The sequence below is a fragment of the Miscanthus floridulus genome, chromosome 9, assembly GCF_019320115.1.
Source record: "Miscanthus floridulus cultivar M001 chromosome 9, ASM1932011v1, whole genome shotgun sequence".
Lineage (NCBI taxonomy): Eukaryota > Viridiplantae > Streptophyta > Magnoliopsida > Poales > Poaceae > Miscanthus > Miscanthus floridulus.
The window spans coordinates 50,708,365-50,765,813 of NC_089588.1; the positions used below are offsets into that span (position 1 = coordinate 50,708,365).

General features: G+C 43.3%; 2 protein-coding genes, 1 long non-coding RNA gene and 2 pseudogenes across 4 annotated transcripts; 2 read left to right on the forward strand and 3 right to left on the reverse strand.

Annotated features, from left to right (window-relative positions):
* Positions 1 to 13,261: 13,261 nt before the first annotated feature.
* Positions 13,262 to 15,131, forward strand: LOC136481903 (uncharacterized). 2 transcript variants are annotated; one of them, XR_010764903.1, is made up of 4 exons: positions 13,262 to 13,661; positions 13,738 to 14,019; positions 14,216 to 14,311; positions 14,829 to 15,131. It is a non-coding gene; the product is annotated as an uncharacterized lncRNA (long non-coding RNA). The 2 variants fall into 2 exon arrangements; XR_010764902.1 differs by lacking the exon at positions 14,216 to 14,311 and having other exon boundaries at positions 13,289 to 13,661.
* A 681-nt stretch (positions 15,132 to 15,812) lies between these two features.
* Positions 15,813 to 16,343, reverse strand: LOC136479860 (putative cyclin-dependent kinase F-2). The gene has a single exon (XM_066477590.1). It carries the CDS (start codon positions 16,341 to 16,343, stop codon positions 15,813 to 15,815), a length of 531 nt encoding a protein of 176 aa, XP_066333687.1.
* Positions 16,344 to 20,537: 4,194 nt separating this feature from the next.
* On the forward strand, positions 20,538 to 26,905 carry LOC136483709 (DNA replication licensing factor MCM2-like; annotated as a pseudogene).
* A 7,448-nt stretch (positions 26,906 to 34,353) lies between these two features.
* Positions 34,354 to 35,493, reverse strand: LOC136479861 (uncharacterized). The gene is made up of 3 exons (XM_066477591.1): positions 35,106 to 35,493; positions 34,909 to 35,027; positions 34,354 to 34,791 (listed from the first exon to the last, which is right to left on the reverse strand). The coding sequence occupies exons 1-3, from the start codon at positions 35,491 to 35,493 to the stop codon at positions 34,354 to 34,356; spliced, it is 945 nt and encodes a 314-aa protein (XP_066333688.1).
* Positions 35,494 to 35,598: 105 nt separating this feature from the next.
* LOC136479862 (uncharacterized) lies at positions 35,599 to 36,288 on the reverse strand (annotated as a pseudogene).
* Between the last annotated feature and the right edge of the window lie 21,161 nt (positions 36,289 to 57,449).

The following is a 57,449-nucleotide window of genomic DNA, read 5'->3' on the forward strand; positions in this document are numbered from 1 at the left end:
GAAACACCTTTAAGAGTGCAAGAAGAGCAAGGTTCTAGTGAGGTGATTGAGATTTGAGAATCCCAAAGAGAGCCCTCATTAGTGAGATCAAGAGTAGCAAAGTGTGCATCCACCCTTCTCATTAGGCTTGTCGTGGTCAAGTGAGAGTTCGTGCTTGTTACTCTTGGTGATCACCATCACCTAGATGGCTTGGTGGTGATTAGGAGCTTGGTGATCATCCGACGGAGCTTGTGGATGACCTAACTCAAGTTGTGAGCGGTTGTGGGTGATTTACCATGATGTAGTGTCAAAGAATCAACCCATAGAGAGCACTTGATCCTTGCGCAGATCAAGGGGGAGCTACACCCTTACGTGGGTGCTCCAATGAGGACTAGTGGGGAGTGGTGACTCTCTGATACCTCGACAAAACATCGCCGTGTTCCTCCTTCTCTCTTTACTTTGAGCAATTCAATTCTTGTCATTTACATTCATAGAGTTGCCATGCTAGAGTATGATTGGAACTTAGGTTGCTAAACTTTTGTGCGTTAGATCAATAGAAACACTTTCTAGGTATAAGGGGTTAATTGAGCTAACCGTAGGGTTTAATTATTGCAAAAAAATTTAGAATTAGCCCAATTCACCTCCCCCCTCTTGGGCATCTTGATCCTTTCAAGAGGTTCTAAAGAGGAAACAAATGAGTAATATTGGTAAAAGTTTGCTAAATGTGAATGAGTTGTTACCCCCTTTTGAAGACTCCCAAGGATGTTGTCAACAGGAGATCTTGTTGTATTATTTACCTTAGCCTTGGATAATCAATGGCCGCTTGTCCATCTTCTAGATTTTCATTATCTTCTTGCTTGAATATAGGTTGTAGGTTCTATCCTTGAATCAGAGTTGGACTTGCTGCTGCTGTCAGAGGGAGTGTGGCACTGCCGCTCTGCTAATTTGTAGCAGGGGTCGGCTCCCCCTTAGCAGTAGGTACGTCAGTGGAACTTTGTTCATCAGCATCTTGAGGAACCTCCACTTCAGTGACTTCGTCTTCTTATGGTCTTATATCACCAATAGCCAATTGCTTAATTGCTTCACATGGTGGATCCTCCTTTCCTACAACACTTGAATCAACTTGCTCCACTTGAGAGCCATTAGATTCATCAAATGTCACGTCTACTGCTATTTCAACTCTCCCAAAGGTTTTGTTGAAAACACGATAGGCATGCTCATTTGATCCATAACCAAGAAGAAAACATTCATCAACTTTAGGTGCAAACTTAGAGGTTTTGGGTTTCTTATTAAGTATGAAACACATGCACCCAAACACTCTAAAGTATTACACCTTTGGTTTGTTACCGGTTAGAAGCTCATATGAAGTTTTCTTCAACTTCTTGTGTAGGTAGAGGCGGTTGATGGCATGGCAAGCGGTGTTGATGGCTTTGCCCCAAAATAGGTCTGGCATCTTGTACTTATCTAGCATTGTCCTTGCCATGTCAATTAGTGTATGATTCTTTCTCTCTACCACACCATTTTGTTGAGGGGTGTATGGAGTTGAAAACTCATGCTTGATGCCCTCTTTATCAAGAAACTCCTCAACTTGGGTGTTCTTAAATTCGGTCCCATTGTCGCTTCTCATTTTCTTGATGGGGAGACCGAACTCCTTTTGAGCTCTTCTAACAAAAGTCTTCACTTTGTCTCTAACTTGATACTTATCAAACAAGAAAAATATTCAAGTGAAATGAGAATAATCATCAACAATAACAAGACCATATTTGTTACCCCCGATACTTAGGTAGGCGACCGGTCCAAAGAGATCCATATGTATGAGCTCTAATGGTTGTGTCATGGTCATGATGCTCTTTGGTGGGTAAGGTACGCCAACTTGCTTTCTGGCTTGACAAACGCTACATATCCTTTCTTTCTCAAAGTAAATATTTGTTAGCCCAAAGATGTGTTTGTCCTTTTGAAGTTTGGCCAAGTTCCTCATCCCAACATGGGCTAGTCGGCGATGCCAAAGCCACCACATGCTAGATTTTGCCACTAAACAAGTCTCAAGATTAGCTTTACTTTTATTGAAATCAACTAGGTAAAGCTTGTTCTTTAAATGACCCATAAAGACAATAGAGGAATCCTCCCTTCTAAGGACTTTCACACCCCTATTCGTAAAGAGACAATTGAAGCCCATCTCACACAATTGAGAAACGAACAACAAATTGTAACCTAACGAATCAACATGTAAAACATTTGTAATTGAATGCTTAAGGGTTATAGCAACTTTATCGAGACCAATCACATCCCCTTTAGAGTTGTCTCCAAAGAGAATATTTTCATTTGAGTCCATCTTCATCGTATATGATGAGAACATACTCCTTTCTCCAGTCATGTGATTTGTACATCCACTATCAAGCACCCAACTTGACCCACCGAAGGAGTATGCCTGCAAAATAGATTTAGTTGCTTGATTTAGGTCCCCAATTTGACTTGGGGCCTTGCATGTTAGTCACAAGAAATTTAGGAACCCAAATAGAAGTATTTCTATGTGTTGGCTTCCTTTCCAACATATTTGGCAACCACTTTTCCACTACTGTTGTTCCTTAAAATAAAACACGAAGTCAAGCTTTGTTGAGGTGGTTGAAACTTTGGTTGATAGGCATACTTGTTCATAGTGCCCCATACTGATTCCTTTGGCTTTTGCTGACCCTATTTCTGCTAGAACACCTTCTTCTTGGGCTTAGTTTGATCAGGGGCAGAAATGGTGGCCTTCCCATTTTTGCAGGGAGCGGCACAACTCGCCTTCACTACGGCATTGCCGCTCTGGACTGCGGCACTACTGCCATCTATGTAGGCTAATCTATACTAACTATTTCCTTCCTCTCAAACTTAACACACTCATAGCTATTTATGATCTTTCTTCCAATTGTCTTGGCTCCTGTAGTGTGCCTAAGCCCATGCTTGATTGAGGGGTGTCTCCCTTGCTTGAATTGAGGCACTTTTGGATTATTTGCCTTCTTGTCACTTACTTGAGCCTTACCACTCAAGCAGCCCTTGCCAATGATCTCATTGAGTTTAGTAATTTCTTTTCTCATTGCCTCTATGTTTGCAAGGTTAGTGGAATAAGCATTCAAATCAATATTGTAACATTTTCCATAATCTTGACTAGTGGAGGTAGTAGAGGCATCATTTGCCTTAAAGGGATGTGAGTTGTTGTCCCAAAGAATGTTATATTGCAGCTCAAGTTCTTTGTGCTTTTCATCTAAGTCACAATACCTCTTCTTGAGAGCAATATTTTCTTTCTTTGTGATAGCATGGTCCCCTTGTTCTTTGGCTAAGGCCTTGCACAAGGATTCCACCTCACTTCTCTCTAATGCAAGAGCTTCTTTTCTAGCAATGTAGAGATCCTCTTGTTGGATAAGAGTCTCTTCTCTAGATTCTAGCTCGGCTTGGACACTCTCTAAATCCTCCATTAGCTTAATGATGAATAATTTGGTCTTTCCATCCGAATTTTTAGTTATCATGTTTATTTCTTCATCATTAGATTCATCATCACTATAGCTATCACTAATATCACTACTAGAGATATCACTAGGAGGTGGAGGTGGAGGAGTTTTGGCCTTGGATTTAGATTTTACCTTCTCACCTTTTACCATAAGACAAATGTGAGGAGAGTAGTAGTCATCATCGAACATGTTGGTGAAGAGCATTGGTGAAGAAGATGGCTCATGGATAGCAATGGTTGCAACTTTCTCATCTTCTTCACTTGAGCTTTCTTTAGTTGAGTCCCATTCATGCCCAATGTGAGCCTCTCCCATGTACTTCTTGCTCTTTCTATGGTTGGCCTTCTCTTCTTTCTAGTCCTTCTTGTATTTGTTGTCCTTGATCTCATATGGACATTTGGCAATGAAGTGATTGGTGCTTCTACAATTGTAGCATGTTCTCTTTTTCTTGTTTGGGAAGCTTCTCTTCACTACCTTGTAGCCTTACTTCTTTAGCCCCTTGTGATACCTCCTCATAAAGAGAGCAACATCATCCACTTTCTTGTATTGGTCATCATCATGTTCACTCTCACTAGAGGATGAGGTGGTCTCTACTCTTTCTTGAACTTGCTTGCCTACTTTGGGTTTGCTAGTTGAAGCTTGCTTGTTGGTCTTGGACTTGCTATTAGAGCCTTGCTTGCTTGATTTGTTGGACTTGAGAGCTACATCCTTGTTGATCTTGATGCCTTCTAGCTTTGCTTGCAATTCTCCAAGCTTCTTTCTCTTATTTGCTTCTTCTCTTTGCATATCAAAGGTCAAGATCCTCCCAAGTACATCATTTGGTGTGAAGTACTCAAACTTTTTCTTGTCTCTAATTAAAGTGACAACTTTATGATCACAACCATAATTTTGACAACTTTATGATCATCTAGCTCATCACAACCATAGCCTCTAATCTTGCCCGCCATTGTTATCAACCTATTAAACATCTCTTATGGCCCTTCTCCATCCAAGATAACAAATCGGTTGAGCTTGGACATCAACAAATCAAATTTTGTCTTTCTCACTTTGTCAACTCGATATGCAAGATACAAAGTATCCCAAATTTGCTTGGCAACATCCACACCAATCACTCTATTGTACTCATCACCATCCAAGGCACTAAGTTGCACACTAGTAGCTTGACCGTTGAGGTGGATGATTCTCATTTATTCCATGGTTGGATTCTTGGGATCAACAGGTGGCTCAAATCCATTGCAAATAACCTCCCAATTCTAGGATGAAGACCTATAAGATAGGCTCTCATCAAGTGCTTCCACCTGGCAAAGTTAGTCCCATCGAAATGAGGTAACTTGCCTGTGGGCACATTGATGAAAGACTTGCGATCATGGTTAGTTATAGACATAGAAGAATAGTTAAAGGATACGGTGGCATATTTATTGTTGTCATTCTTCTTGCCCTTTCCTTTCTTATCCTTCTTGCTATGTACTTGGTAGGACTCATCATCATCACCATCTTCGAAGCTGCTATATAGCTCACTTGAAGATGCATTGAAGGCTTTTGCTTCTTGTTCCTTCTTCTTTCTTGCTTCTCTTCTTTTTCTTCTAGCTTCTCTCTTGAGTCTTCTTTCTTCTTTTCTTGCTTTCTTCTCTTCTAACCGTTGCTGCTCCTTCTTCTTCTTCTTCTCTGTTGCTTCTATTTTCTCTTTTCTAGTTGCCCTTCTTCTTCTTCTTCTTCTTCTTTCTTCTTTCTTCTTTATTTTGAGCTTTTTCAGCATCGGTTGCCTCTAACTGCGGAAGCATGGAGTTGCTCACTGTAGAGGCGCTAAGCTCACTGCTGTCGGTGTCATGTAGCCCAACGTCCTCTAGATCGACATTGATGGGCTTCACAACATCGGATCCTCCCTCGGGCTTCATACCGCATGCGGTGAAGCGCACATGAGGCAACCTTGCTCCGATACCACTTGTAGGATCTTTGGTATGCCTAGAGGGGGGTGAATAGACCTGTAACAATTCAACTCAAATCGAAGTCAAATTCACAAGCGGCACTGCCCTACCTACAGGAGAGATTAGGTTCATAGTTCAAAATCTACCCAACAAATTTTAGATAAATTTCTTAGCTTCCTGCAAGGTGGTCGATTATAGATCGACAGCTGAAAGTGGTGGGAACACCACACACAAGTAGATCGGCCTCAATCCTAGAAATCACCTTAACAACAACAAGAACACAAGTGTAGCAACACAAGCACAGGATGACACAAGGATTTCTCCCGTGGTTCAGATCGCCACCAAGGCTTGCTTAAGTCCACGTTGTTGAGGTATACCACTAAGGCTTAGGGATTTGCAGCCCTACCTCGTTCTCAAGTTAAGAGAGTGAACTCTTGAGATGAGAGGTGATTTTACTTGCTGCAAGAGGTGGTTACAAACCTCCTAGGGCTACCACACAAGTTGGCAAGCTCATCGGGCAATGCTCTAGCTGGCTAGGTGTCAAACTCCAAGAGTAACAAACACAACCGCTGGCCAAAATGTGAACCACGTGCTCTTTAGAGTTTGGAATCAATGGAGATGCTCTCTTATCGAGTTTTGGACCTTTATCCCTCAAGGATTGATGGGGAAAGCAATGGATTTGCTTGGGGGCTAGAGGTCAACAATGGAGTGAGAGAGAGAGCTCCTACTCTATTTTGAGTGTGCTGAAGTGAGGAAGAAGGGAGCAGGTTGGTTCATTTCGCTTGGGAAAGAAAGGGAAAGGTATATATATACCCCTAGGCCACAATGGTCACTTAAATCGATGATAGACGTTGGGGAGAAAAAGAAAAGGTATATATGCCCCTAGCCACCAATAGACATTGCACCCAAGAGGTCGACCGAGATGAGGTCCGCAGCCTTGAGGTCGGGCGAGACGAGGCCACCACCAAAGGGTCGGGTGAGCCAGAGCCCATGACCAAAGGGTCGGGCGAGATGGAGCCCATGACCAAAGGGGCGGGTGAGCTAGAGCCTACGACCTTAGGGTCAGGTGAGCCAGAGCCCACGACCTTGGGGTCGAGTGAGATGAAGCCTACGACCAAAGGGTCGGGCGAGATGAAGCCTGCGACCAAGGGGTCGAGCGAACCGGAGCCCGCACCCAAGGGGTCGAGCGAACCAGAGCTCGCACCCCGCAAGACAGTAAGGATAAAAGTGAAGTGTAGACTGTCTTAGCTATGAATATGAGGATGCATGTGGTTGTTTGAGTACTTAGTAGCACAGATTAGCTTAAGCATTGTGACCCCTTTATAGTATGACTTTTCCTATACTCAAATTCAATATATAAAAGAGTTTAAACCTCCTTTGAGTTTGAAGCCATCTATATTTGTAGTTGGGGGCTCCTCCATTTCATGTAGCATCCTCAAATATAAATTCCCTACTTGTCATCTTAATAAATCTCATTAGTTCTCTAATTGCGAGGTCATTATCACCAAAACCCACAATTAAGGCTTGATTGCACTTTCAGTCTCCAATCAAAGGACTCCGTTAATGGAGTCCTACAGAGGTGTTTGTCGTTAGGCAACCCTCTCGATTAATTGTGGGTTAACCGAGGTGGTCGTTTGGCCGGCGGCCCAACCACCGATCGATTAACGGCAGCAGCCCCCCAGCATGTCCTCATCCGTTAATAAAATCCTACCATCTTGCAAAATCCTTTGTGTAGTAGTGCTAAGTGCTCCAACAGTGATGGACGCGGGTGATCACTTGTTTTTTAACGAAGTAGCACCATGTAGCTCTTGGCCATCTAGCTATAAGTGTTGGTGTTTGTTATAGGTAGTTGCCACCGATTGTGTAGTTTTGGAGTGCATGTCGCAGCAACGATGAATTGAACCTAAAGGCACATAAGTTTGAACATTTGAGACTGAAGTGGGTCATCATGTATTGTTCATTGCCTCATTGGTCGTCTATATATTTTATAGTTTTTACAGTAATTCTAGATGCATTGATAGGATCAATCTTGACATAATCACATACAATGTGGCTGTCCAAAACGCCCACGGTGACCAAAAGGATTTTCATTATCATCAAATCCGGCCTCATACTCATCATGAACCTCATCTTCATCTTCAAATCGTACACAACGCCCATGTGCACAATGGCCTCCACGCTGATTATCAAAACCAGCACGGCGACCACCACCATGTCCTCCATGGCCATCGCCGAAGCGATCAAATACATGGCCAAAACCAGAATTCTCATCACCAGACTCCTCCCGGTGGTTTTCTTCATGACAACGATGTGGTCCTCAGCCTCCCTCCACGGGAAGACGAGCGTCAAGCATCCTCTCCATCGCCTCCACCAGCGAGTTTGCCATGTGGCGCACCTCAGCCCGTGTGACAGGGGGCTCCCCATCTCCATGGTTTCCACCATGAATACTCGAATTGGATCCTGCCATGTTAGACTAGTTGCAAGAAAAAGTGGAATAGGTAAATTTGTGAAAACACTCGATCTCACCTTTTACTTACCCAAGTTCTTTCCTGATCTCAAGGACCGTGACAGTGCTAGTGTGACAGCTTCAACGGAGGTGGTAGAGAGGTCGTAAGGATTACGAATCGAACGTCCCGGTTTAGGTTTTTGGTGGAGCTATAGGTGGCTAACAAGGAGGGCTACGGTACTACCAACCGAGTGGTTTGATGTGCTCAAAGATACGACGTTGCTGCTAACAAGATCACCACCAACTCAAATATGTAAACTAAAATTTTCAACAATACACCGCAACACAGATCCTTCAAATTCTTTTCACTTCTCTCCTTTTTTATCTATTTTTTATATAACACCGACAGCGGTAACGAACGACACAACTCAATTTTTTTATAAACGGTGGTGTCTAGCAACTTGATGAACACAAAACACAACATACCAGTACCGCGAAAAGGTTATAGGTATTTTTGTGTGGCTTTGGACTATAGGATATGAACAAACACAAATATATGAAGTAGATTAAACAAAGATAATGATGTGGATGATGGCAAGACCTACCGTGTCAATCCGAAGCTCTGATACTAGATGATAGGTATTGAACTATTACAGTATGGGAGTTGGCCCGATCTTCACGACAGTAGGTCACGATCAAGATAACTTGCAATAAGGCAGCGGGGATAAAAGGATAACTTGCTGAAGAACAGCAGAGTAACTAGCTTTATACCTGACCAAGGTTGGATGTGACCAAGCGACGGGGAGAGAGACACCGAAACCATGAAGACTTCGACTCGATCTCCGAACGACCGCAGAACCACAATCGGAGTTAATCCACACAAGGCGGGGCAGCCGTACTGGTACCTGCAGAGCACGAACTAGTGGATTCCAGAGGAATCTCTTCACAAGTCCAGGAAGAACAAGGAAGAACAAGGGTTTGAGTAAACACTCGGCAGCTCAGCTGCAATATCACTGGGATTATCAAATCATCCAAAAGGTCCTTTTCTAGTAGCCTCGAGGTGGTATTTATACTATGAGAAGTCTCTTAAGAAAGATGTGAACTAAAGCAACCACGTTGGGGAAGTGGAAGGTCAACTAGTTTAGAGCTTTTATGAAGTGGCCTTCAGTTTCCGCGCATCTTCTGGGCTTCTGTGCAGTCTTCATTATTTTAGTCATAACTCCTTCAGTTTTGCACGGGATCTTTAGCTTCATGCAGACTGTTGAGCTTCGAAGCAGTCTACACTAAAACTGGTCGGATGCCACGCTGGATTGACTCAAACGTAGCTCTTCTCTCTGATCCATCCTTGATGTATCCTTGTCTTCCTTCTCGGAGAACCTGAGTAATAACAACATGCACGACTTAGGTAGTTCGAAATTACCATCAATGTTTAATTGAAATTCACAAAGTAGCGCGTGCACCTCTTGTTGTATCTTTTTGGCGCGGCTACGAGTGATTGGTCCAATAGGGACTTGGAGTGGTGTATCAGCCGGTGAGGTGGTCGGAGAGGTCACCGAGGTTGGTGAAGTGGTCGGAGAGGTCACCGAGGTGGTCGGAGAGCTTGCCGAGGTGGTCGGAGAGGTTAGTGAAGTGGTCGGAGAGGTCGCCGAGGTGGTCGGAGAGGTCGCCGAAGTGGTCGGTGAGCTCGCTGAGGTGGTCGGAGAAATCGCCGAGGTGGTCGGAGTGACCACCGAGGTCCCCGACGTTGGCGTGGTCACATCATAGCGTGAGCGGCCAGCGCCCGGTCGGGCACGATGGCCAGGCCGAGATGGCCATCAGGCTCGTCAGCAGTCGCCTGATAGTGTGTTTTCTCTCCCTCCAATCTCCTAAACCGCGATGCTTAGTGATCAACCAATTGCATTACTTGATAGAGCTAAGTTAGTACTCCAACATTGTCAATACCGACTTAGTCTAGATCTCCATGGTTTTCAAACTATAAAGCACCAAAGTATCCTACACGAAAACTGAAACTCAATGCAAGACTTAGAATAATTTCCAAGTTTTCAAACAGCACTACATTGACTTTTGTGAGCCCATTTCAAGCATGTTAGGAGCTGAATTAGCCTATGACCCAAAAATAAAAGTTGTTACACTACTTAAGTACTACAACTTTGTTAAGGGTGCACTGCCATGCAAATACTCTATGCTATAGTTCAACTTGGTCAAACATACATCATGAAAATGGTAATTTACACTATAACTATGACTTAGAGACCAAACTAGCCTTAGTCATGAATATCAAAGTTGTCCCATATGACATTCTAAATATGTTTAGGGTACCCCTAAGGTCCCACAAGCATTTCATACATTGGTCACATGTAAACCCTGGGTCAAACTAAGCATGTCATCACTTAGGAGCTTAATTAGGTAAAGTGATCTACATGAACATTGTTCCATTAAGCATCATAAGTGTAGCTAAGGTGTTTTAGTGACCAACATCAACCACTTGCATTAGCCACACATGATTATAAAGCATACCCATAAGGAAAACATAGAATAACAAGGCATGTTTCACATGTTTCAATTGTACGTTTCACATGTAAATACTCATATATGAATGCATGATGCTTATGCTCATGCAAATGCAAGTGCAATTATGCAAACCTAACACCTAGGGTGTTACAACAATATCCCTAAATATAGTTCATCACTAGCCTAAAGTTTCAAAAATAAAAGGAGCCAAATGAAAAACTGAGTTTATCTCATGCTTACTCCATCTAAATCCTAGTTCATCTCATCGGCCCTGATTCCAAACCTTGGGAGAAGATTGGGGAAACATTATTGGGTCCTTGTGCTTACCTTAGCTCTGTCATCTCAAATCCAACCTCTATTTTCATTGCCCAAATTAAGGCACGTTTGGTAGAGAGCTCCACTCCCTGATTCTTAGCTCTAACTTCTTGATTCTTTGATGAAGTGATTCTAGTTGATTCTAGCGGGGGAGCAAGTGAGAATTGATTATGGAGTGATTTTTTCGGGACCATGCTATAGCACATTTTTCATTAAGTAGGAGTAGACAAGCCAAACATTACAACACTCCCCACAATGGTAATCGCGTAATTACCGAACCGGGAGTGTACACTAGACATCACATAAGAGATATTACATAGGAAGAAAGCGTGACACGGCACAAGCTAAAGGAGTTAACCATAGGAGCACAAAGTAATGACCGTATGTGCATGTACCCTGCCAAAGGCCACTCGCTCGCCTCGTCCACAATTTGGCGCAGAAGGGCCGAGGGCGTAGATATTAGCCCTCCGAAGGTGTGTTTCACTCCTTCCATATCTCCAGCCAACAAGGAAAATCAGGGAATCAAAACCTGCCCTCGCAACTTTTGGGATCCTCTTCCTCACCCGTGGCCACCAGCAAAACACATTCTCCTCGTGCACAGATATTACCCCATCGAAGTGCAGCCTTCTTATTAGGAGATTAAATAGGGAGCTGTGAGGAGTAGGTTTTTTAGCTCCCAGTATAGATAGAGAAGTGATTTTCTGTCTGCTTTGCACTAAAATCTGTGCGTTGTTCTTTTGCTATTTGGCTGAGGAGGAGTGATTCTTACCAAGAATCCACTCTGGAAAGCTCTGCCGAATGGTCTCATATTGCTCCAATGTTGTTATCATGGGAGGTGAGCCCCCCACCAAAGCGGCCCAAATTTGTTTGGAACCCCCTCAACCGTCTAGCCCAGCAGGGAGCAGAAACGTCGCAGAAATCATCGTAGACTCACCGCCGCCGCCTCCGTGACTAGCGTGATTGCATCGCTTCCAGACTTTCAGTTCTCCGCGCGGTTTGCAGACTGCGGCGGAGAGCAGAGTTATCGAGTCGTCGGGCCGCCGAACGGCCAAAGGCCAAACGCCATCCCGTCAGCCGTCACGGCCTCTCTGTTCGCGGCCAAGGCACGCGCCCACGCGTCGGCGTCACCGGTGCGAAACTGTCGAACTGGGCCAACTCGAGCAGCCGAGGATCAGGATTCAGTACTTGCAGGTGCAACTGTCCAAGAGACCCGCGCGCTACACGCACAAGCAAGGTATATGCTAATTCATCTGTGCAATGATCATCCGTGCAGCTTTTTATTTGTGTGTATTCCCAAATTAAATACTTGTGTTTCATTGATAAGATTACTAAAAGATTGGATCCTAAAGATTCATTTAGTTCATTCAAGATTGACGATGTGTTTTCTTTAGGTTCAAAGTTTTATCCTAAAGGCTTGGATTTTGTAAAAGAGTCACTTTTGTGTGTTGTCACATCAAAAAATTATATATCAATATTTATATTATATGTACGTATATTTGTATATATACATTCAACTATGGCCATGTGATCCGTATATGTCTGACCGGCCGGCCCCCCTTTATCAATTTGCTGGTTCCGCCACCGGAGGTGAGGTGGTTGAGTCACACTAGCTCGCACGAGATTATATGGTACGGATACAATGTTTTTCATCCTCTCTAAAATAGCAAAAAGAGGGTGGCCAATTCTGTGGGGATCGATTTCCATTTTGGGTAGCCAAATCGTCCATGTCTCGGCTATCAAAGCAACAATATTTCTCATGTGCATGACGTGGTAGCACCACGTTGGATAATCTTGCACGCATTAATCATTGGTTTCCAGCCTTCAAATGACCATTCTTATTAAACAGCGTGTAGAGGCGTTGCGACTGCGAGCGGGGTTGATGGTCCGCTCCTGTTTTTTTTTTTTTGAGCTCCACTCTAGCCCTGCGTTGTTAAACACCATTTAGCTCCAAAAACTCTGCTCTACAAAAAAAATGTGGAGTTGGAGGCTAACTCCACGTTTTTCATGGAGCACCTCAAGAGGTAATCCAGTTTTTGGAGTTTTGTTCTCCTACATGGAATTATGGGATAATTACCCCAATTGCCCCATTAATCAACCCATCCACTAGACCATTTTATTTTTCTCTGCCTTCCGTGAGGAGTTGTGCTGCTACTCTGTTCGCTTGTTTTGGTTCCGGTTTTTTTTTAGAATACAACTGCAGTTTTTCCTCAACAACAAGCAACAGTAGGCCGACAATTGCAGCTTGATCAAGTGCTCGTTGTTGTTTTGATTAGTACTCATGTTGTTCATCTTTGTTGCAGAGCAGTCACTGTGGCTAGATCATTTTATTTTTCTCTGTTAATGTTCTATCATTTGTTTTCTATTCTTGTCGGAAAATATCAAGTGCAATTTGAATCAGGGGCATAATAGACTATTAGCATAGAAACAACATATTTCTAGAGTTGGAGCAGAACTGTGTGCTAAACAGTATCACCTGCTTCACAAAATGCACGGTAGAGCTGCTCCATGATAAAATCGGTGGAGCAAACTAAGAAAAACTGAGAGCGGAACACCCTCTAAAACCCACTCGACTCCGCTTCATCCACAGCATTCGGAGCCTTGGTGGCTCATACTTATGTCGACACCTGTTTTCTGTACATTTTGCGAAAAAGGCCCTCAAACTTTCTAGGAACTAACCCACAGTCCAAAGTCGACCCAACAGCCTCGCTCCTGCACGCGCACGGGCGATTTGGGTGGCACCGAAAACCCTAGCCACCGCCATCTCCCCTCTCCGTCTCGCCGCCGGCATCGCTTCACTCCTCTCCTCTCCGCCTTACCGTGTCGGAGGAGCGCACCCAGATCTATGGGGAGGTGGCTTCGGCCATGGCGACATCGCGGCGGGTCGCGACCGTGGTGGAGTGGCAGTGCTCGCATGCTCAGAGCCCGGAGGCAGGATGGGGCGGGGCGCCGTGGTTCTCGGCTTCTCGCATGCTCAGAGAAGGCGGCGATGCAAGCACGAGGGTACGGCTCAGCAACATCTCCACATCCTCTCCGAGATCTGTTCACCGAAGTTGAGCTTTCTCTTTCTCTCTCTCAGATCTGACCATGAGCTACTCAAAGGCACGGGCTTGCGCTCGGATGAGGCTTCTGATGGCCTCACGGGGCCTCGGCGGTGGCGAGCAGCGGCAGCCAGGAAGGCCAGTTTCTTTGAGCATTTGGTATCTGGTCGGGTCTCCTGATTACACGGTTCTTTCTTGTTCAAAGAGCTTTCTGTTCATGGCTGCAACCAGATTATTTAGACTACCATGGCAACCACGCTTCTTCAGCGTTTAGGAATTGCATGTGCCTCAGATGCTTTGCCCAGCGGCTGATAAACGTAGTATGTTCCTCTTTCATATTCCTTATGCATGTTGATTTTTTTTCTATGATATGATATGACTTCACTGAAAATTACAATGTTTGACAAACAAAAGATACAATCCTATATTCAAGTGTTTTTTTGCGTTCAAAACGTGCAGGCTGCTAAGTGCTAACACGTGTTCCTTTATGTATTGTTGTAATCCATAATGTTCCAGAGCTGAAATTGGTTCCAGCCATGGATATTAGAACCGAAACCAGCATTGTGCAGCAATAGGATTGGTTGCGCAATTAACCATGAAAATATTGATAAGGTATAAATATTGCAAAAAACATTGCCTTTTATTTCGGAATTTCTTCCGATACATTACACGACTGGCATATTTTGGAAATTACATTTGTGCTCTACTTATTATTTGATGAATCAATTGCTGCCTCTTCCTGTTTTTAATTTTCAGAATGGTAGAGAAAAACATTTAGTACATTTGTACTCGAGTTTCACCATAGTAACATGATTAGAAGAGTTTCTATAGTCATGCAAGTTAGTTTTTTCAGAGTTAATGCTTACCCCATTAATGTTGTTTTCGCATGTTCTAATGTATTCTTGAGGAATGTCATACCTAATTAGTTCAAAATAAATTAATTGCAGTCTATCCTTATATGTCTTGATTACTCTTTTCTTTGATTCTGTGCACTCCATGTTACAATCTATAAACATCATACCTGAAGGCTTACACAAACTGGTTTAAGTAAATGTATCTCTGATTGTGTACTTTGCTCTCTGTCATGTTCAACAAATGCTTGTCTCTGATGACCTTTTTCTATTTACAGGGTAGTTCGACTGCTAAAAAAATTCAGCATCATGGGACGTTGTCATTTTAATGACCAGCTCTGTGTTTTTCTGAAACCTCATGGCTCTAGATTGCAGATGTGTAGCTTATCATTCTATTGTCTCCGACGTTTTCTATCCTATTCTAATGACCTTGTGCACATCTGGACTAGCATTCTAGCTATTTTCACTAAGATGTTCTGTAGCCATATTATAATGAATGACTATCTAACGTGTGGCTCAATTAGAACTAAAAGGGCTAGCTGCAGAGTGCAGTGAAATGGGAGAAGTGATTGGTTTCGTAATTTCTGCTACGTATTTGTTAGTGTGATATGCCTAATTTTATGTGCTCAACATGGTTATGATGACAATGACTATAAAAACCCAATGTTTGTGGTTAGATCTTAGTGTTACTATTTAAAGTTATAAAACCATGTCTATCTAGCGAGGACAAAAGCTTTTATTTTCAAATCATTATGCGCCTGATATTCTAGTAGGCTGCAAGAAGAGGCTATTTTGTTGAAGCTGTGAAAATCTACCTATACGTCAGATTTTGGAGGTTTAGGCTTGGTATATTGTTCTCTATTCTCTAGCACCAAAGGTTCCGAGCCTCCAACCAAACAGCCCTGAAATTTGATGTGAGCGGCTGCAAACAGACTGCACGTAGTGCCATGGTGGGGGAATTCTGATGATACACGGCCGAGGTTTGACGGAAAACTAGTGGCAGTTTTGCAAAACAGGCAGGATCTTTGAACTCCACACCCTAAGATTTTGTAACCAAAAATGAAAATAAATCTATTGAGGGTATTCCATCAGTACAACGATTCAGAATTGAACATCAATATACTAAAAACACACACACTATAATCTAAAACTACAGATTAAGGATATATTTGCGTTGCAACGACTGAAAAAGAAAGAAATAGCAGAACGAAGAACTATAATAAGAACAAACGGATGTTGACTCTAGTTATCACTAGCGTCGGCTAAGGTCCACCTTGAGGCATGAAGCAGCAGGCACCGAAGAAACTACGGCGCCTGAACCAGCATGGCTTGCTAAGTGCGGCCGCTGCTGAAAGCCTACGGTCCGGGTTGCTGTCCAGCAGCCCTTTCAAAACCTTGAAGCCAGCCGCAGACAGCACCTTCGGCTTGAACATCGTTTGGAGGTTGCCTCTCTCCTGACGACCCGTCTTTCGAAGGCTGGCCACCTTTTCGCACGGCGCCACGCGCTCGAACCCCTGCCACTCGACGATGCCCTTGGCGCCGACCACTTGCAGCATGTTTTTGAAGACCTCGCCGTCCAGCGCGCTGAAGAAAGGCACGCCTTTGCCGGCGACGAGCTCGGCCATGATGCAGCCGAGCGACCACGTGTCGACCCGGCTGTCGTAGTCCTTGGACCCCAGGAAGAGCTCTGGCGCACGGTACGGGCCGGAGGACGCCAGCAGCCCGGAGTCGCCGACGTACATGTCGACGATCACATTCTCGGGGACGATGTCCCTGTGCAGTACGCCCGCCATGTGCACGTAGCCAGTGTTGGAACCGGTTGGAACCGGTGGTGACCACCGGGTTTACGAACTTGGAACTGGCTTACAGCCGGTCCGGCTCGTTACCACGAGCCTGCGCTCCCACAGGTCCCAGGTCCACCGGAGCTGACAACATATAAGACATTTGGACCTAATTCAACCCAAAAGACTAGCCTTATAGGTGGGGGGCTTCTTCCGCCTTATATTTTGTGCTCCCCCACCATCGCTACACGATGTGGGACTAAACCCCAACAATCTTCCCCTTGGTCACACATCGGGGTGCCCCCGCCATATGTGACGCTCGAGATTTTTTATCGGGTTTAGCTTTTCTGACTATGGGCTCATGATACCAGCCCATGGTCAGAAAAGCTAAACCTGATAAAAAATCTCGAGCGTCACATATGGCGGGGGCACCCCGATGTGTGACTAAGGGGGAGATTGTTGGGGTTTAGTCCCACATCGTGTAGCGATGGTGGGGGAGCACAACATATAAGTCGAAAGAAGCCCCCACCTAAAAGGCTAGTCTTTTGGGTTGAGTAAGTCTCAAAGGTCTTATATGTTGTCAGCTCCGGTGGACCTGTGAGAACACAGGCTCGTGGTAACGAGCCGGGCCGGCTGTAAGCTAGCTTCAAGATCGTGAACTCGGTGGTCACCACCGGTTCCAACAACTGGTATCAGAGCCCATGGTCAAAAAAAGCTAAACCCGATAAAAAATCCCCACATCGTGTAGCGATGGTGGAGGAGCACAACATATAAGGCAGGAGAAGCCCCCACCTATTAAACTATTCTTTTGGGTTGGGAAGGCCTAAGGCCTTATATGTTGTAGCTCCGATGGACCTGGGACCTGTGGGAGCAAAGGCTCATGGTAACAAGCCGAGCCGGTTGTAAGTCAGCTCCAAGATCGTGAACTCGGTGGTCACCACCGGTTCTAACATTTGGTATCAGAGACGTCCATGATCAAAAAAGTTAAACCCAATAAAAAATCTCGAGCGTCACACATATGGCGGGGGCACCCCGATATGTGAGTAAGGGGGAGATTGTCGTGTAGCGATGGTGGGGGGGGGGGGGCAACATATAAGGTGGGAGAACCCTCACCTATCAGGCTAAGCCCATGGTCAAAAAAGCTAAACCCGATAAAAAATCTCGAGCGTCACATATGGCGGGGGCACCCCGATGTGTGACTAAGGGGGAAATTGTTGGGGTTTAGTCCCACATCGTGTAGCTATGGTGGAGGAGCACAACACATAAGGTGGAAGAAGCCCCCACCTATAAGGCTAGTCTTTTGGGTTGGGAAGGCCTAAGGCCTTATATGTTGTAGCTCCGGTGGACCTAGGACCTGTGGGAGCGCAGACTCGTGGTAACGAGTGGGGCCGGCTGTAAGCCAGCTCCAAGATCGTGAACTCGGTGGTCACCATCGGTTCCAACAGCCAGGAGCTAGATGACGGAAGGGTGGCCACGGCACGCCGCGAGGGACATGACCTCCTGCGCGAAGTAGCGGAGCGAGGTCTTCACGAAGCAGTCGTTGGTCCTCCCCGAGAGCTGCTTCACGGCGACAAGCGCTCGAGCACGCGGTCCCAGGCCTTGTACACGTCGCCGAACATGCCTTCGATCGTGTATACGTGTTCGGAACCTCCGGCCGACTCCGATCATGTCTGTAAACGAAAAGAATCCTCTGCATATATGTTTCCCAGTTTCCGTCGTCACCCCTGCCTCGTGTTCGTCAAGGAGATCTGGAACGAGTGCAATGCAGAGCCGCCCCCCTCTGTTCCAACGAACCGGTGACAATTATCGTAATACAAGGCGTATTTCATAGAAAAAGGTTGCCTATTGCTTATTCAACATTTGCAAAGACCACAAAATACTCCTTTGCACTCGACTAGCAAAGCACCGTTGAAGCAGCCGAAAAAAAGGAAATATAAGAGATTTAATGATTTGGAGGATTCTACTGCATTTCATTCAATCGTAATAAGGAAATATGAGAGATTTAATGATTTTGAGGATTCTACTACCTTTCGTTCAATCGTAATAACTTCAACGTAGACATCCACAGCACATATACTCATCCCTATTAATACACGTATGCAAACTCTACCCCTATGAGTACATTCGAAGGATAAGCCGACAAATCTTGAAATTTACGAAGTCACCATAGGCGTCTCGCTGTCGTCGTCTACCACAGAAAAGCATAGCGTTGTTAAATCATAGAATAAATCCAGTAAAATACGAGCACTAGTGCCAAGTCGAGGATTTGAACCCAGGTGACAAGTTTCACCACAAGGAAACCCAACCAACTGATCTATGATCACTTTGCATCTCGTAATAACTAATGTGTTTATACGATGAGAACAAAAAACGACACATTTTGTTTCTCATTACATTGTAGTAAATTTTATGAAGCTCATGAAAAAGAGCATATACTCTAGAATACAAACTTGTTAGAATTTTTTTTGGTTAGTATTTGGATGTCTAAGTGAAGGTATGTAACAATTTCCAAATTTTTGAAAATTCACATAATAAAAAAGGCGATTTTTTCAATGGTCTACTCATGTGCAAAATACAAAAAAGTCTAATTTTCTATCATGAACACATAGAAATCATTTGCAAACGCTTGACTTATTTTGGCAAATGTTGGCTTATTGAGCTACTGAATAGGACTGAAGTCCGGAGGAACTTTATGAGGGCAAACTGGGACCATGCACAAAAACATATTTTGGTCCCTTCAACTTTTAAATCTATTTGTTTTTGCACTGTGGACATTTTAGATAATGGTTTTGGTCTTATGTAGCGCCACTCGCCACGTCTATTGTTCTACGTGGCGTCATGTTACCTATGAGGTGATATTTTAGGCATAATTTAGACTACAAATATTTTTTTTGAGAAAGTTATCCAAGTATGTCTTTGGAAAATTAGACAAATAAAAAAAGTCATAAAATCTGGTTTAATATTACAAAACTCATAAAAATAGTTTTAGCTCGGGAAAAATATGAAACCAGTTTTAGTTTTTCCCTAAATTACGCTCTTATATATTATTATTATATATATAGTTAGCTACAACATCATTAATACCTGGCGCAGAATATTATCTCATAAAGTTTTTGAAACGGCTGCTTTAGCTGACCGTAAGTTTGCATCTATTTTTCTTCTCTCTTCTCTGACTCACCATATATAAATCTAATGTGGCAGCCTTTTGTAACCTACTTACATTACCTTATAATACTTGCACGGGACTAAAAACTAATTTTATAGATTAAGGGGAAAAAACTAGAGAGTTAGTTCCTCTGCAATGACTGTACGGTGTATTTGTCACTAGCAAATGGGCCTGATGAGTATTAGGTCCAGCTGTAGATGACGAAGGTACAGGTGAATCGAGGATCTGTTGCTAAAAAAAAAGGTGAATGGAGGTTCTCATTTTAAAAATCAGGTGTCTGCTAAACTTTTTTTTATTACATAGTATAACACAGACATCCACGATGCATGCACACTAACTCTTACGCAAATCCATCTATGAGCATTTTCGAAGACTGGGCCAACAAATCATCGATATTGACGAAGTCACTATGTACGTCTAACCGTTATGAAAGTACGCACGCAAATCCTCCTATGAGCATCTTCGAAGACTGGCCCGGTAAATACTCGATATTGACGAAGTCATCACTGTCGACAGGAACATCGTCCACCGCTGAAAGCACAACAACGTTAAAACCTTAAATACTCGCAAATCCTCGTGATTGACGAAGTCACCACAAGCGCCTCGCTGTCGACGGGAATGTCGCCTACCACTTAAAAACACAACGACGTAAAATCTTGGAATATTCTCTCCAACGGAGGGGCGGATCTAGGACCTTACGTGCTACTGAGGTTCTTGTAACCACTGGGCTACACGCCTTTCGCGACGTCTACCAAGTTGAGAGTTGGTAAAAAAAAGTCTTTTACGATTCTTTTTCTCCCCTCTTTCCTTTTCCTTTTTTTTTTTTTTTTTTTTTTTTTTTTTTTTTTTTTGCAGATGCAAATGCCCTATTGAATGTGGTCCGTCCTTAAGCTAAGCCCAAACCACGAATCCCGAATACCATCTCAGCCCAATTTCGCCCATGGTACCACACTTGCCTCCTGCGCGGGAAGCCGTTACCTGTTGGCGCCAAAGTTTCCCGCCACTCCCGCCTGCCCGCGCCGCCGCCTCCCTCTCATAATACCACCACGCCACTCCGTAGTCCATTCCCCTCACCTTCCCGCCGCTCCCTAAACCCTAACCGCGGCCATTGCCGCCGCTCGCCTCAGCCTCCACTGCCCAGTGCCTTCTTGTTCGCCGGCGGAATGGTAAGCGCACGACCCCTCCGCCTCGTCCTCCTCCCGCGCTCGCGGCGCCGCAAGATCTGATCTCTTCTTGCTGCGGTCGCGTGGCGCTCTCGTCGTGCAGGATGACTCGGAGAACAACGCGCCCTCGACGCCGGGGTCCCCCGGTTTCAGCACCGATCGGTTGCCGCCCAACACCACCAGCCGCGGCGCCACCGACCCGTCCTCCTACTCCGACGACGATGGCGAGGCGGAGGTCGACCCTCACGTACTCCCCGATGACGACGACCCCGCCGCCTGCAGTGGCCCCCGACGAGGACGAGGAGGGGGAGGACCTCTTCAACGACAACTACCTCGAGTAAGCCAACTCGAATCTGACCCAGGGCTGGAGATTTCCGGGATCTGCTGTGGGTTTTCGGGCGGCTGGGTAATTGGGACCAAGGGATCTGGTAGATGCCGTGGTTTGATTGGCAGATGCGATGGTTTTTTGGCCTGTGGTTTGGTCAGATATCTGCGGTTCTAGGATTTGTTGTCGTTATTTACCTCATAATGTAGGCAAATTGTGGCATTTAGAGAAGAAGAAATGGTCAATTTATTGACAAAATTTTCTAAATTGTGTTGAAAAGTTAACTAATTATATTGTCCTAGACGTCGTATGTGTTTAAAGGAGGGAGTACATAAATTGGGGAAAAAATGTAGTTAGAGTAGGTATTTGTAGTACTAGAGTAACTAACTGATAGGCTTAACTAATATTTATCGGATTGATGGAAATGAACTTAAATCTTCTAAATTTTATTGAAAACAACCAACTTTAGTTCTTGGCCATGCATCTAAGTTCGCTAATTTTATTGGTCTGACGGAAATACACTTAATCCATCTCGAAATTTGCTAAATTGAAGTGCATTGCGTGACTCTCTGTGCCCATAGGGGCAGATGCCCAGGCTCACCAGCTTTGATGAGAGATTTGTTAAGTGGCTCTGCTGCCTTGATGCGAATTTGTGTTAAGTTACACATTGTTATCAAACTAAAGTTACTGTATGTTTCCTAAGTTTGGAATTTGGACTTGCACAGTTTGCTGCGAGGATCACTTTTGTTTTTTTAAATGGCTTGTAACGAAGGCATGCATTTTTTTACATGATCGCAATGAATAATCCAATCTATCTAGCCAACACAAACCATTCTATATATCTGCTGACTGTCAGTTTTGAAATTTTTTGTTTCCATAGTCAGTCTTTTTCCTTTTACCTGATTGCAGTGATTACCGAAGGATGGATGAGCATGATCAGTATGAGTCAGTTGGTTTAGATGATTCACTCGAGGATGAGAGGAATCTTGATGAAATCATGGCTGATCGAAGGGCCGCGGAAGCGGAGCTTGATGCAAGGGATGTGAGGACTGGTGCAGCAGCTGACAGGAAGTTGCCACGGATGCTCCACGATCAGGGTAATGGCTTCAAGACGAATTTTGGTTTCTGTAGGATATTAGAGCAAATATGGTATTTATATTTTAAATATATGCTCTTGATTAAATCACCAAATGAGTACTTGGTATATGAACTTATGTTGCATCTTTGGGCTCTCGTTCATTTGCATCTGCTTCTTTTGTGATTGGTTTGAAGTTTGACTGGCCACATCCTCATTTGGTGATTTCAATGTGGTTAATGCTTTCTGTAAAAAAAAAACTCATTTTGGAAGATTTGCATATTATACTGAATATTGAGTTGGACTATCTCCATTTCTCCATTTATCAACTGTCGTAACAGAAAATGTATTTTAATTTTTCTTCCACATGTAGGAAGGAGAGCTGTGTCATTTATATCTGAACTGCAAATGAATTTGTTGCTTAGGAAGTTATTAGTGTTTGTTTGAGTTCATATCCATATAGTAAGCATACAATAGATATTAGCAATCAATCTTCGCTTCGCAGCAGTACTGATTATGCCTGGATTTTTTTTTTTAGAACTGACAGTTATAGATTCTTGTAAAAAAGGGTAACATGATTGCCTTAGGTGTAAACAATTGTAACATATATTAGAAGTCCAATATTTAGGTGTTAGTGACTGTGAATTCAAAGCTCTTTTCTTCCATGGTGCAGATACAGATGAGGATATGAATTTCAGGCGTCCTAAAAGGCACAGGGCTAGTTTTAGACCACCAAGTGGACCAAGAACACCAAGAAGTGATGATGATGGTGATGGTGCCACTCCTAGTTCACCTGGAAGATCTCAGCGTGGAATGTACTCCGGTGGTGATGTGCCTATGACTGATCAGACTGATGATGACCCATATGAGGTATTGTCATAACGATTTAAACTAGGTTATGCTTTTATTTCAGAACTTGATTTGGTTCTGTAACTACCAATTATATAGTAAGCCTCATTTTCTGCAGCTCTAAATGACTGTCTATCCTTGAATTGACAATATTATTTTCAGCAGGATGAATTTGATGAAGAAGATGAGATGAACATGTACCGTGTCCAAGGTACATTGAGAGAGTGGGTCACAAGAGATGAAGTCCGTCGCTTTATTGCAAAGAAATTCAAAGAGTTCCTTCTTACATATGTTAACCCAAAGAACGATCAAGGAGAGATTGAGTATGTTCGGCTTATTAACGAGATGGTTTTAGGTATCATCTGCTTCACATTCTCTGGTTGACATGAAAAAAATGCAACAAGTTTTAGCTGCTACTACAAAGTCCTTGCTTCTCTGACCCTTATCTATTTCTTCTGCAGCTAACAAGTGTAGCTTGGAAATAGACTACAAACAGTTTATTTATATACATCCAAACATTGCCATCTGGTTGGCCGATGCACCTCAATCAGTGCTTGAAGTTATGGAGGAAGTTGCCAAAAATGTTGTTTTTGATCTCCACAAGAATTATAGGAACATCCACCAAAAGATCTATGTCCGAATAACGAACCTTCCTGTCTATGATCAAATACGCAATATCAGGTAAATAACACAGTTTCCTTTGTATCTTTTAGCTTCATGATCAATTTGATTTGGTCTAATGTCCTACATGCCTTTGTTCAGGCAAGTCCATCTGAACACAATGATTCGAATTGGTGGTGTTGTTACCCGACGATCTGGTGTATTCCCTCAGTTGCAGCAGGTGAAGTATGACTGTAGCAAATGTGGAACTATCCTGGGCCCTTTCTTCCAGAACTCCTACACTGAGGTGAAAGTCGGATCATGCCCTGAATGCCAATCCAAAGGGCCATTCACAGTCAATGTTGAGCAGGCATGTTACCTTAAACATGTTTTCACAGTTCTGTCTTATTGCTTATGTGATATTGATATAGTTTTTCTATGTGGACTATATTGTTAATCCTAGTAAAGCTATTTTTTTCAGTCTTAATACTTGCTTATTCTCCATGCAGACTATATATAGGAACTACCAGAAACTCACTCTTCAGGAAAGCCCAGGAATTGTTCCTGCTGGGCGGCTTCCCAGATACAAGGAAGTAATACTTCTGAATGATCTGATTGACTGTGCTCGTCCAGGAGAGGAGATTGTAATTTTCTCACCTACCATTTGTTTTTCAATTCATATCCATTCATATTACTTTTGAAATCAGACTGACATTCCGTGCTTGCTTTCTCCAGGAGGTCACTGGGATATACACAAATAATTTTGACCTGTCTTTGAATACAAAGAATGGTTTCCCTGTTTTCGCCACAGTGGTTGAGGCAAACTATGTGGCAAAAAAGCAGGATCTGTTTTCTGCATACAAATTAACTGACGAGGATAAGGCAGAGATTGAGAAGCTGTCAAAGGATCCAAGGATTGCAGAAAGGGTTTGTTGCTCAACTCTTTAATCTCTTGATGAAAATGTGTTATGTTAATATACATTAGCTCACTTATGCACCTAACTCAACAGATTGTCAAGTCAATTGCACCATCCATTTACGGCCATGAAGATATCAAGACTGCCATTGCACTCGCAATGTTTGGTGGACAAGAGAAGAATGTGAAGGGAAAACATCGCCTAAGAGGTGATATCAATGTCCTCCTCCTGGGTGATCCAGGCACTGCAAAATCACAGTTTCTCAAGTAAGGACAGAGTCAATCATTTTTCAGCAGTTCCTTGAGGATGTGCCCTTAACTTGCCATCTTGCAGGTATGTGGAGAAAACAGGACACAGAGCAGTATATACAACTGGAAAAGGCTGCCTCTGCTGTTGGTCTTACTGCTGCGGTTCACAAGGATCCAGTAACACGAGAATGGACACTTGAGGGAGGTGCACTAGTTCTTGCTGATAGGGGCATTTGCCTCATTGACGAGTTTGACAAGATGAATGATCAAGATAGGTATGATATAACATTTGCATTTGGGTGCCCTGTACTATTTAAATTTCTGTATTACTAAAAATGTAATTCTCTTCTGATTGTTTCAGGGTAAGTATTCATGAAGCTATGGAGCAACAAAGTATCAGTATATCAAAAGCAGGGAATCGTCACATCTCTTCAAGCTAGATGCAGTGTTATTGCTGCAGCAAACCCAATAGGTGGAAGGTAACTTCAGTTCCATGCATGCCATATAATACTAGTGATAGTATTAAGAAAGATACTGAATGCAATCATCGTTTATTTCACAGGTATGATTCATCAAAGACATTCACTCAGAATGTTGAATTGACGGATCCCATTATTTCACGTTTTGACATCCTCTGCGTGGTTAAGGTTTGGAGCTGTTATTCATGTCTGATGTATTTGTTCCATGATCAGTTGTCCATCACTACTGATATTTAATTTTTAAAATGCAGGATATTGTTGATCCATTTACAGATGAAATGCTTGCAAGGTTTGTTGTAGACAGTCACGCCAGATCCCAACCCAAGGGGGCTAACCTTGAAGACAGGGTTTCAACCGATGTGGATGATGATCCACTGGCCTCTGCAAGACAAGCTGACCCAGATGTATGTATCCTATAGCTATTTCAACTGAAAGAACCTCTGACTCTGTTTTGTGGTTCTAACTGAATGTTATATTGCCAGGTCCTTTCCCAAGACATGCTGAAGAAATACATAACTTATGCTAAGCTGAATGTATTTCCCAAAATACATGATGCCGATCTAGATAAGATTAGCCATGTTTATGCTGAACTCCGTCGTGAATCATCTGTATGATATCCTTCCTTCTTAGCCTTGTCTAGGGTTTGTGTGAACTAAATTTCTGAAGTGGCACCTTCGAAAACAATGAAGTACTAAGTAGTTTCCAACTAACTTTGCAGTATGGCCAAGGGGTTCCTATTGCAGTAAGGCATATAGAATCAATCATCCGAATGTCGGAGGCACATGCAAGGATGCATCTGAGGAGCTATGTGTCTCAGGAAGATGTTGACATGGCCATCCGTGTCTTGCTTGACTCTTTTATTTCAACTCAGAAATTCGGTGTGCAGAAAGCACTTCATAAGGTAAATTTTGTTGGTATTGAACTGTTATATGGCCATTACATCATCCGATGCTACACACGTACATGCATTTGATAATCAATTATATGTTAAAGTGCTCATCTATTTAACAGGAATGATTTACCAAACGGTCAGTTTTGTCAGTAAATTTATAAGTCTTGTTGCAGATTAAGCTAATAGCATGAGTTGAATCTTGTTGCCCTTTTGTACTAATCAGTCTGGGTCTGGGTAGTCCTTGAACTACTGAATGTCTTGCAAGCATCAACTAAATTTCTGCTGTCCACAGAATTTCCGGAAATACATGACGTTCAAGAAGGATTACAATGAGCTGCTTCTGCTCCTTCTGCGGACACTGGTCAAGGATGCCCTGCACTTTGAAGAAATCATGGCAGGATCAACCTCGCGCCTTACTCACGTCGAGGTCAAAGTGGAGGACCTGAGGAACAAGGTAAGCTTTCATGAGTGCTTCCACACAAAACCGAGCTGAGTGACCTCTTTAACATCTGTTTCTGACTTGCTACACCTGTTGACCCAGGCCCAAGAGTATGAGATCTACGATCTGAAGCCGTTCTTCTCCAGCGCCCACTTCAGGGACAACAGCTTCGTTCTGGATGAAGGGCGTGGGATCATCAGGCATCCACTGGCGGAATAACAACTGACTTTCCTCCTGTCTAGAACGGTAGAACCGGCCTTTGTCGTTACGGCCCTGGTATGAAGTGAACAGCCATAGGTGGCCTCCTGGATAAAGAGCGATGATGAGATCTGACCTCATTTCTTTTAAGCATACAAATGACACTGGGACAATCGCCTTTTCAGGATTGATTTAGTATCTGTTGTGTAATTGTGTTATTAAACGTCTATGCACTTTGCTGCCATTTAGGCGTAACTGTACGGTGAGTCAAATCATTTGTTAGATAAATGATGGGTGTGACTGCAGGCAATAAAAAACTAGGAAAAGAAACAAAAACATGTTACAGCCAAATAACTATATACACCAACAGACATTTAATTTCTTGACTGGTGGCAGTTTCATATATTTTGATTTAAAATGGGTCAAGTATGATCTTTTAGAAATTAAACAAGATCTTTATTATTTCCAAAAAATAGATAGTCTCCTTTACCCTGACTCTGGCAGATACCAACTTTAGTGCGCATACCAACTCTAGACAACCTACTGATGTTCCAGCTAACCTACTAGGCTTTATAACCTATGCAAGATATCTAGGGTGCGAGATTTCTGTAGAAACGTTTCGGATCCAAATTCTCTGTAGAAACGTTTCTGGTGATGAATCAAAATAATTTTATGAAACCGTTTGGCTAATAGGTTAGATTCTGATTCAAAAGAATATATTTCTTCATAAAAAATCATATAAATAAAAATATTATTCAAAAAAATTTAGAACTTTTTGCGGACGAAGAATAACTTAAATACAATCTATTTTAAGTTATTTCGCTTAATAACGCGTATATGCAAGTTCTCCCTCCGTATCCTTATGTGACCACCCAGGTCTAGTCAAGACTACCCCCCACCACCTTGCACTCGCATGGGCCTCCGTGTGGCATACTCGGTGGCGATGTAAACGATGCAAGGGAGGAGCGGCGCCGCCGGTGTTGTGGCCTCCAAACCCGTCAATTGTTATTTGTGGACTTTTGTTCGTGGAACGGATACAGGTCTCAATTAAATACATATTCAAAATTTTGATTATTAGATTTTAATCTTATAGGAAAAAAGTCTACTTAACCCCCGCAACTATTGGTCGTTGTCTACTTCACCCCCTCATCTATAAAACCAGTTAACCCTTTAAACTGTTGAAAAACGTTTAAATAACCCCCTGAGACTGTTTTAAAGGTGGTTTCACTGACGTGACATATTAAAAAGTCTATGTATCCCCATAACATATCAAGATTTGACTATATACCCCCTCAACTATAAAACATGATACCATAGCCCTTAAAATATCTAATAATATTCAAATGACCCTTCATAATCTTGTAGGGCCGTTTAGACACCATATCATGCCATACTAGCCTAAGTACACATCTTTCACATAGGACCATTTGTTGCCTCCACGTCTTAACTCTTTCTAGGCTGATCTACCGTCCAAGGAGCAGCTTGCGACATCTTGTATCCTGCTCCACCTCCCGCTACTCGTCAATGACATTTAGCTCAAGCACCATGTCTGCATTCTCACCATCCGCCCCCTCCCACATCCGGTTGTCCTTTAATTTTTATGTAGCCATAGCCCGTAGGAGGAGAAAACAAGAGGGAGCAAGGATGTGGGAGGGGCGGGATGACAAGGGTGTTGGGTAGTGCAAGAGCTCAATGCCCTCGAGGAGTGCCATGAGATGGAACAGGAGACAATATGGTGCTCATTGGGCAGTGGTGCAAACCTAGAAAGAGTAGTAGGGAGAGGGAGGAAGTTGATGGGCTTGCGTGCAAGCATGGGTGCTTAGGCCACTACGGTGGGATACAGTGTCCAAACGGTCCTACAAGACCATCCGGGTGTGTCGGATACCATAAAAAGGGGTACCCTAAGCAAGAACCGAAAAAATTGCTTAGACCTTGTAAATAACGAAACCAAAAAACAACCGCAGGCGAACCCGCCACATCCGAGGCCTGGCTGGACCGCTCGACCCACCTCGAACAAATATCCAGGCTCATCCGAAGCAGGCTCGGCCCAAAATGAAACCATGAGGCCTCGGACGAGGTACCGATTCTCCGACTCGCCCAAGGCCCCGCCCGTAAGGCCTCGGACGAGGTATCGATTCTCCGCCTCGCCCGAGGCCCCGCGCCACGAGGCCTCGGACGAGGTACCGATTCTCCGACTCGCTCGAGGCTGGCTCGACATCAACCCCGTCACCTCCGCCTTGACCGACTTATCTGACAGGACATCACATCCAACCAACACGTCCAACCACTCCCACGACGTCAGCCGAACGACGGCTCGATACAGCGGAGTGGCCGATGAGATGGGAGTCACATCGACGCCATGCCGCCCGGGACAGGACGGGGCAGGGGTTACCAGCCGTTGTGCTTAGCATTGTGCCCACGACTGACACTCGTGCTGCACTGTGCTGCCTAACCCCTGCTCCAAGGACAGCACGGCGTGGAGAGTCAAGTTCGGGTCCCTGTAGCCTCGGAATCGACGTACAAGACCAACTGCTCCCTCCGAGCCTCGGCTATCCACTTCCGGGCTCCTATAGCCTGAGACTCGCACCCGCGCGAGCCCCCCACAAATGGTTCAGCCTCTGCACCAACTGGGGCTCGGCTCTACGTTGTCAGCACTCTGGGACTGGCACGTTGTCCGCAGTATGCGCCATACCCTGCGTCAAGCCACAGGAGCTCCCACGTCGTGCATAGGGCCAAGCCCTGTATCCTCGGAGTCAGCACACCCGCGTCGTCGCCTCTACCCAGCCTCAGCTCCCCGCACCGGACAAACATGCAGCAACCAGCACGCCTCCAACAGAAGAAGGCACACATGCCATCACAGGAGCTCCCACGTCGCACAGGATCAGGCGTGACCGGCGCGTCGCTCCAGTGCACTGAGGACAAGGCCGCTCCACCGACCATGCCGCCACAGTGACGAGCTACAGGGCTCAGACATGCTGCCTCTGCTCACAAAACGCCACATAACAAATCTATGTACTGCCCTCGTGCCTCCCTTTGACTATAAAAGGGAGTGACCGGGGCCGCTTCTAGGTAGCGAGACACCCTTGCAAGCGACGCACAACACTCTGTAACACACACACACTCCTTCACTGCAGGAGATCAACATCTCAAGCAACCCACGCCACTCTACGCAGAGACCTGGGACTAGCTCTCTCTCTCGCCCAGCTTGTAAGCCCCTACTACAAGCACCTCGGTGCAAGGAATACAAGATCGCTCTCTCAGACTGGACGTAGGGCACCTATTGCCTGAACCAGTATAAACCTTATGTCTCTTTGCATCACCATCCGGGATTAGGGGCACGCAGTACACTTTCACTAGTCGGTTGAGGACCCGCTGGACCAAAACACCGACAGGGTGTGATTAGAACATTATTAAATGCTTTAAGGATTATTACAATGTTAGGTTTTATAATTGAGGGAGTTATATAATCAACCCTTGATACGTTAAGGAGTTATATGTAAACTTTTAATATGTCATATCAGCAAAACAACTTCCAAAACCGTCTTAGACGGTTATTTAAACGTTTTTCAATAGTTTAAAGGGTAGACTATATTGTTTTATATAGGTGAGTGACTGAAGTAGACAACTACTAATAGGTTGGAGTGTTAAGTAGACTTTTTTCTAATCTTATTCATTGCTATAGATTTTTTGTCCTCAGGTGATGCTAAAACTCTTGTGCTTGTTGTATCTTTTATTAAGTCTCCTTTTAAATTTATTAAAAATATGGATTTTAGGTCATAGACTGCATTTTTAATTAATGTAATGGCATAACCTTTATATAACTTGTACCATGTCGCTTAAGATTAGTGGTAGAACTTGATGTAAGATCTAAGATAGAGTAGAGGTGCTAGCCTCAATCAAGAGGATATTAATATTTAAGACTCAGTATGTGTTTACTCAAAAGGAATCTCAAAGACCTTATATCCACCTTTGGTTTGTACAGAACTCCCCTGCTTATTAAGACGTTTCAAATTTCTTATCAAGGATTATTTGTGTAATAACATTTCTTTATAGAAAACAGAGATATATAGATATGTTAAATGTTTTAGTTCAAATGTATAAATTTATCTAAAAAAAACTTTTATAAGTTAGATATCAGGTTATTAATATTTTTTAATTATTTTTCATGATTGCTAAAACATTATACATATACGGCATAACAAGTATGTTTACTTGTTCATTTTCATTAGTTTTTTAATATATCAATATTAATAGAAGTGTGTAATGTACAAACATATGCGCCTGTAATATATGGTTATTTAAAATTTTTAATAGAAAATGTTGGTATATGAGATTTGAGAGGATATTTCAGGTTTTTCAATGATTGTTGACGTGGTAATTCAGATGCTTATTTAAGAGGTTAAGTAGATTATCTATTAGGATGGCAAGTGGGAATTTATATGCAAATTTAAGGTAACTTCAGATTATGTTTAATAATGACATGTAGGGAATTTAAATACAAATTCATAGTTTACTTTAAGCTATTTTCCACGGTTATAGATAGAGGTGGATAATTATTTAAAAATAGATAGATTCAATGGTTATTAGAATCTATCGAATTGATGTCTAGATTATTTTGATTATTTGAGAATTTCTAGGATTAATTGGGACTTGCTAGCGCCGGACGTCTGATCCGAGAGCAAGCGTCCAGACGCTGCCCGCACAGGGAGAGAGTGAGCTCCTAGCGCGCTGGGCTCGCTCGCGAGCGCACCAGCAGTGGGCCCGCGCTGCCCCAAATGTTGTCCGCGCCGCCGGCCGCTTCCCACGCGCATCCCATGTGCAACAGCTTGATCTGCTTTTGAAACATACAGATACAATAGTTGCAACATACAAAACAAGATAGATGAAACATTTAAAACAAGCGTATGAAACACTTACAAAAACGCCTGAAGAACATTTGAAACCATTGCAAACATATGCAATATCTAGATGAAACACTTGTAAACATACATATGAAACTCCGGAAAAATACATGGAACATATGCTTGCAACATGCATGTATATGCAACATACATATCTACTTTTGTAACATCTAGATAAAAAACTTGTAACATTCATCTCGAATAGATGAAACATTTGGAACATATACTTGAAACATACGTGTATAGCCATTACAACATGTGTAGCATCCCGATGTACTTTTACAACATCCGTATGAAACACCTGAAACATACATTTGAAACAACTCAAACACTTGAAACATAGGCTTGCAACATGACTGAAACGGCAGAAAACACTTAAAAAACATGTGCAAGCTACCATCCAAACTCTTAGCACATATGTCGGGGGAGCAATTGCTACCATTTGGGGTTCATGAAACTTGTCCATATCCTTTTACACATGGTAAATATGCTTGGGCAAGCAACATAGATTCAATTAAATTTCAATTCATATCTTAGTGAAAGGGTTGTCATCAATTATCAAAAGGGGGGAGATTGAAAGCTCTAGTTTGGTTTTGATGAATTGATGAAACCCTAAGTGCTAACCTAGTTTATCAAGTGATCATGAGAAAGGTAGCACATTCTAAGTGGTGAAGCAAATGAAGATCATGACATGATGATGGTGATTCCATGGTGATGATCAAGTGCTTGGACTTGAAAAGAAGAAAGAGAAAAACAAAAGGCTCAAGGCAAAGGTATAAATTGTAGGAGCTATTTTGTTTTAGTGATCGAGACACTTAGTGAGTGTGATCATATTTAGGATCGATAGCCATACTATTAAGAGGGGTGGAACTCGTATCGAAATACGATTATCAAAGTGCCACTAGATGCACTAACTCATTGCATATGCATTTAGGATCTAGTGGAGTGCTAACACCCTTGAAAATGTTTGTGAAAATATGCTAACACATGTGCACAAGGCAATACACTTGGTGGTTGGCATATTTGAGCAAGGGTTAGAAACTTCACCGTCGCACTGTACAGAAAAGATAGGGTTTCACAGAGCGTAACGGACATGTCCGGTGGCTAAACCTAGGTGAACGGAGGTCACTGTAAGTGACCGGACACTGGTCTCGGTAGGATCGGCGCGTCCGGTCAGTGGCAGCAGTGAGCGCGCTATTTCGGTCTCACGACCGGACGCTGGCGGGAGAAATGACCGGACGCTCAGGGGCTGAGTCCGGTTAGTATGACGTATGATGACATATGCGGCGCACAGAGGAGACGTTGAGTGACCGGACGCTGGGTGAGTCCGGTCGTGATTTTTCGCTTCTGGATGCTTACTGGAAACGACCGGACGCTGAGGTCCAGCGTCCGGTAACTTCAAAGCAGCACGTCCGATCACAACTTAAATGTACTGATGACTATTGAGATCGAGCAATCTGCGTTTGAAGTAGGGGACACGTGGCACACATCGCGCGACCGGACGCTGGGGTCCAGCGTCCGGTCGATCTGACCTGCGCGTCCGGTCATCCCGTTTTTTATGGACTGAGGAGCTAATGGCTCTATTTCGTGGGGGCTTGTATTTAAGCCCCATGGCCGACTCAAGCTCACTCTTTTGGCCATTTGCATTGACATAACAACCTTGTGAGCTTAGCCAAAGCCCTTCCACTCATCTCCATCATTGATTCATCATCTTTGTGAGATTGGGAGAGAATCTAAGTGCATTGCTTGAGTGATTGCATCTAGAGGCACTTGGTATTCGTGTTTCGCTGTGGGATTCACTTGTTACTCTTGGTGGTTGCCGCCACCTAGATGGCTTGGAGCAGCGAGGATCACTGAGCGGTGGTTGGTGATTATCTCTGGCTCTGATCGTGGTGATTGTGAGGGGTCTTGTGCCTTCCCCGGTGGAGCGCCGAAAGGTAACTCTAGTGGATTGCTCATGTCATTGAGTTACCTCACTTGTGGGTAGGTTCTTGCAGTGTCCAATTGTGTGGATGAGGTTCATGCAACACCTCTTAGCCGCCGAACCACCAAGTGTTGATCGACACAACGGGGACTAGCGTGCCGGCAGGCACGTGAACCTCGATAGAAAAATGGGTTGTCTCTTGCCCTTTGGTATTCTCCCGATGATTGATTTAGTATTCATCTTATGATTGGTTCACTCCTCTACACGGTGGTATAATCACCCTACTCACTTATTTATATTCTTATAAACTAGTTATAGCAAGCTCTTTAGTATAATTAGAATTGAGAGCTTGCTTTGTTGTTTTAAGTTCATCTAGTGGAGCTCTTTAGTGTAGTAAGTGTGAGAGCTCTTAGTGACAAAGTTTTAAATAGCCGGCTAAGCCTCTCAGCCACTGACCTTCTCAGTAGCTAAGCACAGCTATAGCGGGAGATAGCTGCAGCTATGCCATTTAGCTATTTTTGCCAAAAAAAATGAAAAAAGACATGACCTTGGCATAACTTCATAACCATTACCGATTGATACATAACCAGTTGAAAGGAATACATTATAGGTTATAGGAGTACATTACAACAGGCTGCACTGGGCCATTTAAAACTAACAGATAAGGCAATAACCAGTTGATAGTTGATAGTTACATAACCAGTTGAATAAAGCTAACAGTACAACACAAAAGGTCATGAAGAGTTCTAGTCTCACTAATCAGACAAGGCAAATATTGCAATCAGACAGTGGATACTAAATTACTAATACGAGGCAATATTGCAATCTTCATTTCTTCTAGTCTCACTAATCAGACTCAGAGACATAGGGAGAGAGAGACTTATCAGAGTCAGTAGTCTGCATTAGAGTACCATCAGCACAATCTTCTGAATCGGATGATGGAGCTTCAGGCTCCACTAGGCCATTTCTCATCAAAGACTGCAGGCTCCTGACTTTCCTCTTCTTAGGGTGCACAGACCTTTTCCTTTTAGCTTGTGGTTGTGCTTGTTGTGGTGTGTGCTTCTGTGATTCTTGTGCACATTGTTGTTGTTCCATTTCACTTGGCAAAGGCGTAATACCAGTAATGAATTCATTATCATCATCTGCCACAACATCATCTACTTCTTTCTCCAAAGGATCTCTATGCTTCTTCTCTCTCTTATTCCTTAACTTAGAATTAAATTTAACAAACACAAGATCTCTCATCCTTTCATGAAGTAGCCTATTGCGCTTCTTTGTATGAACCTACGAGTCAAGTAGTGAAGACAAGGCTGCAGGTCATATTTAAATTCCATGAACAAACATTAAAATTCAAAAAAGATAGCATGCACACAAAGATGCATGTCATAGTTTTCTTTTTACCTGTTCAAATACTGACCAGTTCCTCTCACAAGCTGAGGAGCTGCAGGTCAGACTCAAAATCCTTGCTGCCAATTTCCTAAGATTTGGTGTGCTTGTGCCATGGTGCAACCACCATTTTGCTGCATAAACATTAAACAAGTTAGAATAAAAATATGATATTCAACAATCAAATTAAGTTCACATATTCAGTTGTTCACCTGGATTGAAATTCTTGTTCTTTCGCTGCCTTGTGGCAATTTCACTTCCAAAACTCCCTTGCTGATTTTGATACATGTCGAGTTCTTCAATTATCTTGTCTTGGGTTTCTTCATCACCAGCCACCATCTTTGTAATACAGGAAATCACACCTGCTGCAAATGATCCATCTTTCACAATCTTTGACTTATTTGGGTAATAGTAGTAGGGGTTCAAATAGTACCCAGCCAGGTGTAGTGGAGTCTTGAGCTTGTTGTCCCATCTTGTATCAATGATATCCCAGACTTCTTTGAAGCAGCTCTCATCATTATCAAACCTCTGAGAAATTTCTTTCTTCGCCTCCAACATTAATCCATGGAAGAATCCCATTGATGGTACATCGCTGTCCATTCTTCTCAACACATTAGCCAATGGTTCAAAGTAATTAACTACAATGTCAACATTTTTCCAGAAGGTTTTGGATCTGATCACTTTGTTGGCTTTCTTCCCCTTGGCCTACTTCAAGTAACCCAATTCCTCCATCTCATCTGATTTAAATAGTCTTGTCAACTCTTTTTTGTTATCCAGCAAGCTTTTTAGATTCAAGTAAGCAGTGGCAAATCGTGTAACCCCAGAGCGAACCAAGTATTTCTTAAGAAACTTCCTCATCAAATCCAACACCCTAGTATGAGCATACAAGAAAACAGTCACTTGCCTTGAATTAGCAATGGTCTCCTCAACTGGTCCAAGCTTACCAATATCCTCTAGCATGAGATCCAAGCAATGAGCAGCACATCCATTCCAAAATATTGAAGGTCTTTTTGCTGTCAATAGAGTTGCTGCACTTGTATTGACGCTAGCATTATCAGTCACCACTTGGACAACATGTTCTTCCCCTATCTCTTCTATGTACCTATCCACAAGTTCAAAGATATATTTGCCATCTTTCCTGTCACCCGAGCAATCCACTGAATCTAAGAAGAGTACCCCATGAGCACTATGCACAACTAAATTCATCACTCCCCTACCCTTCCTATCTGTCTATGCATCTATCATGATAGAACAACTTGTGAGCTCCCATGATTCCTTATGCTCCTTGAATCCATCCATCACCTTTTCCTTCCTTTTTTGCAAGAACGGTCCACTCATCTCATAGGGACTAGGCCCTTTCAGATTTCTACCAAATTGTCCAATGGCCTCTAACATATGATCAAAGCTCAGAAGGGTGACTGTGTTGTGTGGAATGCTAGCTTCATAGAACCACTGACATATGTACTCACAAGTTCTATCCCTCCTCTCTTCTCTTTTCTGAGTTGTCAATGATGTTTGAACCTTTTTGCTTAGATTAATTCCTCTCTGTGTCATACTAGCAGATTCTTCTATAGAAGGATGCTTGTAGTACTTGTCAATAGTTTGACCACCTGCTACAGATCTAGAGCTACTAGATCCTCTTGTCGCCTTTGGCTTCACCACAAGAGCATTATTGCCATGATCTAAACCTTCACTGCCCCTTTCACAATTTGAGTTTTCTATGTTAACTTCAGCTCTGTCCATTTCCTTTTCTTTGTTTTTCTATTCTTTTTCACTAGTCTTCTTCATAAGCAAATCAAATATCTCTTGCTGCACTGGAGCTGAAACTTTTCCACACTTAGTAGTATTGAAACCTTTAATTCCTGCAAGATGGTACTTAATTCTTGTAATTCCACCACTACAGAGCTTGTCGCAATACTTGCACCATAGGTGATGTTTCTTGGTTATGTCTGGGCAGAAACAGTGAGCCCATGCAGGGTCATTTGAGTTGATACCAGGTTGTTTTGGTCCAGCTTCTACTAAGATAGAGGCAGCACTGGACGGGTTACCTATACAAAGAGCAAACTAAGCCACATTAAAACCTAAATAAGACAAGGTCCTATTGCAAAGGCAAAGTAAGCCACTGTTTAGAACTGGTTCAACAAGCACTGATCTTTCAATAAGCAAAAATATGAACAAAGAATTTATCTGCATATGCCCCAATCAAAATAGTGCAAACTGATATAGCGGTTATTATCAATTACCACCTAGGCCAAACAAGCATGGGAGGCAAGTATATGAAATATTGAAATTAGAGGTAACAAATATTGATAGCTTGTTTACATATAGTGAGATCTGTGGCATACAAGCAAAAAAAAGAGAGGAGGTTGTGAGCACTGACCAGATTGTTGTGCCATGTCATCGCCGTTGGTGCTCTACTGCTACTTCAGTGCTTCGGAGATGAGGAGCACCTAGCCCTGACGGACCTCCTTGTTAGACTCGCACCGCTGCTAAGCTGCCTCTGTTGATCTGCTTGATGCTGATGCCAGGATGGGGAAGATGAAGAACCAAGTTGGGGAAGACAAAGAACGGGAGTGTGCTGCTCATGCTGCCTACACCGATGCTCACGCTGCACACCATGGCCGCTGCTCGTGCTGGAGCCACCGCCGCAGCCGTTCCTATTGGTCGCCGCCGTCGCCGCTTATCTAGGGACCGCACTGCCACCGCATCTTATGAAGGAGGAGAAGCGAGGCAGAAGCCGTTGCTTGGGAGAGCGGCCAGGCTACACGGCCGTCTCCGGCCCACCGCCGCTGGAAGAGAAGCTGCCGCCGCCGCGTGCTCTTTTTTTCTGAGACCGAGACAGACCGACGCAGCGACGCTCGTGGGTGGAAGTGGAATGAGTGAGTGACCGAGTGTTAGGGTTACGGGATGGGGGTGGGCTGTGCTATGTCAGTTTCATGGGCGGCCAAAATTTTAGCTGCCTCTAAGATGTGGCCCATTTAGCTATCTCTGGATTTAGCCAGCTATTAGCTGCTATCATTTCTTAGCGCAAAAAACTGCATAGCTTAGCTGCTTCCATCCCCAGCGGCTATCTCTGGCTATAGCTGCAGCTATAGCCGGAGATTTAAAACTTTGCTTAGTGAGTAGTGACATAGCAAATTATGTGTCTAGAGATTATAGCAACTAGAATTGTTGGATAGGTGGCTTGCAACCCTTGTAGAGCTAGAGCAAGTTTGTATTTCGCTATTTGTTATATTAATCAAATTGTTCTAGTTGATTTGTAGATTTTTAAATATGCTATTCACTGCCCTGTAGCCATATTAGGACCTTTCAAGTGGTATCAGAACCGTGGTCACTGTTTGATTAAAGGCTTAACAACCTCGGTGTCAAATTATGGCTCAAGTTGTGTTCAACCATGTGGGGGGCAAACCACCATTCTTTGATGGCACTTGCTATGATTATTAGAAGAGAAAGATGAGGATGTATCTTGGTTCAATCAATGATCAAGTATGGGAGGTGACCGAGAATGACTATGCTATCATTGATCCCGACAATCCCACCAACCAAGACAAGACCAACAAGCAATGCAATACAATGGCTCTCAACACCATATACAATGCCATTGATTCCAAGGTGTTTGAGCAAACCAAGGATTGTGAAAGAGCTAATGAGGTGTGGAGGAGATTGGAGGAAACATATGAGGGCACACCGATGGTGAAGAGTGCTAAGTTGTACATCCTCAAGGATAAGTTGACAAGCTTCAAGATGAAGGATGATGAGAGCATGCATTCCGGAGATGTTCCATTGGTTGCAAGTAATTGTCAATGACTTGAAGGCTTTGGGAGAGAAGATCAAGGATGATGATGTCTCTCATTGGTTCTTAATGTGCCTACCTCCAAGATTTGAGATGTTGAGATTGCTTATCATAAGAGGAGGATTGAAGGAGATTACCCCTAACCAAGTACTAGGTGATGTCATGACACAAGAGACATAACATGTGGAAAGGGAGGGGGATGACAAGGATGACAAGAAGGAAGAAGAAGAAGAGTATAGCATTCAAGGCTTGCTCGTCATCATCCAAGAACAAGGGAAAGTCCAAGATAGAATCAAGTGATGATGATCCTAGTGATATTGATGATGAAGCTATGGCCCTCTTTGTACGTAAGATGGGAAAATTCATGAAGAAGGGCTATGGTGCAAGAAAGAGAAGAGATCACACCAAAAGCAAAGAATATGTGAGAAGATGCTACAATTGCAAGAGCCCCAATCATGTTGTAGCGAATTGTCCCTACAATAGTGACAATGATGAGGATGAAAAGAAGAAGCACAAGAAGGACAAGAAAGAAAAGAAGGAGAAGAAGGAGAAGAGAATGACCTTCTAAAAGAAGAAGAAAGGTGGAGGCTATGTGGTCACATGGGATAGTGATGGCTCTTCGGATAGTGATAGCTCTAGTGATGATGACAAGAAATCTATCAAGAAAGCACTAACAAGCATCGCCATCAACAACAAGCCCTCCATCTTCGACACTCCATCGACATGCCTCATGGCAAAGCCTACCAAGGTAAAATATGATGTGAGTGATGATGATGAATGTGAAAGTGATGCTTGTAGGAGTGATGATGATGATGAGGAGGAGGCGGAGTACACCAAGGAGGAGCTCTTGGACATGTGTGAGCAAGTGCACACTTGCGTTGAAATGAAGAGAAAGGAGTGCAAAGAATTGCACAAGAAATTCAAATTTCTTGTGCAATCCTTTGATGAGCTCAATGTCACTCATGAGAGGCTAATGGAAGCCCATGAGAAGCTTGGCAAAGCTCACTCTAAGCTTAAAAAGGCTCACTCCTCACTCATCGAGCAAGTCAAAATAGAGGAAGCCAAGAAGGAGCAAGTGATTATGTCTTATGATGTGGGACTAACATGTGATATTATTGATGAATCTTTTTATAAACCCGGTGTAGTTGCTCCCACTAACACTTCTTGTAGCACTACTACTTCTACTTCACCTTTGTGTGATGGTCTCACTTGTGATGCCTCGCTAATGGTGGAAAATGAGACCCTCAAGAAGGAGGTGAATGAGCTCACTCGTGCCTTAGGCAATGCCTATGGTGGAGATGCCCGCTTGCTAAAGTACTTGGGTAGCCAAAGGTTTTCTCTCAACAAAGAGGGATTAGGCTATACCACCAAGAAAGGCAAGGCGACCTTTGTCACTCCCAAAGCTAGCTTTGTGAAGGGCAATGGTCGGTTTTGCAATAGATGCAAGCAAGTTGGGCGTATAGAGCAAAATTGCAAGATTAACAAGAACAAGCTATCTAATGTATCCTCAATTAAATTAGATTCTTATTACATGCTTGTTAAGGGTGCCAATGGTGTGAAGGCTAAGTTCATTGGTACACCAATTGTGGGCCCAAAGAAGAAGGCTATTTGGGTACCAAAGACCTTGGTAACTAACCTTCAAGGACCCAAGCAAGTTTGGGTACCTAAAAAGAATTGATCTTCTTTTGTAGGTCAATTATAAAGCCAGAGGAAGGCATTGGGTGCTTGATAGTGGGTGCACACAACACATGACCGGTGATCCAAGGATGTTCAATTCAATCAATGAAAATAAGAGCAATGGGATTGATAGAATCACATTTGGTGACAATGGCAAAGGCAAGGTCAAAGGGCTTGATAAGATTGAAATATCCAATGATTTGAGCATTTCCAATGTGCTACTAGTAGAGAGCCTGAACTTCAACCTATTGTCAGCTGCTCAATTGTGTGATCTTGGTTTCAAGTGCATATTTGGTGTGGATGATGTAGAGATCATAAGTGTAGATGGCTCTAACTTGATATTCAAAGGATTTAGATATGAAAATCTATACTTAGTTGATTTCAATGCTAGAGAAGCTCAATTGTCAACATGTTTGATCACTAAGTCTGGCATAGGTTGGTTATGGCATAGAAGGCTTGGTCATGTTGGAATGAAACAATTGAACAAGTTGATCAAACATGACTTAGTTAGAGGCTTGAAAGATGTCACATTTGAAAATGATAAGCTATGTAGTGCATGTCAAGCCAGAAAGCAAGTTGGTAACACACATCTTAAGAAGAGCATGATGAGCACATCTAAGGCATTTGAGTTGATGCACATAGACTTGTTTGGACCAACCACATACACTAGCATTGGTGGAAACAAATACAGATTTGTGATTGTGGATGATTTCACTAGATACATATGGGTGTTCTTTCTTGTTGATAAGAGTGATGTGTTTGCAACATTCAAATCATTTGTCAAAAGCATTCACAACAAATTTGAAACAACCATCAAGAAAGTGAGAAGTGACAATAGAAGTGAGTTCAAGAACACAAGAATTGATGAGTTGTGTGATGAATTTGGAATTAGACATCAATTCTTGGCCAAGTACACTCCACAATCAAATGGCCTTGTAGAGAGGAAGAATAGAACTTTGATTGACATGGCAAGATCAATGTTGAGTGAGTACAATGTGAGTCATTCATTTTGGGCTGAAGCAATCAACATGGCTTGCTATTATAGCAACCGACTCTATTGTCACCCCATGATGGAGAAGACACCTTATGAGCTATTAAATGGAAGAAAGCCCAACATAGCATACTTTTGGGTTTTTACTTGTAAATGCTACATATTGAAGAAAGGCACTAGATTGAGCAAGTTTGAAAAGAAATGTGATGAAGATTTCTTGCTTGGTTACTCCACCACTAGCAAGGCATATAGAGTTTGGAATTTGGCTAGTGGTACTCTTGAGGAGGTTCATGATGTGGATTTAATGAAACAAATGGTTCCCAAGAGGAAGATGAGAATCTAGATGATGTAAGAGGCACTCAATTGGTCAATGCAATGAAGAACATGGACATTGGTGATATAAGGCCTAGAGAGGTGATTGATGTTGAAGATGACAAGAATCAAGTGCTCTCTAACTCAAATGTGCAAGCTAGTGGTTCTCATGATCAAGTTCAAGCAAGTACTAGTGATGACAAAGTGCAAGATCAACAACAAGTGGCTAGTTCATCATCTCAACCAAGTGATCAATCAAATGCAAGCAATCAAGTGCAAGTGCGTCAACCAACCAATGTTGCAAGAGATCATCCATTGGACACTATAATTGGTGATATCTCAAGAGGTGTGCATACTAGATCAAGATTGGCTTCATTTTGTGAGCATTTCTCATTTGTGTCATCCATTGAACCTAAGAAGATAGATGAAGCTTTGAAGGATGTTGATTGGGTCAATGCTATGCATGAAGAGCTAAACAACTTCACAAGAAACCAAGTATGGGAGTTAGTTGAGAGGCCTAAGGATCATAATATGATTGGAACCAAGTGGATCTTTTGGAACAAGCAAGATCAAGATAGGATAGTAATACGGAACAAAGCAAGATTAGTGGCTCAAGGTTACACTCAAGTTGAAGGTCTTGACTTTGGAGAAACATATGCCCCGGTTACAAAATTGGAAGCAATTAGGATCTTGTTAGCCTATACTTGTGCCCACAACATCAAGTTGTACCAAATGGATGTGAAGAGTGCATTTCTCAATGGGTACATCAATGAGCTTGTGTATGTTGAGCAACCTCCTGGTTTTAAAGATGAAAAGAAACCTAACCATGTTTACAAGTTGAGAAAGGCTTTGTATGGATTAAAACAAGCACCTAGAGCATGGTATGAGAGATTGAAGGATTTCCTACTCTCTAAGGGATTCAAGATGGGAAAGGTTGACACCACTCTCTTCACCAAGAAGCTTGGAAATGACTTGTTTGTATTGCAAATCTATGTTGATGATATCATATTTGGATCAACAAATCAAGATTTTTGTGAAGAGTTTGGCAAGATGATGGCAAGTGAGTTTGAGATGTCCATGATTGGAGAGTTTAGTTACTTCCTTGGTCATCAAATCAAGCAAATGAAGAATAGCACATTTGTGAGTCAAGGCAAGTATATTGAAAGGATCAAGATGCCCAAGAGGGGGAGTAAATTGGGCTAATTCTAAATTTCTTTGTAATAATTAAACCCTACGGTTAGCCCAATTAACCCCTTGTGCCTAGAAAGTGTTTCTATTGAACTAACGCACAAAAGTTTAGCACCATAAGTTCCAATTCTACTCTAGCATGGTAATTCTAGGAATGTAAATGACAAGAATTGAATTGCTCAAAGTAAAGAGAGAAGGAGGAACATGACGATGTTTTGCCGAGGTATCGGAGAGTCGCCACTCCCCACTAGTCCTCGTTGGAGCACCCACGTAAGGGTGTAGCTCCCCCTTGATCCGCACAAGGATCAAGTGCTCTCTACCGGTTGATTCTTTGACTCTCCGTCGTGGTGAATCACCCACAACCGCTCATAACTTGAGTTGGGTCATCTATAAGCTCTTCAGATGATCACCAAGCTCCCAATCACCACCAAGCCGTCTAGGTGATGGCGATCACCAAGAGTAACAAGCACAAACTCTCACTTGACCACGACAAGCCTAATGAGAAGGGTGGATGCACACTTTGCTACTCTTGATCTCACTAATGAGGGCTCTCTTTGGGATTTTCAAATCTCAATCACCTCACTAGGACCTTGCTCTTTTTGGCACTCTCTAAGGTGTCTCTCAGCTGTTGGAATGAGCAAAAGTACCCCCACACACGAGTGGAGGTTGTATTTATAACATCGGCTGAAAAATGAACCGTTATGTGCCTCTGCGGGGTGACCGGACGCTCCGATCATGTTGACCGGATGCACCGGTCAGTTCTCCCCGAACTCCAGTGTTTAAAGTGTCCGGTCAGCACTGACTAGACGCGTCCGGTCGTGATTTTCCCTCTCTAAAACCTTACTAGAAATGACCAGACGCTGGCACTTAGCGTCCGGTCACTTGACCTCTCAACGTCCGGTCGCACCAGATGATTTCACCTTGATCAAATGAACTGATCGGACTCTGAGCCAGCGTCCAGTCAAACTAGAGCCAGCGTCCAGTCAGTATTTGACCCTCCATTCACTTTCAACTCTCGATTATACGTGAATAAAGTTTGCTCCATTGGATCTAAGGGCTATGTAGGAGCTACCTAGCACTAGTTTTAGCAAGTGTGCACCACACCTAACCCACTAGACTCACCTAGGTCAAGCTATCCGTCCGTACCCCTCTTAATAGTATGGCCAAAAGAAAAACAAAGTCCTTAACTACTCTAAGTGTCACTCCAACTCCAATCGACACTTAGAACTAGTCCATCCTTAGCCTTGTCATCCATCCTTTAAAAACCAATACGATTTCCATCGTAGGGGCATGACCATCATGATAGCCCAATCGATCTCCATTATCGTGACCTAACTTAATTGCCTCTGCAAAACACATGTTAGTCACAGTAATCATATATTGTCATTAATCACCGAAACCCAACTAGGGGCCTAGATGCTTTCAATCTCCCCCTTTTTGGTGATCGATGACAATACTACCTCGAGTATGTGAAAGAGATGAGGTTTTTAACATGCTTGTTTCATATAAGCTTTTAGCAATAAGAACAAAAGAGTTAGTCAAGCTTATATGACCCAAGCCAACATAATGTACTCCAAAGATATGAAATAAGCATGAGTACAAGAAATAAAGCTCATTTGCATCGGAGTAAAATGCGGAAGCAAATCAAATGAGCATAGCACACGTGATATGACATATAAATAATCCAAAGTAGAGAGCACACATGTCATATATCATGATCACATAGATATCACTATCACATATATATAGTTCAATGCATGAAAGTAAACACACGATGAATGCATAATAGTGTATCACACATAAAACTCCAAATGTAATAGATAAGCTAATATAATAACTAAGCTCCCCCTAGATATGTTGCTCCCCTAAGGCTAACATACTCGATCCCTCTCCCCCTTTGGTGTCAAACACCAAAACCTAAGGGTCGGTCGGTGGGGCTGCAGCGGACAAGTCGGGCGCTGAGGTGCGAGGAGCGAGCTAGAACTGTGTGCCATCATCAACTGATCCTGAGCTCTGAGCTATATGACCCTCTGTAGCTGGAAGTGATGCTGAAGTGGTCTGGGTCAGATCTATAACTAGCGCGGCCTGCTCTGATGATGCCACTGATGAAGGGGGCGTCTCTGTAGTCTTGGTAATAGGTGTAACCGTGGAAGGACCTAAGACATGTAGCTCTAGCAGTGTCGGCTGCCCTGTCAACTCACTAAATGAAGCACCAAGGCTCCTATAAACTAGAGTGGGTACTGACGAACTCTCAGGTGGAGTAAAGCCTATATGGAGAGGAGTGAACTGCAGGGCTGGTACTGGTGAAGCAAACCACTGGGCTACCTGCTCTGTAGGTGATGGAAACTGTGGCACTGGTAGTCCCTAACTCTGAAGCCCACTAGGCTGTATAGATGGAGTCATAGAAGTGGTGGCAGGCTGACTAAGCTGGGGCGAAGACTGTGGCGGTGGAGCCCTAATAGCTATCACAACATGCTACATAAACCCAAGTAGCTGCTGCTACATGAGAAGCTGCTACTAGTGCATGGCCTGCTGCTGCTGCTGTATAGCCTGCTGCTGCTGCTGCATAGCCAGCTATTGTCGCTGGAACTCATCCTGCTGAGTCTAAAACTGTGCAAATGTGGTAGCTATCTCCTGAGCCTAGCGAACCTGATCCTGCCTCATCCGCTCAAGTATAGCAAGTAGAGCGGGGTCTATCTGCGGTGCAGGTGGAGCCGAACTAGAGCTACCGGCCTCATGGTCATGTCGCTAAGGAGGCATCCAAGGGATAGCCTGGTAGTCATCATCTGAGCTATCACTATGGTCGCTCTTGACCATCCCCTCCTGCTGAGCATCTAGCCGCTCCTCCTCAGTAGCTGCTATGCCCCTGATAATATCATCCTGCTGGGCTACAGTCTCTGACACCTCTAGACGACAGCGAGGTAGGCTGGGTGCAGTCGATGTACTATGATGGATCATCTGACTCAGGTTGTATGTAGGAAACTCGGTAGTAGCACCACTGTACTCTGCTAGCATCTCAGGCGGCCTCACTATAACTACCCTGTGAATGAGAAATGTGATCTAGTGAGCATAGGGCAACTGACGATGACCTTTGAAAGGCAATAGTATCCTCCATCTCTGATAGGAGATCCCAAATGTCAAACACAGTCTGTAGCATGAGTGAGTTCAGTAGCCATAACTATAAGCGAGTCAAGCCCTCGTGATACCCCATCCCCAGAATCAGGGTCCTCCTCATAATAGTATCCAGCACTCTGGCTGTAGGAGTGAGATCACTGGGAGTCCTGCTCAACCCCTCGCCAAAAGGCTCCTTGAAACAGTGGTGGACTAGATCTGTAGGGGGTACCAAACCGCCATGAGGACGTCTGGGTGGCGCTGTCTATCCATAGCACACCTCATGTAGCCGGATGGGCTGCTCCTAAAGCCTGAGTATCTCCCTGACCTTGGAACTCATCAGCCTATAATCTCTGTCTCTGAATGCAAAGTGAATATATCTGTGCTGTGGGTCAATCCAGAGAGTAGCATAGAACTAACGGACCCAAGATGGAACATATAAGTCTATCCGTCCGAGAAGATCTGTCAGCCCTGGCAAGTAAGATAGATACTGGCGAATGTGCTCTCCAACTACTACTACAATAGACTCAATATTGCACACCCTCTAAGATCTAAATACAGCCCCACTGTTAAGATATGCATTATAAAAATCCTCCTGGAGTGGTGTGTAGAAGCCCTCTGATGCACACTCATCCCTCCTCGGTGGGAACCACTGCTCAAAGTCCACAAATCTGAGCCGCTGCACCTACTTGGCCGTGGCGGCCCTCAGATCTAGATGTGTCACTGGAGGTGGACCCTATGGTCTGGGCGGTGGACGAGAACTCCTCTGCTGTGTCTCTACCCTCGGCGTGACTAGAGCACGGGTATGACCAGAGCAGCGAAGCTATGGCTGAGGTGCCTACACTGTCTCCTCTGCTTGCTCTCCCTCCTGAGCCTTCTCTGTCTACTCTGTTGGGTGTGGCTCCTGCTGTGACTCCCCCTAAGGCTGAGTCTCCTCTAAAACAAGTTGCCGTCCTCCAACCATGGATGTCCCAGCTGGATTGCCATAGCGACGCTCAACCTGCTCGACGGCTATCCTCTGTGCTGGTGTAAGCTGATCTGCGATAACAACACCACTGCGAGCACCTCCTCTCTTGGCATGCTCTACAACCTCTGCAACTATGGCTGCTCTAGCTATATCTGCATCTAGATACTTGCGCTTCTTTATCGCTATCTTCTTTGTCGCCTTGCCTTTTGGATCTGTAGGCAGGCGAGGCGGACGCCTCGGATCCTCATCACCTAGACTACCTCTGGCGTTCTTCACATGAGCCATCTGACAAGAACTACTGCCTTTGACACAAATCAACTGCCGACTGTCACTTCTGAGGCTTGGCCTCGATCCATACTCGCAAGCTTGGCCCTGAGTTGACTGACAACTGCAAATAGGACCTCAACGGTACTGACTCGCTGCACAATAGAATAGATAGGATATACAAATAATTTTAATTATTCATCTAGAGATATGAAACCCTAAGAAAGCAAGCAATTGGGTATGAAATTGAAATGGGGGCTTGCTACCTGATGAACCCGTGATCCAAAAAGAAGAGGAACGTCATGTGGGGAACCACCGAATCAGCTAGGGTTAGGGTTTCAGCTCAATGAAATCGGTGACCGAGCAATGCGATGAGGGCACTAGATGTGGCGCTGAAGCAGGGTAGGGCCAAGGCAGAGCTAGGGCTTGAGCACAGTGATGCTGCAGCACTGGAGCTTGGTTGCGGTGAGGGTGGAGCAGAGGGCACGGACTGGCGCGGCGCTGGTGGTCACGGCGGTGCGGGAGAGCTGGAGCACGGCGCGGCGGTGCGCAAAACGGAGGCACAGGGAGGCTAGCACGGCAGCTTGGGTAGTAGAGGCATGGTGTGGCCGTCCAGGCACGGAGAGCAGCCCTGCAGTGGTGTGAAGTCACTAGCACGAAGCACGGTGGCTAGGGCGTAGGCACGGCAAAGTCGGCGCGGTGGGATGCGAGATAGGTTACGGCAGCGCTACGATTATAAAGGGGTCCCCCATGAGACAGAAAAGGAAATGAAGAAAGAAACTGAGCCCCACACGTTTCCTATTGACCAGACGCTCTGGTGGCAGCGACCGGACGCTGCCACCCAGCGTCCGGTCGATTTCAGTAAGGTCCAAAACCCCTGGAATCGTGTCCAGTCGAGCCAGAGTCTGGTGCAAGCTGTCTCCTTCGTCTTCGATCGACCGGACGTAGAGCCACCATCTGACCGGACGCTGGGGGAACACTATTTCAGCGTCCGGTCACTCCTTCTCGACAGTAGTTCACCTCCTGTGAACTGACCGGACGATGGACTTCAGAGTCCGGTGCAGGGTCCGGTCACTCTTTCTTCAGCGAATCTCCAAAGTTCTTCGTGCTGCCTGTTCCCCATCAAGTCCCAACTCTAATAAGATCCAAATAAACACCAATTGGGACTTATGTGAGTGACCTCTCTCAAACCCTCATGTTTTTCAAAAATATTTTGCCTTAGGCTATAATTCTTTTTAAGAAAATAGGCAATAAGAGGGCAATTGAAGATAAACGACAAAGCAACATTCATGCATATGCAATGCAATACTTGAAAGTAAATCTAGTTGCTTGTCAAGTTTGATCCAAGGTTAAGCTTCTTCACACGCATTACGGTGGTTATCTTAACCATGTTAGACAAGCCCTATATGCATTACCAAACATTAAAAATGTTGTATATTACAATGCAATGCAAGGGACAACACAAACTTATCTTTTAGTAAAGTTGCTAAAATCAAGAACATTGAGCTCATTCCGCAATCTACAAAATATTGCCTCATCTAGCGGTTTAGTGAAGATATCCGCCAATTGATCCTCAGTCCTTACACCTTCTAATGATATATAATTTTTAGCAACATGATCTCTAAGAAAGTGATGGCGGATATCTATGTGCTTGGTGCGAGAGTATTGAACCAGATTATTTGCAAGTTTTACCGCACTTTCATTGGCGCACAAAAGAGGTACTTTTTTTAGAACTACACCATAGTCTAGCAAAGTTTGTTTCATATAAAGTATTTGTGCACAACAAGCACCCACGGCAATGTATTCCACTTTGGTGGTGGACAAAGCCACACTATTTTGTTTCTTGGAGGACCAAGACACAAGTGATCTACCAAGCAAATGGCACCCTCTGGATGTGCTTTTTCTATCAACTTTGCACCCGGCATAATCTGAATCAGAATAGCCAATTAATTCAAATCTAGCTCCTTTGGGATACCAAAGGCCAATGCTTGGTGTGTGCTTAATATACCTAAGGATTCTTTTTACGGCAATTAAATGAGTTTCCTTAGGATTAGCTTGAAATCTAGCACACATACACACACTAAACATGATGTCGGGCCTAGATGCGGTTAAATATAACAAGCTACCAATCATAGAGCGGTAGAGAGTTTGATCAACCTTGTTACCTCTCTCATCTAGGTTGAGATGTCCATTAGTTGGCATTGGTGTCTTGATTGGCTTACATTCATCCATCTTGAATCTCTTGAGAAGATCATTTGTATATTTCTCTTGAGAGATAAAAATCCCTTCTCTCATTTGCTTGACTTGAAAACCAAGAAAGAATGTAAGCTCTCCAATCATTGACATCTCGAACTCCTTCGACATCAATTCACCAAACTCTTTGCAAGAATTTTTATTTGATGATCCAAAGATGATATCATCAACATACACTTGACAAATGAAGATATGCCCATCAAGCTTCTTGGTGAATAGTGTGGTGTCAACCTTCCCAATTGTGAAGCCCTTCTCAATGAGAAAGTCTCGAAGGCGCTCATACCAAGCTCTTGGGGCTTGCTTAAGCCCATATAATGCCTTGGACAACCTATAAACATGATTAGGATATCTAGGGTCTTCAAACCCGAGAGGTTGATCAACATAGACTAGTTCATTAATAAAGCCATTTAAAAATGCACTTTTCACATCCATTTGATATCATTTCATTTCATGATGTGATGCATATGCAAGGAGGATACGAATGGCTTCTAGTCTTGCAATCGGTGCAAAGGTCTCTCCAAAATCCAAACCTTCAACTTGAGAGAACCCGTTTGTAACAAGTCTTGCCTTGTTCCTCACAACAACACCTTGATCATCTTGCTTGTTTCAGAACACCCATTTTGTTATAATGACTCTTGCATCTTTTAGTCGCTCTTCAAGAGTCCAAACTTCATTGCGGGTGAAATTGTTCAACTCTTCATGCATAGCATTTATCCAATCCAGATCTTGAAGAGCTTCTTCTACCTTAGTAGGCTCAAAATAAGAGACAAAAGAGTGATGAGCAATAAATGAAGCAAGTTTTTATGAGCGAGTCATTACACCCTTTGATGGACTCCCTATCATGAGATCTTGTGGATGATCTTGTAGTAGTGGTGTATTTCTTCTATTGACCACTTGAGGAGAAGGTTGTGGAGCATCAACATCTTGTGCTTGTACCACCATTTGCTCATGGGAGACATGAGTGTCTTCATTTTCTACTCTCCCATCTTTTTCACCATCTTGTGGCACACTTGATGAAGAAGGTGGATCAATTACTTGTACATCATCTTCATTATCTTTAGGCTTGATGTCTCCAACTGGAATGTTCTTCATAGCCTCCCTCAATGGTTCATCACCTACATCATCAAGATTCTCATGTGCTCCTTGGGAGCCGTTAGATTCATCAAATTCCACATCATATATTTCTTCAACTAAGCCGGTGGCATGATTAAATACTCTATATGCTTTGGACTTTGATGAGTAACCAACAAGAAAACCAATATCACAACATCTTTGAAACTTCCCTAGGTGTTGTCGCTTCTTATAGATGTAGCATTTACTACCAAACACCCTAAAGAAGGAGACATCCGGCTTCTTCCCATTGAGCAACTCATAAGGTGTCTTGCCATGGAACTTTTGAAGGAATAGGCGGTTGGATGCATAGCATGTGGTGTTGATAGCCTCCACCCATAGAGCTTCGAGGGTGTTGTACTCATCAAGCATTGTTCTTGCAAGAGTGATCAATGTCCGGTTCTTCCTCTCAACTACACCATTTTGTTGAGGAGTATATGTTGCGGAGACCTCATGTTTGATTCCAACTTGATCACAATAGGCTTCTATGTTTATGTTGTCAAATTCCTTCCCATTATCACTTCTTATCTTCTTGAGCTTCACTTCAAATTCATTTTGTGCTCTCTTGGCAAACTTCTTGAAGCAAGATGCAACTTTGGATTTGTCATGAAGGAAGAGTACCCATGTATACCTTGAATAGTCATCAACAATCACAAGACAATAAAGATTTCCTTCCAAACTCTTGTATGTGGTTGGTCCAAATAAATTCATGTGAAGGAGTTCTAGCACTCGTGTGGTTGACACAAAAGCTTTGGTTGGATGAGTATTTGCAACTTGCTTGCCAGCTTGACATGCATTACAAAGCTTGTCCTTTTCAAACTTCACATCCTTCAACCCTCTCACCAAATCATTCTTCATTAGCTTCTTGAGTGAGCTCATCCCAACATGAGCAAGTCTTCTATGCCATAGCCACCCAAGTGTTGTTTTGGTGAATAGGCAAGTCTTCAAGTTAGCATCTTCGGAGGTGAAGTCCACTAGATATAGATTGTTGTATCTAAATCCTTTGAATATCACTTGATCATCATCCTTCTTAGATACAACAACTTCCTTCTCGGTAAACAAGCATTGGAAGCCAAGATCACACAATTGTCCAACGGATAGCAAGTTGAAGCTTAATGAAGCAACATATAACACATTTGAGATAGAATGATCATTTGATATTGCCACTTTGCCTAATCCTTTAACCTTGCCCTTTGAGTTATCTCCAAATGTGATTCTTTCTTGTCCATCTACTTCTTCATCTAGTGAGGTGAACATACGAGGATCACCGGTCATATGTTGTGTGCACCCACTATCAATAACTCAATGACTTCCACCGGTCTTGTAGTTCACCTACACACAAGAGATCAAGCTTTAGGAACCCAAACTTGTTGAGGGCCCTTCACCTTCTCAACAAGTGACATAGCAACCCAAATTTTCTTAGGCCTATTCTTGTTTGGTGGTCCTAAGAACATGACTTTCATCTTTCCACTAGAATCCTTTCTAAGCATGTAGTGAGCATTAAAGGCAAAAGGTCTAGCATGCTTGGGCAAGGGTTGTGGTGGTGGAGTTTGGCACTCATGAGCAAAGTGGCCTTCTTGTCCACACTCAAAACAATTCTTTAGCTTTGGCTTTTGTTGTTGTTGAGCTTAAGCCTTCTTCTCTTTGTTTGCCATGTACCCAATGCCACTTCTATCCATCTTCATGATGGTGTTCATTAGTAGCTCACTTTGAAGATACTTGCCTCTAGTGAACTTGCTCAATCCAATCTTGAGATGCTCTTTCTCCAACTTGAGCTTCTTGTTCTCTTCCTTAAGAGCATCATTGTTTTTCTCTTCCCTGAGCTTCTTGTTTTCTTCTTTGAGCTTCTCATTCTCAAGCATCAACTCACCATCATGATCAAGAGTTTCTAGCACAATAGTGTTGTGGCTTTTGATCTCCTCAAGATCTTTCTTGAGCTTTTCATTGTCATTCTTGAGCTTAACAAACTCATCATAATCATCGGCCTCAACCACTTGCTTGCCCTTGCTACTAGAACTTTGCTCAATACTCTCAATAATCAAATCATCACATGATGTAGCTATATCAATCTTAACAACATTGTTAGTAGCATCATGTGGCTCATTGGATAAATATTCTTGAGCGATAACAAGATTATCATGATTAATCTTAAGAGTAGTATATTCATCTTTTAGCATATTATGGCTAGTGATGAGCTCTTTATGCATCCTCTCAAGTTTATCATGTTTATCTTTAAGCTCTTTCTTAGAAGATTTAAGCTCCTTGAGTTTGGATGATATAGCTTCATTTGCTTCTCTACGCTCAACACTAGCCTTTTCGACTATATCACATTTAGCTAAAAGAGAATCATTTTTAGCTTCTAGCTTGTCATTCTTAGCTCTAGTCTTTATAATGATCTTGGAGTATTTATTTAGCAATTTAACAATATTATCATAAGAAGGTGATTCATATTCATCATCATCACTATCGCTATCATCATTACTAGCATGTTCATCACCACTACTTTCATCATCATTTGATACCTTGCGTTCACCCTTGGCCATAAGGCATAGGTGTGTAGAGGATGATGGCGATGGTGGCGGTGAAGATGATGAAGAGTTAATAACAATGGCGGCCACCTTCTCATTGTCACTATCATCATCAGATGAGCCACTAGATGAATCAATGTCCGTGAGCCAATCACCGACGATGTATGCCTTTCCACTCTTCTTCTTATGGAAGTCTCTCTTCTTGCCATCTCTCTTCTTGTATGGCTTGTCTTTCTTCTTTTCATCTTCATCACTTGAGTCATCTTTCTTGCCCTTGTTCTTATTCTTGAACTTGTCTTTCTTGGGCTTTGTGCATTGATGAGCTAGATGACCAAGTTCTCTACAATTATAGCAATCCATCTCGGAGATTGGCTTCCTTCTAGAGCTAGTGAAGAACTTCTTCTTCTTGCCATCGAACTTGATGCCACTCTTGTTTAGCTTCTTTAGCATCTTGGCAGTTTTTCTCACCATGAGAGCAAGGCTTGCATCATCAACTTCATCATCACTTGAGCTTTCATACTCAAGTCTTGCTTTGCCCTTCTCTTGACTAGCTTTGAATGCTAAGTCCTTGTCTTTCTTCTTGGTAGAGGATGAGCCATCTTGTGGTGTGATGTGTATGTACATCTCATGAGCATTGATCTTTCCCAAGATTTGTGTCGGTGTAGCGGTGGAAAGATCACCTTGATGAAGCATGGTCACAATATGCCCATATTTGTCAATGGGGAGGACACTCAAGATCTTTCTTACAACATCGGATGGTTGCATTTGAGTGAGTCTAAGCCCATTGACTTCCTCTACAAGAACATTCAAACGTGAATACATCTCATTAGCACATTCTTTGGGAAGCATATCAAAAGAGTTAAGCTTTTTCATGACAAGATGATAGCATTCCTCACGCTCACTCTTTGTTCCCTCATGGAGTGCACAAACGTCTGACCATAGTGCATGGGCGTCTTTGTGGTTCCTCACCCGGTTGAACACATCTTTACAAAAGCCTCTAAATATGGTGTTTCTAGCCTTTGCATTCCATTTTTTGTAGTTCAACTCATCGCCTTGTGGGTGTGCGGCATCCCAAGGTTTTGGGAAGCCTTGTGAGGCGGCTCTAAGTATTCCAACGTCTAGAGCTTCTAGATACGCCTCCATGCGGATTTTCCAATACGGAAAATCATCCCCCTCAAAGATAGGAGGAGGTCCATCCCCGTGAGACATCTTTCACTAAGCGGTTAAGCCTAAATACGTGAGCACGAGGCTTCGATACCAATTGAAAGGATCAAGATGCCCAAGAGGGGGGGGTGAATTAGGCTAATTCTAAATTTCTTTGCAATAATTAAACCCTACGGTTAGCCCAATTAACCCCTTGTGCCTAGAAAGTGTTTCTATTGAACTAACGCACAAAAGTTTAGCACCATAAGTTCCAATCCTACTCTAGTATGGCAATTCTAGGAATGTAAATGACAAGAATGGAATTGCTCAAAGTAAATGCTCAAAGTAAAGAGAGAAGGAGGAACACGGCAATGTTTTGCCGAGGTATCGGAGAGTCGCCACTCCCCACTAGTCCCCGTTGGAGCTCCCACGCAAGGGTGTAGGTCCCCCTTGATCCACGCAAGGATCAAGTGCTCTCTACGGGTTGATTCTTTAACTCTCCATCGTGGTGAATCTCCCACAACTGCTCACAACTTGAGTTGGGTCATCCACAAGCTCTCTGGATGATCACCAAGCTCTCAATCACCACCAAGTCATCTAGGTGATGACGATCACCAAGAGTAACAAGCACAAACTCTCACTTGACCATGACAAGCCTAATGAGAAGGGTGGATGCACACTTTGCTACTCTTGATCTCACTAATGAGGGCTCTCTTTGGGATTCTAAAATCTCAATCACCTCACTAGAACTTGCTCTTCTTGACACTCTCTATGGTGTTTCTCAGCTGTTGGAATGAGCAAAAGTACCCCCACACATGAGTGGAGGTTGTATTTATAACACTGGCTAAAAAACAAACCGTTATGTGCCTCTACGGGGTGACCGGATACTCCGATCATGTTGACCAGACGCACCAGTCAGTTCTCCTCGAACTCCAGTGTTTAAAGTGTGACCAGACGCTAGCCAGCGTCCAATCAGCACTGACCAGACGCGTCCGGTCGTGATTTCCCTCTCTAGAACCTTACTGGAAACGACCAGACGCTGGCTCTCAGCGTCTGGTCACTTGACCTCTCAGCGTCCGGTCACACCAGACGATTTCACCTTGATCAAATGAACTGACCGGACTCTAAGCTAGCGTCCGATCAAACCGGAGCCAGTGTCCGGTCAGTATTTGACCCTCCATTCACTTCCAACTCTCGATCATACGTGAATAAAGTTTGCTCCATTGGATCTAAGGGCTATGTAGGAGCTACCTAGCACTAGTTTTAGCAAGTGTGCACCACACCTAACCCACTAGACTCACCTAGGTTAAGCTACCCGTTCGTACCCCCCTTAATAGTACGGTCAAAGGGAAAACAAAGTCCTTAACTACTCTAAGTGTCACTCCAACTCCAATTAACACTTAGAACTAGTCCATCCTTAACCTTGTCATCCATCCTTTGAAAACCAAAATGATTTCCATCGTAGGGGCATGACCATCATGATAGCCCAATCGATCTCCATTACCGTGACCTAACTTAATTGCCTCTGCAAAACATACGTTAGTCATAGTAATCATGTATTGTCATTAATCACCGAAACCCAACTAGGGGCCTAGATGCTTTCATATATCAAGGACATGCTCAAGAAGTTTGGAATGGATGATGCTAAAGCTATTAGTACACCAATGGGAACAAGTGGAAGCTTGGATAGTGATGCTAGTGGTAACATAGTGGATCAAAAGATGTATCGGTCTATGATTGGAAGCCTACTCTATGTGACCGCATCAAGGCCGGATGTGATGTTTAGTGTATGCATGTGTGCTAGATTTTAAGCCTCACCAAGAGAAAGTCATTTGAAGGCAACAAAGAGAATATTGAGGTACTTGAAGCATACACAAAATATTGGATTATGGTATCCCAAAGGATCAAGATTTGAGTTAATTGGATATTCGGACTCCGATTATGCGGGATGTAAAGTTGAGAGAAAGAGCACATCGGACACATGTCAACTATTAGGAAGATCACTTGTGTCTTGGTCATCAAAGAAGCAAAATAGGGTAGCACTTTCAACCGCCGAGGCAGAGTACATTTCGGACGGTAGTTGTTGTGCTCAATTACTTTGGATGAAGGCTACGTTGAGTGACTTTGGAATCAAATTCAAGCAAGTGCCATTGCTATGTGACAATGAGAGTGCCATAAATCTCACCAACAACCTGGTTCAACATTCAAGAATAAAGCATATTGATGTCCGCCATCATTTCATAAGAGATCACCAACAAAAAAGGGACATTTGCATTGAGAGTGTGGGCACCGAAGATCAACTTGCCGATATCTTCACCAAGCCACTTGATGAGAAGAGGTTTTGCAAGCTAAGGAATGAATTGAACATACTTGACTTCTCCAATATGTGTTGATGCACCCCCCATTATATGACATGCCTCTCCTTCGAGCAAAGCAAGGTAAAGTTGATTGACATGTCATCCATCCATTGCTAAGGACTTGTTTAGTGCATCTAGTCATTCCTATCATGTCCTAGGCTCATTCATGAAAATCAAATGAATTTGATGCTTGTATGGTACCACTATTGCTTGTATGTTTGAAATGATCTAGTGGTAGCATATGACATGTTTGTGGGCTTGTAAACCTAGTGTTTGATCTAGAAAATAAGCTATAAGTGTTTAACTCAACATGGTATAAGATAACCCTTATTTAGAGGTATGAAAAAGCTTGTCCTTGGATCAAACTAAGTTAAATGTCTTTTGCAAGTAATCTAGATTAAACTAAATTGGGAAAATGATCCCCATTTCACATGGTTTCACCCCAACCTATCTATAATTTGAGCTCACCTTTTGTGCTAATTGTTGACAAAGGGGGAGAGAAATTCACAAAGATAGTAAGATAGGAGGAGCAAACAAATGAAAACAAATGAAATGACATTGTAAGGGGATCAAATAAAAAATGCACACAAGTAGGGGGAGCAAGCTCATAAACTTGTATGTTGTATTTGAATGTGCATTTCATATATTTGCTTGCATGGCAAAAGTTTTAAATTTCAATATCCATGCTTGTGTGGTGTATGCTAGTTATATGCTTGAATGGTAAAATAAAAAACTAGCATGCATAGGCTAAAGTAACTAGACTTATGTTCATCGTATGGAAACTAGATCCTTGCTTGTAATGTTGATCTCATGGGGTATTCTAGTTTTTGTGTATGTCTAGTTACTAATGGTGCTAAGGATG

Bases quoted from the DNA above. Each gene is read 5' to 3' on its own strand.
- LOC136479861 (XM_066477591.1), bottom strand. From the start codon at position 35,493: ATGGACAGCGATGTACCATCAATGGGATTCTTCCATGGATTAATGTTG. The intron at 35,028-35,105 runs GTGAACAACTGA...ATGTTTATGCAG, and splicing joins GAACAAGAATTTCAATCCAG to CAAAATGGTGGTTGCACCAT. The intron at 34,792-34,908 runs GTAAAAAGAAAA...CTTGACTCGTAG, and splicing joins ACTGGTCAGTATTTGAACAG to GTTCATACAAAGAAGCGCAA.
- LOC136479860 (XM_066477590.1), bottom strand. From the start codon at position 16,343: ATGGCGGGCGTACTGCACAGGGACATCGTCCCCGAGAATGTGATCGTC.